The sequence below is a fragment of the Rutidosis leptorrhynchoides genome, chromosome 8 (genome assembly GCF_046630445.1).
Source record: "Rutidosis leptorrhynchoides isolate AG116_Rl617_1_P2 chromosome 8, CSIRO_AGI_Rlap_v1, whole genome shotgun sequence".
Taxonomy (NCBI): Eukaryota; Viridiplantae; Streptophyta; class Magnoliopsida; order Asterales; family Asteraceae; genus Rutidosis; species Rutidosis leptorrhynchoides.
Genome location: NC_092340.1, coordinates 334025289 through 334097377, shown reverse-complemented (window position 1 = coordinate 334097377; position 72089 = coordinate 334025289). Strand labels below are relative to the sequence as shown.

Here is a 72089-nt window from a genome sequence, read left to right as displayed (position 1 = left end):
AATCGTACAAGGGAATGGCGCCCGCGAAAGGCCATCGGAGTTCACAACATCCATTAGTGTACTTAGCACCTCGTATCACTAACCCCCGGGTGGCATCTTAACACCTCGATACTTCACCCTCGGGTGGCGTCTTAACACCTCGACACTTCACCCTTTATTTTGGAGTGACGTCTTAACACCTCGACACTTCACTCCTAGGTGGCATCTTAACACCTCGATGCTTCACCTCGAGTGGCATCTTAACACCTCGATGCTTCACTCGTCACGTGAAACGTGGTGTCTTAGCACCTCGACACTTCACATCTCACGCTACAACAAATAGATACATTATATACCTACACATATAATTATTCCACTCAATTTGGAATGCCCGCCCAAGTCATGTACATCATGATCTTCGTCCTCAAATCCGAGCAAGTAACCACCTATATCACACATAGGTACAATATACACATAAATAGCCATTCTCTAAAAGAGAACTCGACAGAAACATCCCTTAGCCGAGGGATCACACCTTGCTCGCCAAAACCCGCCCATTTAATCTACTAATGGACTCAAACCAATTACCACTTCGGGTGGTAATTCAAACCAACACAACAAAGTACGATTTAACCCAAATCATACTTTACACCAATTAGACCAAACCTAGGTCTTAATGCTAAATTACTACTTAGGTAGTACTCATTTCAAACGCCAATTATACCAAAACCTCAACACGTGCAATATTGACCCATAACACGGTTGACCACGTTTGACTAAATCTTAAAATATCATTTTTAACCCAAAATTACTTCTCGCGAGTAATTACATCCAAAAACATCGTTTAACACTTAACAAAAGCGTTTAACATCGATTTAATCTAAATTAGTGTCATCCTCAATTTTGACCCAATTCAAATTACCCGTTTTGACCAAAGTCATAAAACGCCCCAAAATCACTAACGACTAGTGATTATATTTCCAAGATAACCACTAACACTTAAATCAAGTATTTACCTACTTGATTTACCAAAACTTGACTTAAAACTTAATTTAACACCGAATCAAGCTTACTTGTCCCAAAATGCTCATTTGACCCGTTTTGACCTAAATTAGGGTTTACACCCAAAAACCAAGTCAACACAAGTGTTCTAACGTTTAACCAACACACGCAAGACCCAAACTCATAATTTCATCACTCGAAACCCTAAGTCACCCATTTAGGCTTACTTACTTGAATCTTACCCAAAACCCCCAAATTTCACAATAAAATGGGTTTATAACACTAACTAACACAAACCCTAACTCAAACAATAATCTTAACAATGAAATTCGGATTTAGAATTTACCATAACAATCAAAACGTAGCTGAGAACGAAAGGAACAACTTTAACACTCGCACCTTTGATCGATTCAAGCTTCATCTTCATCAAAGCTCCAAATCTCTCTCTAGAATCTCCCTCTCTCTCTAAGATAAGATGAGAGAGATGTGTGGATGTCAAAATGATCCAAAAGTGGATCTAAAACTGCTCTAAGTGCCACAAATCCGTCCACAAGTGAAAGGACCAAAGTACCCCTCATTTAACCCTTTAAAAATGCTGAAAATTGCATCAAACGCGATCGGAGCGCCGCTCCATAAGGTGGAGCGCCGCTCCAACCTTCAGGTCAGTTTTCAGTAACTTGTTTTGGCCATAACTTTTTGACCGTAGCTCCGTTTTTGATGAATCAAATATCGTTGGAAACGTAATAAGATTTCCTTTCTAATGGTAAGGTTTTGAAATATCAACCCAAACTTTATTTGGGGTCGAAAAGGTACGTACACACCTTGTGACTCCAAACAACGTCCAGTTTTCTTCGACGTTCGAGCAAGCAACACGTACATGTCTCATACACTTCATACACGCATCGTACACCATAAATACATTATGTACAATAAATATTTGGGTCTTACAAAAAGGATGATAAATGGATATGGATATGGATTATCTAAACGGATGATAAATGGATATGGATATGGATATGGATGATGTGAAAAATTAGTGGATCGGGTATGGATGACAGTTAATCATCCATGGATATATCCATTTACCACCCGAAATACATATACACATATAAATATATACATGTTTACTTAAATATATGCATATATATTTAGATATCCTTATATATGTGCACTATAAACTATTAAAATATTATCGAAAATATAGATTATGAATATACAACTATGTGAATAGTATTAAATTCATATATCTTATATATATTACACATCTTTGTTAAAAATATTTTGATGATTACATATCATAATAGAAATATTTTTAGAAAAACTTAGCATCGAACGGATACCCGATAACCCACTTAATCCAACGGATATGGATGGATGAATTGTATTTAAATGGATATGGATATGGATATGTATTTTAAAAATTAAATGGATATGGATATAGGCGCACTTGATCCATATCCGATCCATTGCCATCCCTACTTCCAAATCTTTCATCACATTATCGATAAAATATCTATCATACCATCAAAATTTATCCCGACGTCGGCTACGCTTCATATTTTTCCTTCCCCAAACATGTTTAATGAAATGACTTTTAATTAATGAATTAACTTTTCTCTCTTTAAAACGAAAACGAGCTACCACGGTAGATGTTGAACTAGAGATCACATCTTGAAAATCAACACTATCCCTTTTCTTAAAGCAAGGATCATCCACATCAGATTCATCTGAAACTAGGCCCAAACCATTTGAGGAGCATTACTCATCTCAGAATTCGATCTGTAACTTGTCTCAAAATGTTCCCCACCAGATAAAATATCACTAGAATGGGATGACCCAATAATTGTGCTTTGGTTTAGTGAGGAAGTCTGCTCAAGCCCAACCTGGTTTTAAATATTCATTGGAACTCTCAAAGGTACACATTAATTATCACGCGTGCTGTCTTTCCCTTCGATACCTGCGCAGCAGACATTGGAATTCGCATCAGAAACTATCGGCCTTTGAGCTTCTCTCGTCATCTGACCGTCGTCGGAATTGGATACCGGTGTGGAGACCGCTGCCGGAGAATCACCAGACGGAACCGAGGTCTCATTACTTTCAGTCGGAATAATCTCACAATCTTCAATGTCATCTGCTGGGATAAAATTTTCCTATCCATCAGGAGCTTTACTTGTTACCTTCATCACAGGTTCCATTATTAACACCCACACTTGACGATTCATTATCCCCCAAGCTAGTTTCTTTAGCAGGTTCCGATTGGAACAATAAATTACTGGAGATGCCATGAGTTTTTCCAAACCATCTCCGTTAGCGACCCATTTCTTATTCACTTCGACCAAAGACCAAGTTAACAGCTTGTTGTTAAAGCTAAACACGAGATTGTGATTGCTTAACGGGTAGGTACTGTAGTGACCCAGGAATTTTCAACTAAATTCAAACTTGATCTTTATACGTTTTCCGACACGATAAGCAAAGTTTATAATGTTGAGTCTCGAAAACTTTGAAACCATGTTCATTTGATCAAATACCCTTTGACTATTATTGGCGATTCACGAACAATTGCGTGTAAATAAAAATGTAAATATATATGTATAAACACAAATGCTATACATAAGTAATTTTATATATCTTGTAAATTATAAATATTAAATATTAAATATAAGTTATTATATAATATGATTTATATAATTAGTAAATATGGTAAAATTTATAAATTGTGGTATACTAAATTTAATTACAAGTAAAATATAGTTGTATTAATAATATTATCATTACATCATTTTTATTATTGATATATTATTATATTTAAAGAATTCATTAATTGTTATGATATTTAATATGTTTATTAATTAAAACTATTAAAAATTATATATATAGAAACTGATAGTACGCGTATCAGATCAGATAATTTTTTTTATTGTTTACCTTCTGCTTCCTTTTTCTCTTATCTAGTCCGTGACCCTATCCCCATCCATAACCCTTCAAAAATAAATTTTTTGATCAAGTATTAATTGTGGAATCAATTCTTCAAACAACATGATATAAACTACTCTGCGAATTGGATTAAAGAGGCAGATACCTTATTTTATTTTATATATTTAAAAAAAAAAAAAAAACTTCTGCTCTTGACAATTTTCTTCATATTTCGATTTCGTACCAATTAGCAAAATCTAAAAATGCAGAAAGGTTAGAAATCCTTCTTTGAATCTATCTGCAAAATATGAAATTTCAATTCTTCAAAACAAGATCGAATTTACGAGTCAATGTTTTTGAAAAATAAAGTCAAACCTTTGTTCTTGAATGAATTCGACAAATTTGTTATGAGTTAAGTTAAATTAACGATTCCATTAGTTTTTAGTAGTGATTTGAAATACAATTCGTGTTACAACATTTGTCTATAACATTATAAATTGCAAAATCAATTTTTTTTTTCTAACCGTCGCTAGCTACTGTTTTTTTTTTTCTTCGCTTTTAAATTAATTCCAGATAGATATAGATTGTTTATAATTTGTCTGTGAATCTTAAAAGTCGTTTAATTAACTAATTGGGTGATGGCGAAATCCATTGGTCGTTTGGTTTGTGAAAGATGAAGAAGGAGATAGAAACATATAGGGATAAGATATACATATATATTCTCAGAGTATAATAACAGAAAAACGAGCTGGGCAGAATGGTTAGGGAATGGTGATGAGGAACGGGAGGTCTCGGGTTCGATCCACACTTGGGCTATCCTTTTTATTGAAAATTCATTTTGAGGTAGTTTTATCTAGTATTTATCATTAATACTTTGTTTACTTAATAATATTAATTGACATTACTATTAGTATTATGAATATGATTATTATTGTTATTAATAGTATTATAACTAATGTTATCATCATATTTGGATTTAGATATATTAGAAATATTATTATCATGAATATTTTTTTTATATAAGTATTATTATTGTGATTATTATTGGTATTATTATTATTATTATTATCTTTAATATTATTACTTGATTATTTTTATTATTATGCATTATTATTGTTATTAGGTAATTATTATTATTATTAACAAGATTATTAGTACAATTAATATTATTGCCATTATTGTTACTACTAATATTATTAATATCATTAAAAATATAGTTTCATCACTAATATAAGTGTTAAATATCTAATAGTATTGTGATTATTATTATTATTATTGTTATTTATCACTTACTATTATTTTTTATGACTATGTATGTATAATTATTATTAATATTATTATTATTAATATTATCATTAGTATTATAGATATTACTAGAAATATAAATCTTACCATTTTAGAATTAATATCATTATTATGAATATGATAAATATCATTATTATTATTATTATTATGTAAATAATACAATTTATATTCATAAACATTAATATTACTATCATTGTAAAAGTATTAGAGCTATTATCATTAACATAAGTATTATTAATGGGATTATCAGTATTAGTATTAGTAACATTAAAAATTATTATAATTATAATCAACTACAATTTTTATTTACTATTATCAATATTATATATTATCATGTATATAAAAATATACCTAAAAGTCATATTACATATTACATATGAGTATGAATTAATTATATTAACAACCTTTATATAAATATCCATATATAATAAATTAGGTATTTTTTTTAAACTATATAAATAATAATCATTTTTAAATATATATATACAAACCAAATAATAGTATATATAGTTATAATACATGATGTTGATCGATGAAAGTTATATGTATTAATGAATATACAAATGATATAGGTTCGTGAATTCGAGGCCAACCCTGCATTGTTCAGTTGTTCAAAATAGTCATATGTATTTTTACTACAAAATACATTAGGTGAGTTTCATTTGATCCCCTTTTACTCTTTACATTTTTGGGGCTGAGAATACATGCAAATGCTTTAGTAACTGCTTTACAATAATTACATGCGTGAGTTTCATTTGCCCTTTTTACTCTTTACGTTTTTGGGCTGAGAATACATGCAAATGCTTTATTAAATTTTTTACAATATTTATATGCGTGAGTTTCATTTGCTCCCCTTTTACTCTTTATATTTTTGGGCTGAGAATACATGCGCTACTTTTATAAATGTTTTACGAAATAGACACAAGTAATCGAAACTACATTCTATGGTTGGATTATCGAATCGAATATGCCCCTTTTTATTAAGTCTGGTAATCTAAGAATTAGGGAACAGACACCCTAATTGACGCGAATCCTAAAGATAGATCTATCGGGCCCAACAAGCCCCATCCAAAGTATCGGATGCTTTAGTACTTCGAAATTTATATCATGTTCGAAGGAGGATCCCGGAATGATGGGGATATTCTTATATGCATATTGTTAATGTCGGTTACCAGGTGTTCAATCCATATGAATGATAATTTTTTGTCTCTATGTATGGGACGTATGTTTATGAGAATTGGAAATATGAAATCTTGTGGTCTATTAAAATTATGAAATGATTATTTATGCTAAACTAATTAACTCACCAACCTTTTGGTTGACACTTGAAAGCATATTTATTCTCAGGTACGAAAGAAATATTCCGCTGTGCATTTGATCATTTTAAAGATATTACTTGGAGTCATTCATGACATATTTTAAAAGATGTTGCATTCGAGTCATTGAGTTTATCAAGATCATTATTAAGTCAATTATAGTTGGATATATTATGAAATGGTATGCATGTCTGTCAACTTCAGATGTAATGAAAGATTGTCTTTTCAAAACGAATGCAATGTTTGTAAAATGTATCATATAGAGGTCAAGTACCTAGCGATGTAATTAACTGTTGGGAATCGTTTATAATAGATATGGACTTCGTCTGGATGGATTAGGATGGGTCCTTTCAGTTGGTATCAGAGCGGTGGTCTTAGTGAACCGGGTCTGCATTAGTGTGTCTAACTGATAAGTCGTTAGGATGCATTGGTGAGTCTGGACTTCGACCGTGTCTGCATGTCAAAAGTTTTGCTTATCATTTTTAGTCGGAAATCATCTGCTTATCATTCTTAGTTTAGACACATCTTATTGCAGTGACTGCATGAATAATATATAGATAAATTCATATCTTAGCGTATCTGTTATTGTTACCTTTGCCCGACAACTTCCGTAGATTCCTTCGTAACTTATGGGATTTTAGTATTATATATACATATGTAAATTATGTATTGCAGGGTACTAATCTACATCATATAATCTATTTCTTATCGAGAATCCTTCATCTGATCGTATGAGATGAATCCCTCAACCATTTCGAGTCCCTTAGATTCCGATAACTATTCTGATAATTATTCCGACAGCTATTCCGATATGTAGTTTCACTTAAACTCCGAAAGCAGTGTCACCAGAATGAATCAACCAATCAGCCATTCCCAATTCATCTGATGGTTTCGTAGTCGACTAAATCAATGGAGACAAGAAGAAGGCGATCCTTTCCACTCACCAACCTGCACTCTTGGTGAAGAACCTGAAGCACTTACCGGCGAACCTGTTGGTAACACCATTTTCTCTCTCATTTCCAGAGTATCTCGCCACGACTATATCACAAGTCAGATTCAAAACCTTATTCATTCGCTCGTTCATACCGACAAACATCCCGGAGTAATAAAGTCAATGAGTTTCGCGCCCGAGTTGTAGCCTTGGAAAATATGGTGCAAAATGTACCAGCTTCAACAACATCAACTGTAGCACCAGCAACAACATAAACCACAACAACACACGCCTCAACATCACAAACGGTACCCCGAGCATAATCATCGTTCTACATGACGTCCTGCATCATTTATCTTCGTTCAACATGGCGAATATGTAATCTCTAATGTTTTAGAGATTATGTATTCTAGTTCTAACGGTAAACCAAATGAGTTTAATATCATATTAACTCAATGAATCCATGATTACTTCTGAAGAAAATATATATGTATATATGTTTTCATAAAGATTGTAATTAAAAAATCTTTCGTACAAAGTGTTAATTGTGAAAATATTTTAACGGGTAGGTAATACCCGAGTAATATTTAAATTTCACATTAATAAGTTACACTGTACATTCTTCAAAGATGATTCAACAGTTATTTACTATCCTAGTTACATCCACAGATATACGTATCCGTTTACCGCAGAATAACTATTTTTATTCAATTTCATATTTGGATTTTTACCTATCAGAATTCAACAAGTGGCATAATGAAGAAATAATGGAGACAATAAAAATTGATTAGAAACAGACTAATTAATAATATGAAATTATGTTAAGAATTCACGCTAACTGTTCCTAGCTAATTGTTCCCAGCTAACTGATTACACTTTATTTATCGCAATTTAATTATCGCAATTTACATTCTCGCAATTTTATTTATCGTCATTTAATTTCTGTTATTTACTTTACGCATTTAATTTATCGTCATTTAATTTCTGTATTTATTTTACGCACTTTAAATATCGGGACATGTATACAAGGTTTTGACATATCATATCGACGCACCTATATATATTATTTAGAATAACCATAGACACTCTATATGCAGTAATGCGGGAGTTAGCTATACATGGTTGAGGTTGATTCTATAATAATATATATACTTTGAGTTGTGATCTAGTCTGAGACAAATACGGGTCACGATACGTATTAATTAATTCGAATATTATATATTAAAATGTATATGAATTAGTGAATTGCTAACTGTGGACTATCAACTGTGGACTACCAACATTGGACAACTAAAATGAATTAAAATATTGACTATAACATATGAAACTAAACAATTCTTCAAGTTTGCCACTTGATTTCATCTTAAACTTCATTTGTATCTTGACGATTACAATCAACGTTCAAACCTTTTATGATTCTTGAAAACACCTCAATCGAGAGTATGAACCAACCGCACTTCATCTACGGAAGAAGAGATTGACGCATATAGTTATGCACCTGAAAATACTCGAAACCTGAGTAAAACGTTTAAACCGTATCTGTGTTAGCTCCTTTAGCATTATTAATACCCAAAATAACTTGGTAATCCCTTTCAAAGTAGCAAATTTTATCACAGCTCCAGCAAGTCAACTTCGACTTTTCATTCGAAGTAGCCTTACTATAATCCTGATATATACAATTACCCTTTTTATACCGGAGGATTCTTTTATATTCCACCACATTACCAGCAAATGTACCAGCAACCTTGTCGCTCCTTAGTTTAAATTCCTCCGACAAATCACTATATTTATCTATTGAAGTCTCGTCATGTACTCATCCACAACTTGTAACGAGAACTGCCATAACAATTACCAGGAATCAGCAATCAGTACATTGAAAACTCACAGCATATCTACATCAACAGTTATATGTATGACATTTATCTCTTAGAATTATGATCTCTCCTTCTGGAATTCTGAAAAGCACTCAGTCACAAATCAATACTCTGAATGTTGAAAAAGCTGAATGAAGCAGCAGAAATCATAGACAATCGTAAACGACCATAATCATCGAAAGTTTGATGATAAAGAATAGTATGTTGGAAAAGCTCAGAAAAGTTGGAACTGGAAAACGGATTGAGGTAACCACGAAGGAGACCAAGGACAAATACAAGGACCATACCATATATTCAAAGAATCGAGGTAATTCTGGATCCGATGAAACCTTCAACGAATATCTTGCTCTATACTCATGTTAAAATCTTGCAGAAAATCTTCCTCATCAACCATCAAACTTAGAAATTCCAAAATATCATCATCAATATCTTCGATATTTCTGAGGATATTTTCATAAATATTCTCGTCTGAAATTATATACCTCTGCGTGCTTCCTGTGTATCATTATGTTGGAAACATTCAATGGAAAATTTAGTACCGAAAAGCGGATTATGCGAAACTATGAAGGAAGTCGTGAACAAATCACAAAGAATAAGTTTGACTTCAAAGAATCCAAATGATTCCGTTTCTGATGAAATCTTTAGCGAATACCTTGCTTCCGAATCTAAACCCTTACGGATAAATCTTCTTCATCATCCATCGATATTAGAAATTCCAAGATATCATCGTATCTTTCATTATAAATATCCTCCATATTTCTGAAGATATTTTCATAACTATTCTTATCTGAAATCAATAATCTATTCGTGCTATCAATGTTACATCATATAGAAACTGTTAGTTTCTATATTCTGTAAATTTTTGAGCTTAAAATATGAATGTTTTTGAAGTAGTGTTGGGAACTGATGCATGAGTTAGTATAATATAATGACACATGATCAACGTGATTATATTACAGTAAGTCATGCTGAGTTTCTAATGAAACCTGATGATGGTTCACAGTAGATTATACCATCATCATGTGTCATGTTACATAACTCTTTCATTCTACATAACCTCCGAACATATCAAGAAGAATATATTCTTGATAGTTCTATCGTCTGTATTTTGATAAATTTGAAAATCAAATCGTGCTATCACGTTCCACCCTGCTTAGAACATTATAATCATTTAGAACTCTATATCTACAAATTCTGGACCATTATTCGCTTGACTTGGAGTCGGGAAGAGAAAACAAGAGCATGGAGCTCCGAAAAATAAAGGAAAAATATAAAGCCGATCACAAACATAGGAATTACAAACCGTGTATATCAATGTTTATCGCCACATAAAGACACGGGAGAATCAAAAACACTATAACCCCAAGGGAGAAGTAGAAGAAAACAGATTCCTCCGGTGAAAGTTGGAAAAGGAGAATGATTGTGGCAATAGTCATGATAAGGACAAGGATCAGAACTGGATTAAGCATTTTCACAATCTTTTGGATGTATGAACTAAGAAAGAAAGTATAGGAATGGTGAGAATAATGGAACGGAAGAGCTTAATTTATAGTGGAAATATTATATAGAGTAATCGAGACAGATCACCGTATTAAATTATAGAGATCTTAATTTTCTTACTCGCCGAAGAATCAAATCTTTTATATTTCGAAGATTTTCTTTAAATCCCTTGAATTTCGGAATTCAACCCTCTACGTCAAAAGCTATAACGCACCATATATTCTAAATTCAACCATGACTAGTCAAAAGTTATGATGAAACTTATCTTTCTCATTTCACTATTTTATGATAACTTCATTTGTACGCTTCACATAATCGAATCATTTTATTCATATTAATCAATAATGATAAAACTCTATTTATCAGCTCATATTCGTCAGGAAAACATATTTATTGTTAGCCATGACGACCTCGCTCAAATTTCGGGACGAAATTTCTTTAACGGGTAGGTACTGTAGTGACCCAGGAATTTCCAACTAAATTCAAACTTGATCTTTATACGTTTTCTGACATGATAAGCAAAGTTTATAATGTTGAGTCTCGAAAACTTTGAAACCATGTTCATTTGATCAATTACCCTTTGACTATTATTGGCGATTCACGAACAATTGCGTGTAAATAAAAATGTAAATATATATGTATAAACACAAATGCTATACATAAGTAATTTTATATATCTTGTAAATTATAAATATTAAATATTAAATATAAGTTATTATATAATATGATTTATATAATTAGTAAATATGGTAAAATTTATAAATTGTGGTATACTAAATTTAATTACAAGTAAAATATAGTTGTATTAATAATATTAACATTACATCATTTTTATTATTGATATATTATTATATTTAAAGAATTCATTAATTGTTATGATATTTAATATGTTTATTAATTAAAACTATTAAAAATTATATATATAGAAACTGATAGTACGCGTATCAGATCAGATAATTTTTTTTGTTGTTTACCTTCTGCTTCCTTTTTCTCTTATCTAGTCCGTGACCCTATCCCCATCCATAACCCTTCAAAAATAAATTTTTTGATCAAGTATTAATTGTGGAATCAATTCTTCAAACAACATGATATAAACTACTCTGCGAATTGGATTAAAGAGGCAGATACCTTATTTTATTTTATATATTTAAAAAAAAAAAAAAACTTCTGCTCTTGACAATTTTCTTCATATTTCGATTTCGTACCAATTAGCAAAATCTAAAAATGCAGAAAGGTTAGAAATCCTTCTTTGAATCTATCTGCAAAATATGAAATTTCAATTCTTCAAAACAAGATCGAATTTACGAGTCAATGTTTTTGAAAAATAAAGTCAAACCTTTGTTCTTGAATGAATTCGACAAATTTGTTATGAGTTAAGTTAAATTGACGATTCCATTAGTTTTTAGTAGTGATTTGAAATACAATTCGTGTTACAACATTTGTCTATAACATTATAAATTGCAAAATCAATTTTTTTTTCTAACCGTCGCTAGCTACTGTTTTTTTTTTCTTCGCTTTTAAATTAATTCCAGATAGATATAGATTGTTTATAATTTGTCTGTGAATCTTAAAAGTCGTTTAATTAACTAATTGGGTGATGGCAAAATCCATTGGTCGTTTGGTTTGTGAAAGATGAAGAAGGAGATAGAAACATATAGGGATAAGATATACATATATATTCTCAGAGTATAATAACAGAAAAACGAGCTGGGCATAATGGTTAGGGAATGGTGATGAGGAACGGGAGGTCTCAGGTTCGATCCACACTTGGGCTATCCTTTTTATTGAAAATTCATTTTGAGGTAGTTTTATCTAGTATTTATCATTAATACTTTATTTACTTAATAATATTAATTGACATTACTATTAGTATTATGAATATGATTATTATTGTTATTAATAGTATTATAACTAATGTTATCATCATATTTGGATTTAGATATATTAGAAATATTATTATCATGAATATTTTTTTTTTATATAAGTATTATTATTGTGATTATTATTGGTATTATTATTATTATTATTATCTTTAATATTATTACTTGATTATTTTTATTATTATGTATTATTATTGTTATTAGGTAATTATTATTATTATTAACAAGATTATTAGTACAATTAATATTATTGCCATTATTGTTACTACTAATATTATTAATATCATTAAAATATAGTTTCATCACTAATATAAGTGTTAAATATCTAATAGTATTGTGATTATTATTATTATTGTTATTTATCACTTACTATTATTTTTTATGACTATGTATGTATAATTATTATTAATATTATTATTATTAATATTATCATTAGTATTATAGATATTACTAGAAATATAAATCTTACCATTTTAGAATTAATATCATTATTATGAGTATGATAAATATCATTATTATTATTATGTAAATAATACAATTTATATTCATAAACATTAATATTACTATCATTGTAAAAGTATTAGAGTTATTATCATTAACATAAGTATTATTAATGGGATTATCAGTATTAGTATTAGTAACATTAAAAATTATTATAATTATAATCAACTACAATTTTTATTTACTATTATCAATATTATATATTATCATGTATATAAAAATATACCTAAAAGTCATATTACATATTACATATGAGTATGAATTAATTATATTAACAACCTTTATATAAATATCCATATATAATAAATTAGGTATTTTTTTAAAACTATATAAATAATAATCATTTTTAAATATATATATACAAACCAAATAATAGTATATAAAGTTATAATACATGATGTTGATCGATGAAAGTTATATGTATTAATGAATATACAAATGATATAGGTTCGTGAATCCGAGGCCAACCCTGCATTGTTCAGTTGTTCAAAATAGTCATATGTATTTTTACTACAAAATACATTAGGTGAGTTTCATTTGATCCCCTTTTACTCTTTACATTTTTAGGGCTGAGAATACATGCAAATGCTTTAGTAACTGCTTTACAATAATTATATGCGTTAGTTTCATTTGCCCTTTTTACTCTTTACGTTTTTGGGCTGAGAATACATGCAAATGCTTTATTAAATGTTTTACAATATTTATATGCGTGAGTTTCATTTGCTCCCCTTTTACTCTTTATATTTTTGGGCTGAGAATACATGCGCTACTTTTATAAATGTTTTACGAAATAGACACAAGTAATCGAAACTACATTCTATGGTTGGATTATCGAATCGAATATGCCCCTTTTATTAAGTCTGGTAATCTAAGAATTAGGGAACAGACACCCTAATTGACGCGAATCCTAAAGATAGATCTATCGGGCCCAACAAGCCCCATCCAAAGTACCGGATGCTTTAGTACTTCGAAATTTATATCATGTCCGAAGGAGGATTCCGGAATGATGGGGATATTCTTATATGCATATTGTTAATGTCGGTTATCAGGTGTTCAATCCATATGAATGATAATTTTTTGTCTCTATGTATGGGACGTATGTTTATGAGAATTGAAAATATGAAATCTTGTGGTCTATTAAAATAATGAAATGATTATTTATGCTAAACTAATGAACTCACCAACCTTTTGGTTGACACTTGAAAGCATATTTATTCTCAGGTACGAAAGAAATCTTCCGCTGTGCATTTGATCATTTTAAAGATATTACTTGGAGTCATTCATGACATATTTCAAAAGACGTTGCATTCGAGTCATTGAGTTTATTAAGATCATTATTAAGTCAATTATAGTTGGATATATTATGAAATGGTATGCATGTCTGTCAACTTCAGATGTAATGAAAGATTGTCTTTTCAAAACGAATGCAATGTTTGTAAAATGTATCATATAGAGGTCAAGTACCTCGCGATGTAATTAACTGTTGGGAATCGTTTATAATCGATATGGACTTCGTCCGGATGGATTAGGACGGGTCCTTTCAGGGAAGATTAAATTCAAGACATTTACCTCCAACCTTTATCTCGCTACGATTAATCACTGAAATCTGGAACTCCGTGGATTCTTAATTAATACCTGTAAGTGAATCTGCATAACTTCTTCCTTCCCATTTTAGTGGATTAGATGGACCACGATTCCAAGGAGCAGGTGAAAAGTTATCATTTCCTTCAACATTCAGGTTGCTTTCACCATCCTTACTCAATGAACGGTTAGCTGCATTCCTCTCCAAAGCTTTATAAGCTCGAATCCACTTCCCATTTATTTGTATGGTGTTCAAGATTTTTGTGAAAGAATCAATATCAGTGATGTCATCAAATCGAACATATCCGAAACGTTGGTCGATCGACAATCTCTTTCGTGCTAAGTACACGTCTTTAAGAACACTGTAATTCTCGAAGACTCTCCGACAATCAACTCGAGACCATGTATACGGGAATTTGAAAATCATAAACGATGTTACTTGATTATCACACGACTTTGTAAACGAATAACCATTTAGCTTCGACATGAGTAGAAAAAACTAATGTTCTTTGAGGACTTTTAATAAACAGATGGTGTGCAATGAGAAAATTTTGAAGAGAGAGCATCTTCCATGAATTTTTCTGCTATGAATCAAACAAAACATTAAACAAAACTGAAAAAATATAATTTATGAAAGATGGATTAACGACGGTTTATGGCGCCGATATGGTGGTTTTAGTGGTGGAGTAGTGACATGTGTGGTTTCGAGCACTGAGTGTCACTTAGTGATAGTAGTCATATGATTTTATTGGTGCATTTATATATAAGTGCATTTATATAAGTGTTTAACGATTTACCTTGAAAGTTGTTTAAATGATATTTGAGATTTGTTCGAATGATTGGTTATTGTTGTTTAGTTATGGTATTATTAGTCATGATCACAAACAAGTTATTGAATATTTAATTCATGTAACACATTAATAAAATAATTTTACCCGATTTATATCGTTCATTTTAAATGATTATCAAACAGCTTATTTTCATTCAGTCAAATTTATTCAAATTATGAATCATTCAGCGCTAAACCATTTAGTTTTATTAAAAGCACTCTAAGAATTAGTAAACTAATACATCATTATTAACCCTTATTATATACGAACTCATGTTATAATAATAAAATGAAAATGAATTTCAAATAAGAAAATACACATTGATCGTGCATAAAGAATTATCAAAAGAAATCAAACTCAACTTTGGTATACTACGGAGTACTTTGGTTGTTAAAGTAGCACTCATTATCAACATTTTAGAGAACATTAGAATAAAGATAAGCTTCATCACTGATCAGCATTCGAAGTTTCGGTCTCTAACGTTCCCTCACCCTCCCAAGTTCTCAACTAATTTTCTTAACAAATTTTAAATACTTGAATCGTACTTTTAAACCGTGTTCTCTTGAATCTTTAATTAATAGAAGATGTATAATAAACATGTTACTACTGCGTATACGGTTCTTGATTCATGTGATCATGTCACATTTTTTAATTTAAAAGATTCATTAAAAAGAAAATACTAGTTACATATTCACACACGTAGCATAACATGTTTTATACAATCTCATGAAAATGTGCTCATGTTACAAAAAAGGAATAAAAAACCAACGTAGTCGCATTCGTAGAGACAAAAAGATACCACGTGTCATCATCACAAACCCATTTATTTTTTCCACATTAACTTTCGCTTAAAGCACGCTTTATTCCCGGAAAATAACGTTTACACGCGATTAATCACTTGTACAGTACAACTTAGCACAGCAAATCAAACTCCATTACACACTCTCTCTGCAACTTCATTTCACACTCGATTAAAGAAATGGGAACCAGAATTCCATCACACCAGCTCAGCAATGGACTATACGTTTCCGGTCGACCCGAAAACCACAAAGAACGCCAACCCACAACGACCGGGTCACCACCCGTACCATACACCGGCGGTGACGTCAACAATTCCGGCGACCTAGCAAAAATGTTCGACCTACCTCACCGTGGATCCCTCAACCCCGACCGGAATTCAGGGTCCGGGTCGGGTCAGACGGTGGCGCTGCAACCGACCGGTTTAATCACATCGGGTGAGGTTCGGTCCGGGTCGGGTCAGGACCCGTCGGTTTCGAACGGGAAGATAGTTTACGGGTCGAGTGTAACGACGTTAGGGTATGATGATGTGAGGTTAGGGTTTAGGGTTTCAAGGAAGTTAATGTGGGTGTTGTTGGTAATGGCGGTGATGGGTTTAATGGTTGGTGCGCTTTTAACGGTGGCGGTGAAGAAACCGGTGATTTTGGTGGTGGCGGCGGCGGTGTTAGTACCGGCGATGGTTGTGATATTCTGGAATTGTGTTTGGAAAAAAAGAGGATTGTTGAGTTATTTACGAAAATACCCTGATGTTGAACTTAGAGGTGCTATTGATGGTCAATTTGTCAAGGTCACAGGGGTAATACACTAACACTTGAACTCATTCTTCATATGTACAACTATTTATGCTTTATTTACAAATACTATTATTACAGTAAAATCTCATTTTATTTGGGGTTTATGCTCTGTATGTTGATCTGAATACTTGGTGTGAACTGTGATGTAACTACTAAGCTATTTTTATTTTTGTTGCTTATGGGATTAATAACTCTTGAAACAAATACATGAACGTTTGTTTAAACTTTCAACATTGTTAATACAATCAGTAAATGATACTTTGGTGCAGATTGTCACGTGCGGCAGCATCCCACTTGAATCATCTTTTCAAAAGGTACCGAGGTGTGTCTATGTTTCCACAGAGTTGTATGAATACAAAGGATTGAGAGGGAAATCAACCAATGCTAAGCACCGTTGCTTCTCGTGGGGTTGCACCAATTCAGAGGTTAGTTTAATTATCTTCGATCGACTTACAATTCACTTTAATTCAATTTTTATGGTTGTTTTTTACCATCAGAAAGTGTACAAATAAGAACAAGCTTATTTTGTTTGTGTGGAAATTAATAGAACTGAAATAACAGATTAGAAGGGCCGTTGTCGAAAATATTGCAATATGCAAATAGACTTTTTTGAAATCTACTCCTCCCCTAGTCAAACATCAAAACATGTTTATAGAGAAGTTTATATTAGAGTCCAAACTTTGTAGCTCCATATTAGAGTCATTTATATTTGGTCCAAACTTTGCCATCTCTAACGGTGTTAAGAGTCATTTACTCTGTAATGGATGTTACAGTTTCATGGGATTTGCTTCTAAATATTTAGAAAGAAGCAATTGTCTCATTTTTTTGTATATTTTTTTGTAATTTAACTTGTAATCATTTTAATTATTTTGTTACCAGAAATACGTGTCTGATTTTTACATATCAGACTTCCAATCGGGATTAAGGGCTCTAGTGAAAGCTGGATACGGAGCTAAAGTAGCTCCATTTGTCAAAGAAACGACAGTGGTTAACATAACTAAAGAAAACCGGGACTTATCTCCAACTTTCCTGCAATGGCTCGCAGACCGCAGCCTCACAAGTGATGATCGTGTTATGTGCTTGAAAGAAGGGTAAGCTATTACATTCTAGTTATAAAATCCAAGTTGCACACAAATTTAACCTGTTTATTCTTGGTTCTATATGAATTGAATTATGGGTTAAAGCTACGAATACGTTCCTTTTTGTTTTTGTTCCGATGTCGGATTATCGGCTATATACCCAAAAAAAAATACTAGTGTAGGCTATGAACTTGTTTATGTGTCATTATCAACATATATAAAGTTTTGGCCTAATAAATAAGTTACTTATTAAAGAAAAAATTACAGAGTTGGTCCTTAGCGTTTGTCTCATATTTCACGTTTACCACTTATGTTTTTTATTCCGACTCGGTTGGTCACTCAAGTATCATAAATTACGCGGTTAGTCCCTCACCTTAACTATGTACCCTCATATGCTTGCCATGTGATTTGACTTGATGGATTTTTTAACGTCCGTTAGCCTCAGGGAGTGCACACGCAAAACGAGCAAACTACAGTGGGACTGTTCGCGTAAATTTTTAGTTCAAAAAATGACACATAATTAGTTTTACCATTCTAGCTGGTAACCGGTCACATTTTGTTTACATTAACACACATTTTTAAAGTTTATGACATAGAATGGTATTTTTTGAGTTATAGCCTACATTAGAACAAAAATGAAAGTATATGACCTATATTAATAGCTTTAACCCTTGAATTAATATAATTGGTTTCTGATCATCACATTTAGAAATCATTCTAACATGTGATTCTTAGTTTATGACAATTTCAAACGGTAGACATCCAAATGAAAATCTCTATATTGCTAGTTTTCACATAACTTGAATACCCGCATCCAAACAATGTGAAACACACCTTGTATAGTGTGCTAATGACATATGTTTGGCATGACATAGGTACATCAAAGAAGGAAGTACAGTTAGTGTGATGGGTGTTGTAAGGCGACACGATAACCTTCTCATGATCGTTCCACCAACAGAGCCCATGTCCACCGGCTGTAATTGGTCTTGCTGTCTTCTTCCAACCTATGTTGAAGGCCTTGTTTTGACTTGTGATGAAAATCCAAATGCTGAAGTTATACCCGTATAGTTTATTTTTGATGACCATCAAAATGTACTGCAGCGCCCTTAAATCAGGCAACGCTTGAACATAAAAAAATTTGCAGATGAAGCCTTGGTGATTATATGGCCGTTTGTGAAGTCATGCAGCTTGCGGGCGCAAGGTTAGGTTTTTATTAGATATTTCCTTGTAGTAGTGCTTACGCAAGCGTAAAAAGTGGTCTGTAAATGTTCCCTAAAAGCCCGATTTTCACAATCAAAAATGTAAAGATCAGTTGATTGAATTATCCTTTATAGTTAATGATCAATTGATTATAGGTTTATCGCTCAAAAGTGATTATTATATATTTTAAAGTTGCATCATTCTGTAGCACTGCACTTATAAAACCCTATGCTGTCGAAAATTAACCAGCAAACTGACTCAAACCAATGTGTGAAAATTAACCAACAAACTGACTTATATTTAACAGTACAAGCTTAACAAACAACATAACCAAGTTAACAGATACGTAGTACTAGTTATCTATAACTTGATGCTCAGCTTCAATCCCTTCCTTAACTTGGAGCTAATTTCTAAAACAAACAGCACCATTTCTGCACAAATATAACATCACATATAAGCATCAAGTACATAACCATGGGCTATTTTCTAGTTTGAACTCTTCATTCCCTTAATTTATGGGTTGAGATAAAGAGAGAATTTAAATCAACTACTCTCATTTGATGTCTATAACTGTCATACATTGTAACATTGACAATAAATTTCAAATATATTATTCCTCTTACAATTTTATAACTGATAAGAATATTAACTATTAGTCAATGAATACTCAAAACTAACAATAGCTAACTCATTCAACATCTTTTTGCACATATTTGTATACTGTGCGCTTAAGTCGTTCATTATATAAGGTTAGCCATAACTAATTGTAACTAGAGATGACATAACTGACTAGTCAAGTGTGAAATAGTTTTATAATCGATATTCACATTTATAATTTCTGCTATAAACGACTTTATATTGCTGCCTAATCATAATTAAGACGAAATAAGAAGATATGAAAGAAGGAAATAACCGTACCTTGACTCTTGTGGTATCATTTTTGGTATTGGTAGGCTTATATGCAGCAGCCTGTTGAGGGATTGGTGGGAACTTAGTGGCTGCAATGTGTTTTTCTTCTTTGACTTTCTGAAAGATGACTGTAAAACCTTCTCCAGATTTTGGGTCCTTATCATCCCATGCTCCAAACATTGGCACTGATGCTGATCTATGTGACTGTCCATACACAAATAAAAGTAGCAATGTTAACCCATATATTTTTAACGGCGATATCGACATCGAATGCTCTCATTTGTCACCCACACACGCGTTAGGAGGAAACCAATTTACGACAATGTTGGCAGTATCATCGAAGGTTGGAAAAACCCCCAGAGACCTTCCCAAATCGCATTGATGTTGGCAATACCGTCAAAGGTTGGAAACTCCCTGCTTCAAATGAGAATCGAACCTGGGTTGGCAGTACCCGAGGTTGGATCTCACCCCATAACACTCAAGCCAAGCTTTGGTGGTAACCCATAGTGATTCATAGTTGCAACAAATAACCGATTAACTTTTAACTTGACACAAGAGATAGAATGTAGCAGGCCGTCTTTGAGTTTTCGGAGGTCCTGAATGATTAAATGTTAAAAATGGATAAGGTTTTCCTGATTGTTAGGGAAAGGGATTATTTTAAACTTAAATGTATGCGGCCCTAAAGGGTTATCCCGTGACCATATTTGACCCTTTTTCCTGGCCTCCTGAAGATATGACGCTCGTGATGTTTTAACCCACAGAGTCCCAACTAGGGATGACAATGGATCGGATATGGATCGGTGATGTCGTATTCTATAATCATATCCATTTAGTTTTTGTTCATCCATATTCATATCCATATACATTTAATTTAAGTTTATCCATCCATATCCATATCCATATCCACAAGGGCGGAGTATTACTAGGACAGGGCAGGGCACCCGCCCCAACTAGATTTAAAAAAAAAATTACACTAAAAATTTTTTTTTACTAAAAAATAAGGTTTTTATTAGTGTCTGCCCCAGCTGTCAATGAAAAATTTAATAAATTTTTGCACCCGCCTCATATGTGGTCGGGTTCAAGTTCTGCCACTGTATATCCACTGGATTAAACAGGTTAATGGATATACAATGGATATTGAAAAAAATGTTATAATATTATCTATTTTGGGATGGGTTTTTTCGCGATTAGCCATCAAGCTACATGTATATACACACACACATACCCAAAGACATATTTTGAGGCCCCTAAAATTCAGCAGTCTTGGGCACTCGACCACGTTGTCCACCCTCAAAGACGACACAGGAATATAACACAAAGTGACTTATTTACAGTTAAGTGAGTCGAAATAGACACCTCTCACGAAAACTTCAAAATTACACAGACAAATATTAACTTACCGCAATATCATCAGCTGGATTATATCCATGTCTTGGTCTATTCGGTCCAGATGAAGGTGAAGGTGGAGAAAAATTGCTTGTTCTGTCTCTTGAGTTGGAGCTTTTTTTCCTATGATCAGGTTGGAAATTTTGTTGCTTGTTTACATGTTTTTGGGCAAAAACCATGTTATCATTGCTAGCATTATCATCTCCTCCATATGCCATAAAAGCTTCTGGATTTTGCTCAGGGTCATTTGGGTTTATCATGACACCGGTGCCTTTATCTTTTCGAGCGTTTTCAAAGTAAGCTGTGTAAGGGACATTATCAGCATCCCAACTCCCAAACTTTGGAATATGTGATTGTTGTTGTTGCTGCATCAAATTAGTTAAATCCAATTAGTAACTGTATGTTTTGATTTAAATAGGATTCAACCTCTAGTTATCATATTATTTATCTATTAAAGTAACATATAAGAAGCATTTACAAGTATGAAATAAAGATAGTAATTTTAATAAAATGCTTGAATATAGCAAGAAATGTAACTTACAGACATGGTTTTGGTGAGTGAATTAGAATGATGATTTATCTTCTTAGAATTTGAAAGAAAATGAAGAGGGTGATGAAAAGAGGTGAAGAAATACTGTTTTGTTTTAGAATGTGGGACCTTTTTCATTATATTTTTTTTATATTCTCGCCTGCAGGAAAGTTTCCAAGAGTTGAAGGGTACTACCGGACAATATTTTTGACAAATCCAATGTTAGAAAAGTCTCTAATCAGATCCTAAATATTCTTTATTCTTAACGTCAGTGGCTAACTTTATTTAACGCGACGTCAATTGTATATCATTTTGTTTTGGTTATATTTCAAAGGGTGAATTTATTATATATATGCTGCAAATCATTTTCCAGCGATATTAGTGTATTCATTTTGACAAGAATAAATATCATGTTAATATATGTTAATATATTACTTTTTTTATTTAATTATATAATAAATTGGTTTTTCATAATCAAAATCACTTTTCGGCCAAGGATAATTTCCAAATAATTTATACAAGATGTTGAAAGGTTGAATAAGCGATTGTTGTTCCATTTTTCTTATGATGAAATGCTCAAATAACGTGATTAGAGATAAAATCATTGAAAATATCTTTAGATTCATTAACCAATTTTTTTTAATTACCGCAGCAAAACCAGTGATACAATATTACATGGTTTGCAAAAGATACAAAGTGTGTATCTCCTGCACACGAAAAAACAGTAAACAAGTAGCTATCATAATATGTACAACACGATTTGCTGGAAAATATGCCCCAAACAGATTACTGAATTAGCCAACTCCCGTACGATCGATGATCAGACTATCCTGCGAATTCGGGTTGAAGAGCAATTCAAAACTCTTTGGTCAGATTTCGTTGAGAATTGATAACCATTCAAAACAGATTACTGAAAACCACTCTCTTTCATATACTTAATAACCATTCAAAACTTTTTGGTTAGATTTCGTTAAGAATTGCAGAACGTGATAAAACTTTCTTCTCGAATACTTTGCTATTTCGATTCTTCCATGATACACAGTAAAACAGTTACGAGATAACAGATTGCCATAATGGTTCATAATGTCACGAAGTGAACCATAGTTCCCACGAAGAAGCTTGTTAAAGACTTGAGTATGAGGCATATCTAGGTTGCACCATTTGAAGATATGGCTCTAGATATCCATAACAAACTTGCACAAGGTTAGGAAATGTTCTACAGATCCCAACCCTCGTTACACATTAAACAACGAACCGAATCGAGGTCAATATCACGCTTGTCTACCTCTACCCTAACAGGTAGTATTCCTATTTAAACACGCCACATAAATATTTCTACCTTGGCAGGAACCACTCTATTTTGGAGTGTCTCGATGCTCGAAGAAAATGAAGGTAATGAAAGCTCATCTAGCTAAAGCGCAAGTTTTTATGTCTTGAATAATCCACATGAATCCTTGTTATTCCTTGTGATCGAGATATTTATCGGTTTAGAAGTTACACTATATGCAAATTTTCCCCTCCCCAAAAATAAAATTCATACAATCTCTTATGACATGTTGAATGATATGTCATGTTTCATCGGAAGTAAATAAACAGAGTTAAAATGATAGACTGACCAAAATGGGGTGTGTGTGAGAGAAAGAGAGAGGAGAGAGAGCGAGGAGAGAGAATAAAAGAGAATGGGCAGGCACGAGAAAATCGTGAGAACATTACAACGGTGGACTTCAAGATCGACTAACAAGGCTATTCGGAATCCATTTAACGTCTTTCATGTTTTTCAATTTCCCGGAGGTGTGGAATGTAGCAGATTTGTGGAGGGTTTTCAAACCTTATGGCGACGTTAGGGATATCTATCTGGCTGGGAAACGGTTAAGGAATGGGCAGCGGTTTGCGTTTGCTCGCTTCGCCAACATCAATGATACTGATCAGTTGTTATCTTCATTGCAGCGTATCAAATTGGATGGTAACCAAATCAGAATTTTTAAAGCTTACAAGAGAGGTCACAGTGATGAAAAAGATACTCGATCTGCGGCGGCTCATCCACATACCAGTACAAGAAGATTCAGTAATGCTTTCAGAGATGCTCGACCGTACAATGAGGTTATGGGATGCCATGAAGACTTGCGAGATAGGTTACCAAAAAAAGATTTGAGAGAAAAGCTCTCGAATATCTATGATAACAAGAAAGCTACATTTGCTATGGAGAAGAGAGTTGTTATTAGAGACTCAAGATATAACAAACACATATGCAAAAGATCCATTGTTGGTGTGGTGAAAGATTGGAGTGTCATTCATCAAATTCCGGATCTCTGTAGGGCTGAAGGGTTGAACTATTGTGACATAAAATACTTGGGTGGATTAGAGATCCTTTGGATCTTTAACTCTACTGTTGAAGCAGAATATCTTTTGAACAATAAAGATCACGCTATACATAAATGGTGCAATGTGGTTCGAATGTTTGGCATGGCTCGTCAAAAGCACTCCAGACTAGCGTGGGTTGATGTCGTAGGTGTTCCTGTTACATGTTGGAATGAGGATATTTTCAAAGCTATCGCCAACAATTGGGGGGAGACGCTGGATATGGTCAATTGTAGTCTAGTTGAGGGGAATCAAAATCTCATATTTGGGAGCGTTTTGTTGATCACTACAGATGTTAATGTCATTTGTGGAAGGGTATATACTGAGGTGGGCAAAGAAAAATTCATAGCTTCTGTCAATGAGAATTCTATCAAAACTGCTAGTGTAGGTTTCAACGTCTTTACATGTGATGATGAGGAGGATATAGATGATGCAGTCAAGAATGACCCAAGCAACGAAGAATTTGTTGATGATACCTTTGAGAATTCAGATGGTGATAACGAGTCAAATGATGGTTCTTCTTACGAGTCTGATGATGATGATTTTGTCATAGAATTGGAAGAAAGTGTTAATAACAACCTACATAATGGTTTGGAAGAGAATAGGTCTTGTAACATTAACGGTCAGTTTCATGGGGTTAATCCGGTTGGGGATGATGTTTCCGGTGACCGGAATAACAGCCGAACGGGTATGTTCAATCTAGAAGATGGGGTGTCTGAATGCTTCGGTACAAAGGATCTTTTTCGAGAACACAATGATGATGGGAACATTGGGTTGGGAAAGGGTGGCGATTCTCCCAATGTAGTCAATTCTGACCCTAGGGTTCCCACGCCTCCATGCAATGCTTCACATTCCAAGGATACCAACGCTTCTAATTCCAATGGTGATTATGTTGGGGATTCTGGACATGTGGCTCGCGATTTAGGGTTCTGTAAAATTGGGCCCAATTCAATCCAAGATGGGGTTGGGCCTGGTAGATCTTCGGGCAAGAAACCACAAAGTGGGCCTTCTAGCCCCATTAGTGCTCCTGTGAAAAATACTGGATCTTTAAGCCCAAATGTTCCAGTCTCTGATCACGTGCATAATCAGGAAAGGGTTATCCCTCAAACATCTGGCACTTTTGGGGTTAATCGTGTCGGTAAACCTAAAGGAAAATCTATACCCAATAAGGCAAACAATAAGGCGAACGAGATCAAGAAAGGCGATTGATGTTGGGCGAATTTGAGAAATTGGAAGACTTCTTCAAGAATGATGAATATCAAAGCGTCGGCTAGGAAGGTTAACCCTGAGAAGCGTGTTCTGAAATCGAAATGTTCTTCTTGTGCAGGCAAAAATTCGAATCCCAGTTCATCTTCATCAGGGTCTGATCGTAACAAAAAAGCATCAGTTTGTTCCTTCAACCCAAATGATGACATGGTGGTTAGAGAATATGAGTCAAAACTTGGGCTCAAATGGAAGGAGAGACCTTCTCACCAGTAAGCTCTCCCTCTGTTATGTCGTTTTTATTAGTGTTAATTATGAAGATTATTTCCCTAAACATTCGAAGTTTCAAAATCGGGGGTAATGAGAACAAATTCGGGTGGGTCAAAAGTCTTATCGTAAAAGAAAAACCAGATTTTATGTCGTTTCAAGAAACAAAATTGCATCATGTCGACTTAAGAGGGGTTTGCTCTTTGTGGGGTAACGAGGACTGTAATTTTATCCAAGTGGCTATGGTGGGAAAGTCAGGTGGACAACTGTTAATTTGGAACACAAATTGTTTCGATGCTGTAAGTGTAATCAAGGTTGATAATTCAATTGGGGTGAGGGGTATCTGGAAACCTACAGGATGTAAGTTAAACGTGATCAATATCTATGGACCGCATGACGACATTAATAAACAAAAGCTATGGGACTCATTATCTAGGGTAATAGAAAGTGATGAGGATGATGCGTGGGTGTTGTGTGGTGATTTCAACGAGGTTCGGGATCAAAGTGAAAGGCTCAACTGTGAGTTTATTGAAAGTCGAGCAAAAAGATTTAATAATTTTATTTTAAAAAACAGATTGATGGATATACCATTGGGTGGTAGGAACTTTACGCGGGTTAGTGAGGATGGGATTAAATTTAGTAAATTAGATCGGTTCCTCGTGAGCGAAAAATTTTACTCAATGTGGGGCCACATCATGGCGGTTGCATTGGATAGAAAACATTCTGACCATTGCCCTATTATGCTTAAAGATGAGGAAAGGAATTTTGGGCCAAAACCGTTTAAACTTTTCGATGCTTGGCTTGACGAAGAGGATATCGATCAGATGGTTAAGGATGTGTGGTCGGATTCGGGTGCTACATCTAATCGAATGGATTGTGTGTATAGAAATAAACTGAAAAGAGTGAAAGAGGCATTGAGGGTGTGGAGCAAAAACAAATATTGTTCACTTGAAGCTGAGATTGAGAGCTTAAAAACAACAGCTCTTGAGTTAGAATTAAAGGCTGAATCGATGGTATTGGAGCAAACTAATCTTAATCTGTGGAGAGATTCACGTAAGCAATGGTTGGAAAAGGAAAAAATTAAATGTAACATGCTAAAGCAGAAGGCGAGAGTTCGTTGGATTCTAGAGGGGGACGAAAACTCTAAGTTTTTTCACTCCGTAATCCGAAGGAAGAACAACAAGTGTAACATCAGAGGGCTTTCGATAAATGGGGTATGGAATGAGACACCCTCGGATATTAAAATGGCAGCCTACTCACATTTTATGAACATTTTCACCGAACCAAGCATTGATAGACCCAGCCTTGAAGACTTTAATTACCCGTCAATTACCAGTGATGAAGCAAACGCACTTGAACTACTTTTCGACGAAAATGAAATTCGAGAAGCTATCTTTGATTGTGGAAGTACAAAGGCGCGGGGACCAGACGGGTTCAACATGCGTTTTTTCAAGAAATTTTGGGATGTCATTAAAAAGAATCTAATTGATGCGCTTGCTTGGTTCTGGGATAAAGCTGAATTCTCGAGGGGTTGCAACGCTTCTTTTGTCACGTTAATACCTAAGAAAGATGATCCGTTATGCCTCGGTGATTATCGACCGATTAGTTTAATTGGAAGCTATTACAAGATAATAGCTAAAATTCTTTCTAATTGGTTGAGAAAAATCATTCCATCGGTTGTAGGGTCGGAACAGAGTGCATTCCTAAAGGGAAGGTTTATTTTAGATGGAGCGCTCATCGTTAATGAAAGCATTGAGTATCTTAAAGCTTCCAAACAAAAGGGTATTCTTTTTAAGGTTGACTTTGAAAAGGCGTTCGATTGCCTTAATTGGAATTTTTTACTCGAGGTAATGAAAAGTATGGGGTTTGGGTGTAAATGGCGGAAATGGATCTCATCTTGCCTTAGCTCAGCTTCAATCTCTATTTTGGTAAACGGATCGTCCACAAACGAATTTTCACTAAGTCGTGGGGTTAGGCAAGGGGACCCATTGTCCCCCTTTCTCTTTATACTTGCAGCGGAGGGCCTAAACATAATTACTAAAGCGGCTACTGAAAAGGGTCTCTTTAGAGGTGTCGAGATCGGGCAAGAGAAGGTCTTAATTTCTCACCTCCAATACGTGGACGATACTATTTTTCTTGGACAATGGAGTCGAGAAAATGTTTATAGCCTTCGTAACCTTCTCAAATGCTTCGAATTAGCCTCGGGCTTGAAGGTTAACTTTCAGAAAAGTTGTATGTATGGTATTGGAGTTGATTTTGAGGAAGTCAGTCTCGTAGCTAATCGCATTGGGTGTCAGGTTGGTAAGTTTCCTTTCACTTACCTTGGGTTGCCGATTGGGTCAAAGATGAAGAAGCTTTCGGATTGGCAAACGGTGATTGATAAAATAAAGTCAAGGCTCTCGGATTGGAAAATGCGATCGATGTCATTTGGTGGACGTTTGGTCCTTATTAAGTCGGTCTTAAGTAGTTTGCCGTTGTACTATTTCTCGCTTTTTCGTGCCCCGCCGTGTGTGTTAAAATTACTTGAGAGTGTGAGGCGGAAATTCTTTTGGGGTGGGGGGAATTCGGGAACAAAAATATCGTGGGTTAAGTGGGATCATGTTATATCTTCATACGAGAGTGGGGGGCTAAACATTGGGTCTTTAAATAGTAAAAATTTATCTTTATTGGAAAAATGGTGGTGGAGGTTTAAAACCGAAACCAATGCGCTTTGGGTCAAAATTATTCGTAGTATTCACGGTCCGGACGGTGGCCTGGGGTTGGAGATTGACTCAAATCAATCCTCAACTCCGGGTCTGTGGCGTAATATTATTTCAGCAGGTTACTCTATCGACGAGATGAATGTGCAATTCAGCAACTCCTTCATCAGATCACTTGGACTCGGGTCATCTTCTTCATTCTGGGACGAACAGTGGGCTGGGAGATTTTCCTTACGCAACAAGTTTCCTCGACTTTATAGGTTGGAAAGTTTCAAGGAGGCTGCCATTAATGATCAAATCAAAGTTGAGTCGGCTGGAATATGCTATAATTGGAGCTGGATTCGAACTCCTTCAGGTCGAACTCGTGGCGAACTCACTGAACTAACCAACCTAATTGCAGGTATCACTTTCAATAACAGGAGCAATGACGAGTGGACGTGGGCATTAGCATCATCTGGATTGTTCACGGTCAAGAGACTAGCTGCTCTTCTTGATGATCAACAGGTTGCAAACAATAACAGCCCTCAGGAGACTATGCGAAACAGCCTTGTGCCGAAGAAGCTTGAAATTTTCGTATGGCGAGCGATCAAAAAAAGAATTCCTGTAAGGGTTGAACTCGATAAACGTGGGATAGATTTAAACAGTGTGCGATGCCCATTATGCGACGATGAGGTTGAAACGGTAGATCACTCTTTAATCTTTTGTAAACACGCTTTTGACTTATGGGATCGGGTGCACAAATGGTGGGGTTTAGGCTCCTTTTCGAACCTCAGTTGCAATGAAATCTTGCGTGGTAATTCTTCGGTCCCAATGACAAACGTGGGAAGGAAGATATGGCAAGGTATTGAATGGGTATGTGTTTATTATATTTGGAAGAACAGGAATAACAAGGTTTTTCGAGACAAAAGTTGGAACACTCCGGTGGCTTTGAACGAAATCCAAATTAAGGCCTTCGATTGGATCTCACACCGCTTGAAAGGAAGATCGCTGGATTGGTTTACGTGGTTGAATAATCCTTCGGTTTATCTACGGCTGCCTTAGGTGAAGGGTTTGTTTCCTCACAAACCCAATTTGTTCGTATATGTATCTGTGTCTGTTCTCAATTCCTGAATGTATATGTATCTCGTGTTGAGTGGGCTTGGGCTAAATATTGAGCCTAACTTATTCATGTAACTATTCGTTGGTTTTATTAATATAATTCTTGCTTTTCAAAAAAAAAAAAAAAAAATTGATAGACTGACCTGGTAATCAAATTACATGGCAGAAAGAAAACGTAGAAAACAATACAATACAATACAAGGACTATTTTTGTAATATACTTTAAATGGAAAATAATAAAAAATATATAAATTAAAAAAAGTATCAAAGGAGAGGACGCGCGCGTAACGTGGTCAGTTTCCACCCATACACGCACATAGACACCCACACACACACACATACCTCCCTCTGTGAACAGCCAACATCGGTGATCCATTTACACCTCTTCTTCATAATAAATCGGATTTTAATTTTAATTTTAGAGATACAAAAAGGTGAATGTATCTATAACCTAATAATTCAGAGTGATACTCGTACAAGCAATTGTATCTTATATGACTATGGAAGGAGCTGTTGGTAGTTCAGTCGGTGGAGAAATTGTACCCTCGGTTAAATCAGAACCTCCTGAACCGTCATCACCTCCGGTGAATGATGACGTGGCAACCGTTGATAAAGATGTATTGTGTCCGATATGCATGCAGATAATTAAGGATGCATTTTTAACATCGTGTGGTCATAATTTTTGTTATATGTGTATTGCTACTCATCTTCAGAATAAAAGTGATTGTCCTTGTTGTGCTCATTATCTCACTACTTCTCAGCTTTTTCCTAATTTTTTGCTTAATAAGGTACCTTTTTTTTTTTTTTTTTTTTTTTTTTTTTTGTTGTTGCTTAATTAGATTGTTAATTAGTGAATTCTGCTGTTTAGTTTACTTTTTTTTGTTATCTGTTATCAATTGATGCTGCTAAATGATACAGTACAATTTGTAGAAATAATGGCTTTATTTTAGAGAATTGGAAAATGAAGTATTATTGTGTGTTAACAACTCTGTAGTTTATGCTTATTTTCTTGTTTTCTTTGACATGATTGTTGTGGCAATTCAACCATTAGTTCTCTTTTGATAAACATTATACATGATACATATACATTTTGTTTGTTTCAAATCTATCAAGAACATTATATTAAATTAGCTCTTGTGAAAGTGCTCGATTACAAATTCCGTTTCTGTAGCTACATAATTGACAGGTTATGTATTATAAAATCCCTATACTTCTTAGGGAACTAGCTAATTTCAACATACAACTTTCTTTATATGTTTGTATTGTAATGAAAAGTCCATACTAGAATAACTTTTGTACATGCTAAGAAGGTCTTAAACTCGTAACCTAGTTGACCTTCGATACGAAACTCTGCATATCTAAATGACTAAAGGATTATGATCTATGATGGTTAAATTTTTAATGTTGTCACTGATGAGTAAATTGAATTTGTAACCTCAAAATGCATAAAAAAAGTGTATACACTATCTATGTGAATAAGCTACTTAATCTAAAAGATAATTTGTGCAGCTATTGCTGAAGGCTTCAGCATGTCAAATAGCAAAAGGGGCTTCTCCTGTCGAACAGGTCCGCTTAGCATTTCAACAGGTCAGTTATCGTATTGAACATCAGGTTTTCTTTGAACATAATTTATCATTTTTGTTGCCTTAAATACCAAGGATAAACAAACAATTAATGCAAGTAAATATGCTGCATATATAGGGAAAATTGAATTTTTGTCTTGGTAGCCAATATATCTTCATCTCATTTTCCTATACTGAAAGTTGGCTATTTTCTCTTAGACAGGGGTGCGATGTTTCAATCAAGGAACTCGATAGTCTCTTACTTCTTCTCACGGAGAAGAAAAAGAGAATGGAGCAAGAGGAAGCCGAGTCAAATCTGCAGATTATGCATGAGTTTTTGCATTGCTTACGAAGGCAAAAGCTCGAGGAGCTAAACGAGGTCCTTCATTTACTTTAACGATTTGTAACTAAAGCATACTATTGTCTAATGACTGTATTATGTGAGTAATTCTAATTGTCTAAGGACTTCATTTCAGATACAAAATGATCTCATGCACATCAAGGAAGATGTAAATGCTGTAGAGAGACACAGGATAGAATTGCATCGAGCTAAGGAAAGGTGTTCAGTAAAATTAAGAATGAATGATGAATCTTCTGTAAAAACGTCGTGGCCATCATTGATGGATAAACGTAATAGTAGCAGTATGAGTATGCCTATTGGTATTGGAAATCAACAAAGTAGGTTAGATGTACACGCGCAAGCAAGTTCTCTTGCACTTGCAAGAAAAGATTCGTGTAGTGGGTCAGATTCACAAAGTACTCAAGTTGGAGTCTCTGTTGCAAGAAAAAGACGAGTTCATGCACAGGTTAGTGAACTTATCCTCATATAAATCTGTTATTTAAAAATGTAACAATGTAAATGACAAAACTTTTATGTGCCTCACATGTGCTGCCTTTATATGTTGTACATATAGTAATTCTATCTTTCTATGTATACTTATATCTTTCTATAAAAACAACATCTTGCCATGAAAGGTATGGACAGTTACATTCTTGATTCTTCCCTGATTTCTTTGTAGTTTGTGTGTGTGATTAGCTTATGGCACTACTTTATTTATGTTTGTTTCATTGTATTAACATTTTAACAGTTTAATGACTTGCAAGAATGTTACCTGCAAAAGCGTAGACATTGGTCTAAGGTAGTGCAAAAGCAGGAAGAAAGGGCTAATAATTCTCTAAACAGAGAAGGTTATCATGCAGGACTGAGAGACTTTCAGTCTGTACTTTCTTCATTTACACGATACAGGTCTAGTGTGCCTTTCTTTATGTTGATGTGTACTCTGTTCTCAATCTTTGTCAAGCAAGAAAAGTTAATAGTATCAATGTTTTGTTTTCTTTTGTTTAGTCGATTACGTGTGATTGCTGAACTTAGACACGGGGATCTTTTTCACTCAGCTGATATTATTTCAAGGTAAGTTGTGTTGAACCAAACGGTTGTTACTTAAACACAGTAGATTATTATCAGTATGTATTAGATAAGAACGGGCATTGTTATATCAATAATCATTGGGGACCTTGTTGGTATAATAAATATGGGTTGTAACGAAAATGTCATCTCTTTCTTTATATTTTTTTTTAACTTTGATCCCTGCTTGCAGCATAGAATTCGACCGAGATGATGAACTTTTTGCTACAGCTGGAGTCTCAAGACGTATCAAGGTTTTCGAATTTGCATCTGTAAGTGTTGCATTAAGTCTGATCAGAACTTATAGTTACTAATGTTTTACTGCTGTAGTTTTAACTGTTCATCGTCGCTGTTGTTAGAAAAATCCTTAACTTTATTATGAAATTTGACCACTTTGATTTGATGTGGCTATCTGAGCTGGTTGGGTAACGGGTTGTAGTTTTAATACGGATCCAAATGGGTGGGGTATGGGTGGGGTAGGCCAGGGTCAACATCTTTAAGTTCAATTTTAAAAAAAAAAGCCTTATAAAGAGTTTATCAAACAAGCTTTCTAAAACCATATCGTACATCAATTTTGTACTTCGTTAAATACATTGGGTAGGAAGCTTTAACCTTAACCATATGAAAACACTTGATGGTGACTTTTGATCCATTTGACTCAGCTGACTCATTTACATTTTAGCTAACTCTGCCCACATTACATCTTAAATTAATGAATTGGTAGGCCTATGGGTGTAAATTGCCACCTTCACCGATGATCTTCTATATGAAGCCATTTAAAAATACTTGCACCTAGTATTAGATAAATGAAAGAAGCTTGCTAATATATCATTTTTAATTAGTTCATATACATGCTTATCTACATTAATGGTTTTCCAGGTGGTGAATGAACAAGCCGATGTTCAATGTCCTGTAGTGGAAATGTCAACACGCTCCAAACTTAGTTGCTTGAGCTGGAATAAATACACCAAAAATCATATAGCCAGTAGCGATTATGATGGTATTGTTACTGTCTGGGATGTAACAACTCGACAGGTAAAATCTTACTTTCACTTTATCTTTTTTATATTTTTTTTATTTTTTTCACAACCTTATAAATCTTAACTTCTCCCTCAGAGCGTAATGGAGTATGAGGAGCATGAAAAAAGAGCATGGAGTCTTGATTTTTCACGTACTGAACCTACAATGCTAGTTTCTGGAAGCGATGATTGTAAGGTACTTAATATCATAATATGTTATGATGATGTACTTAAAAATAACGTTCTGACGTGTTACCCGACCTACTGATCCATATTGGCATATAGTATACCTGGCAAACGGGTCAGGTTGGGTCGGTTTGGGTAACGGGTCAAAATGGTTTTGGGTTGAAATGGGTCATGGATCAAACTGTTAAAATTTAAACGGGTTCAAACGGATCAGGTTGGGTCGGTTTGGGTAACAGGTCGAAATGGGTAATGGGTCAAATAGGTCAAACGGGTAATATACTTTTACATTTGATTTTTTACATTTATTATATAGTTTTAGTTATTAATATTTTTATTATATATAAGAAAATATTAATATACATAATAATTGATATAACCATTAATGCTTTCATAAATAATTGATTGATAGTATTTGTTATGCTCGACCAATTTGACCCATTAAACGTGTTTTTATTTATTGAACTTTAGGCTTTGATACCCATAACCCATTTGACCTATTCTTTTATAATTTGTATAATACCCAATAGGTTGGAGAAAAACTTATTGGACATTTTTTTAAGTTTTGGTTTACATTGTCAGGCTTAATTTTTTTCAAAACCCAATTGACCCGAAAGCTTGACCCATTTGACCCAAATTTGAGAGTATGGGTCTCAATTGCTAGGTATAGCATATATCAACCTTTGATCTTAAGTTTCATAATGTTGTGGTTATGTTTCCAACTTATGGAGCAGGTGAAGATATGGTGTACGAGACAGGAGGCAAGTGTTCTTAACATTGACATGAAAGCAAATATTTGCTCGGTGAAGTATAATCCTGGATCTAGTTTTCATGTTGCAGTAAGTTCCATTTGGTTTTCTGAATGTATAGAAAACATTAATTGAGTTATTTTAAGAGTACCTAAAGTGGAAATTTACTTATGTACGTTGCAGGTAGGTTCTGCAGATCATCACATTCATTATTATGACTTGAGAAATATAACCCAACCATTGCATATATTCAGTGGACACCGAAAAGCTGTTTCATATGTAAAATTCTTGTCTAACTATGAACTTGCTTCTGCATCTACTGACAGCACTTTGCGCTTGTGGGACGTTAAGCAGAATATTCCCGTAAGTCTCATAAATTACCGTCTAAATTAGACTGATAACCAAAAAAAAAGGTTAAAACCGACCATGGTTGCAAAGGCGGTTGCGGTGGCCGTTGCAGCGTTATGGTGACTAGCGCGCCCCATTTCGCCCAAAAACATTTGATTAGACGGTCAATGCTAAATGTCAGGTCAAAGTCGGGAAAAAGTTGACTTTGTCTCGCCTTGTTCTGGTGTAAACGAAAATCTGCACTATACACTATAATTATTATAGAAAACATTATAAAAAACTTATTTGTGTAAACGAAAAAACTTATTATAGAAAACATTATAAAATACTTATAAAAAAATTATCATATGTATTATTCAAATTAACACCACATCATCGTATTTGTGAATCATTTATTTAAAATAGTTATGTATTCATTTTAAAACCACTTCATCTTATTTGTGAGTCATTTATTTAAAATAGTTATGTTTAAAATGTTTGTGTTTGAAATATTTACATTTAATATAATTATATTTAAAAGTCAACGCTGGTCAACGTACGTCTCGATCGACTCGATGGACTCGACCTTTTAAGGTCCTGTCAGACTCGTCTCTGCCTCCCTTTTTTTTTAAAACCTTGAAACTGACCCTCTGGTGGCCCCACGCCGACCGATACTAGACTGATAACTAGAGGTGGCAATTTAGAACTATAATGGATAAATGGGTTTTGTTGGGCTATATTTTTCATTAAGATGTTAATAATGAGTCATGCAGGTCAAATGTTCTCCAAAGTGGTAAACAACGTTGATTTGTTACTATATCAGATACCAACAATTTATACTAATTAGTAATAACTTCAATTTTGTCTATTTGCAGCTGCGAACGTTTAGAGGGCATGTGAACGAGAAAAACTTTGTGGGTCTAACTGTAAATAGTGAGTACATCGCTTGTGGCAGCGAGACTAATGAGGTCTTTGTGTACCATAAGGTTACTTTCAACTTTAGACCTAAGTGTCACTCAAAATAGTTAACTTTAGCTTAAACGTAAAATTATCATATTTTCCTTTTTGTTATTCATTGTAGGCTATTTCAAGACCTGCAGCATGGCATGGATTTAGTTCTGATGCAAATGAAGGCGAGGAGCCAGGGTCGTATTTCACTAGTGCCGTTTGTTGGAAAAATGATAGCCCGACTATGATAACCGCAAACAGTAGAGGAACAATTAAGGTTCTTGTTCTTGCAGAATAGTAAGTATATATAATATATAATATATTGGATGAAAATAGGATAAATTTTATGGCGCTAAAGATGTTCCTTTTATAAGTCTCCTTTCACATGATATTGTCTTCTGTTGGGTTTGGTTGATTAAAGTTAGAAGCATTGAAAGTTATAAAGATGAAATATATTGATTTCTTGAAGTTGCACGTAGATGAATGTCGAGATACACTATTTGCCTGGTAACAAGTTAGTACATAAAGTGTTTTCACGGTCTAACAGTAAACTATGCATATATTCAAATAACCCGTCATAAACAGTTAAACAGCCTCCTAGAGTCCTAAATGTGGCTATATTTATGTAAAAGCAACTGAATTAAAAGTGACGAAAACAAATAAAGCAGAGTTCAAATTTAAAGCAAAAGATAATTGAATGGAACATTGTTTTGTAGATAAAGTTATGTTACCACCACATTCCTCTTTGATAAAAGCTGAAGGTAAGAAAATGACAAGTTACCTTTATCTCCTTCAAACCGTATGAGCATGCAAATGAAATGTACAAAATGATCAATAAAACCGTATGCGACGCAGTATCAGCTGTATTCCGTTTCTTGACGTGGCTGTGACTGACGAAAGGTGATGGCAATAGCGCAGCGTTAGCATTTGACAATTTGCGGCGTTAATTAGTTTTTAAACGGAAGGGTGACGAGAGGTGAGAGGTGATATCCACCAATCTTATTTTTCTTGATTTAATAAATATATACTCTTATTATTTATTTATTTATTTTCTACTTCCGAGATTTTTACCACATCACCTTAGAAATATTTGACACAAAAATTTGACATTTTGAGTTAACGGGGTCACAGTCACAGTCAAAACTCGCTATATTACCAAAAAGTGCATGATTCATTGATTTGCCTCTGATGTCACGATTAATTGTGGTCTAAGAGAAATAGTTAGACTTCTATGCAAACGCGGAACTTTCTCCTCTCCCTCTTAAATTTACGTGTTATTTGTTTTTCTTTGTAACTTATATTGATCATTAGTTTTTTATGCACTATTATTTAGAGTTTACACTTGATCGCCTCAATATCATTCATGTTGATTTCGCCCCCCATTATATGTCCTAGTTCCACCCCTGCTTATTTGGCACATTTGAGGATTGGTTGTGTAGTCAACATGAGATGTAACTCGTAATTAAAGGAACACGGGCCACGTAGTGGTGTAAATTGAACCCGTGACCTTTGCCTTGCACTACAAATTATTTCAAACCGGATTACAATATCGAGAGAACATAATTGAGTTGAAATGAATCCATACCATCAAAATTTTGCATCATGATGCACGAGGACAAGACACCAATACTTTATTTTTATTTTTTTAGCAAAAAAAACGATAACATTATAACGGATCCGAAGACCAACAAGTACAATCGATACAAAAGAAACCAACTAGCCTGATCTAACTAAACAAACCAAATTAAACTGATCACTAACAAAGGTGAACAAACTCGTTTAATCTAGTAATACAAAATAAAACCAAAGCTATAACTAACGAAAACTTAAATATCGACTACACTAAAAGTAAACTAAAATAAACATCAAGTGCATAAACCGCCGGTAAAGAACATCCGGCCAGAAAAGGAAAACGGCAAACACCACCTCAACCCAACCACCTGAAAGGAGATCTAACCAAAAAAACCAGATCCAGGCTACCTGCGAAAACCAGAATTCCAGGAAGGAACTCGTCGCCTGGCTCACAAACATCCCACATCGGAGCAAAAGAAATCCGGCAGTGAAAACCAAAATCCGGCGAGACTCAACCTCACAAAGAAAACCCAAACAAACCTTAGACCCGGCAGGAGAGGAGCAACGCCAGCACACGGAAGGCCGAGAAAACATCGGCACATAAGTTACGGCGCCAGAGAGCCCACATCCGGTCAGATCCAAGATGTTTGAGTTCACCACGGTGGGAGAAAGGTAAGAAGGAGATCACCGAAACCAACCAAGAAGCAAGGAGATGTGAAGGCCGAACCACCGGCGAGATGCCGGTGGCCGGAGAAAGGACTAACGCCGGTAAACTACAAAACAAAAGGACACGATTGAAGCAGAAAAAGATGACTGCAGCAAAATTTTGTGAGAGAAAAGGATTGAGGGTTGTAGCAAGGTAGTTAGTATGGATCTGGAGCTTTATTTTAATTATTTGTTGTGAAAATGGAAGAAGATGAGTTTTGGTGAAATTCAAAATAAAATTTTCATATCATAAATTCACAATACATCAACATTTATCTTTTACTTTTATTTGATTATTAAGAAGAGAGAATTGTCAAAAACAAAATATTTGTTATTATTGTAAAATTATCTCCCAAGTGCAGATGCATCAGTAAATGAATAGGCTCCTCATCTATAATTATATACCAATAGGTTCAAAGTGAAGATAAATTAATAACATCATTTGCATCTGCATCTTGTTCTCGATCACTCACATGAAAACTTCATTCGTATACTAAAAAAACCAAAAATTTGAAGACAAGCGCTAACAATCGGATAACTCAAACTTAATTTTGTCATCAGATAATCATCGAAAAGAATGATTCACGAGAACTAATAAACACTAATCAGTTTATCAAAAAAGTCAAAAAAGAAAAGGTGTCGTTTAAATATATGATTAGGAGAATGAAAAAAACTATATTTCTGACTACAAATATGAGTATTTTGGTAACAAGAGATAGATCAGTGTTTCGCATCAGGTATTTATACCAAGTTAGCATTCTCCTTGTACGAATAGAGAGAGAAAAAAGTAAGAGAAATTGTCTTTTCCTTTCATTTGTCTAAAAAATCATGTTATATCCTTTTAGTTTATATTTTTTTTTTCGGCAAAAAAAAAAATTGAAATGTATTGAAAGAAAGATCTTCATCAAAACAATAAAGATGCAATACAAAATACAATGACGGAGTTAAGCGCGGTCTTAAAGAGATACAAATTGGAGAATTAAGAAACATAAACTTAAAACACAACAAGTAAGGACTATGATCCCAAACATAGGAATGTACACTATTGCAAAGCTTATGATTTGTCGCCCAACGAAAGGTCTTGAGCTTGATGTTACGAATCAAAACCGAACGGCGCACTAGTCATTTATGTATTCGTTATTTTGTATCATCAGTCGTCCACTTAACAATTTTCAAAATTTCTCCGTTATCTCACACTAAAATAATTAAAGGTTAACGTCAGCATGACCGGATATTGGGGCGTGCAATGCGTGCGGTTGCACATGACCCAGTATCTGTAAGGGTCCAAAAAATATATTCTAATATTATATACGTACGCTCATTTTACATACATAGGTCCATTTGTTAATTGATAATATCAAAAAATTTAAAAATTACATAAACAATGTCGAATACTCCATAATCCAATACTCCTCGTATGGCTCCAATACTCCGGCATCGATAACGCCAAATAATAGGTAATAATTTAAAATTACAGTATATAAAAGGGCCCAATTTTATTTTTCGAACAGGGCCCATAAAATTGACAAGACGGTCCTGAACGTCTGTTGCGATTCCAGAAACGAAACTCAATGGGGTCATATTTTTTCAGTACTAATTATATTTGGATGTTATTTTAATGATTGTTTACCTTAAAAATGTACAATCTGAACGTATATATCGGGTCCGACTAGTTAAATTTAGTGGTATCCAATACAGTTAAAAGGAAATACTATTAATTCGAAAAATATTTAAGGTCCTGTAGTTAAATTTAGTTGTGCCATATACATTTTAAATGGTATTTTCTACACAAAATTTTCAAAGTAGTGGTGTTCCGTGACCTCACGGGTCAAGGCTTAGACTCGCTGTGACGATCGCTCCAAATCCATATGGACAATACGTCATTCATTGATTTCATTGCGAGGTATTTGACCTCTATATGATACGTTTTGTAAACATTGCATTCTTTTGAAAAGGCACACCATAAATGAATATTTAAATCAAAGGTTTTCAACATCTGATGATTTCTACATATAGACAATCACTGTAAATAATAGTTTACAATAGTACTTTCGTTGACAGTACAGTCAAAATAAGATACATGGTGATGATTTGGTGAATGCAACGTTTCCTTGAAAAATATGCCATGTATGACTCCATGCACATAGCTTGTCTAACATATAAGCAAACAGCGGAAGACTTCTAGGAAACCTGAGAATAAACATGCTAACAAGTGTCAACACAAAGGTTGGTGAGTTCATAGTTTTAATATTACACATAATCCGTATATCAATGTGGATTACAAAAGTTCAGTTGTTTTATTCAAAACGTTTATCAATAGGTTTTACATAAAAGGGGGATCACAAGATTTCAGTTGTTTCATCCGAAATGTTTATCAATCGGTTCTACAAAATTGAGCACCCTGGTAACTAAACTTTAACGTATATATAATTTGTACCCTTTGTATAATCATCTTAATAATACACGCAAACCAACGTGTACGCTTATCAAATAGCATACGTCCGTTAAAAGGCTAGCGCTCTAGCTCGGACGGGGATGTCAAGCCCTATGGATCCATATACTACTACTCGCGCCCACCAGTTCTTATAACTGGCAGTTAACAGTTACCAAAGCTAAGGGATTTTCGGTTCAAACTCAGCGTAGAATTTAGTATGTACTTGTATCCATTGCGTTTAAAATAAATTGCATGTATTCTCAGCCCAAAAATATATATTGCAAAAGCAATTAAAAAAAAGGGATCAATGAAACTCACAGTTTAATATTGATATACAATATTGCAGGAAAGCACGTAGACGCATTGGAGATAATAAGCACGAGGTTTGATTCACAAAAATACCCCCGAATATTACCCATAACCTCCTTGGCAATAACCCATATTTTCCTTAGCTCTAGCTTTCTCGGAAACTCGTTTTGAAAAATTACTTGGACAGCACTCCGTCGTAATATTTTATGTACATTATTATTTTTGTATCGCAAAAATAATAACACTAATAATAAAAATAATAAGATTAATAATAATCTTATTATTATTAATAATAATAATAATAATAATAATAATAATAATAATAATAATAATAATAAAATAAATAAATAAATACGGAGTAAAAATAATATATATGTGTGTGTGATTTATCTGGCCAAAACTCGAGAATTTATAGCACTTGGCCTGAAATTTTGCCTCATGCGATCGCATGGATTTTGGGCATGATGGCCATGCGATCGCATGGCCTCAATTTCCAGCTCAGAATCATTTGTCCATTTGTTTGTCGACATGATAAAATATTAATATAATATATATAATTTAAATAATTAATTATATATTATATTAAATTCACGTGCATAGTTGACTTGTAATTTTTGTTCCGATAAGTCGTACGTCATCACTCGACTTATGTCCCGGTTCCAGTTTTTCGAATGTCCTTTCGTACCTTTAGAAAACTTGCATTTTACGTTTCGTGTCACGTACCTTTGTCAAAATATAGTCTTAAATTATCCATAAACTATACCACTCATAGTATATCTTAAACTTTCAAATGTTTTGGTCATTTACTTCTATAAATCATCGTCTCGCTATTTGTTAATATATATATAATATATACTTTTTTACTGTAGCAATTCACTGTAGCAAAGTCAATTTCACTGTAGCAAATAGTGATTTTTGAAAACACTGTAGCATTTTGGGTACTGTAGCAATTTGAAAATACTGTAGCAAATTAGTATTTTACTTGTTCATCTTAAACGTTTTAGTTAACTTATCTAAATATCAATCGAATCAATAATCGAATGTTACTATCGTTTACTAAATAACTTGAAATCGTATATATTCAAATAGATATATAAACCAATAAGTTTAATGTACGGTATCATGCAATTAAAACTTTGTTACGTTTTCAAGTTATAGTATATATATGTATCTGTTTACATATAATGGTTCGCGAAACGTTGAGAACAACCGAAGGGTAATTGAATAGTTCAAAATTTTGAGATTCAACTTCATAGGCTTTGCTTATCGTGTCGAAGTCATTAATCATTTAAGATTAAGTTTAAATTTAGTCGAAATTTCCGGGTCATCACACTCGCCCTTGGTTAAGGTTAACAAATAGCTTTATACTTTTATTTTTATTCTAATGTATGCTATATATCTAGAAAAATATCAGTGTACGTCACATACTTTCAAAAAGTGTTGTAGGCTATTGGTGACCGGTTACCTACATGTGCAGTCTCTAGGGCTAACGTATGGTAACAAGAAGCATTCATATATCGAATTGAATAGAGTTTCAGGTTCTTGATTACTCCTTCAAGCTTCGTGTTGCATCGAATCGTGTTAAAATTCATCTCTGAACAGCATAGTGAAACGTCAAAGTTTATGAGATTTTGGTCAACAATTCAATTGGATCGTTTCTCGAATTTGCTGGTCTTGATATTAGTTCACGAGTGTTAGGTGATGGAATTAGAACAAATTTCATGAAGAAATCGTATCCTAGAAAAGCCTAAATATTAATGTCTGATAGCTTCAGGGACTGCACACGCCGGTAACCAGTCACCAATAACCTACATTCGAACACTTTTTGAAAGTATGTGACCTACACTGGTATTTTTCTAGGTATAGAGCCTACAATAGAACAAAATTAAAAGTATAAAGTTATTTGGTAGCCTTATCCCAATAATTAATGTTGCAACGATCTAAGATACATCATAATTTATGTACTAATATTTAGTTCTTTTTAATTGATTTACAAGTAATTACTACCTATATTTGTAACTTGTGAGTACGTGATCAGTCATGCGTATTCACGTGGAACTGAAACCGAGAAGTACTGGGTCAGGTCATCGATGAGCTAGAGACATTGACCAACGCTTTGTTTCAGTTCGAGAAACAAGACAGGGTCGCGGATTTTTGGTACTGGAACCTAGCTACGAACGGAACTTTCACAACTAAGATGCTTACGAGTTTAATAGAAGAGAAGTTATTAACACGAGGTAATACGAGGGACTGTACACTCAAAAACAATTTACCCCCCAAAAAAGTCGAATTATTCATATGGATGGTTATAAAACTACGGCATCTGGTTCGTACCGAACTTTGACAAGCGAGCTATTGATCTTGATTCCGTTATATGTCCTTTATGTGATGACGGTATAGAGACTATTGAGCATTCGCTAATTTTTTGTCGACATTTAATGGACGGATGAGAGAGACTTTGCAACTGGTGGGGATTGGGTGCGGTTACAAATATTAGCATCAACGAAGCCTTTCGAGGTAAATGTAATCGTGCTTTATCCCCATTGGGTTCGAGTTTATGCAAGCTATGGAATGGAGTTGTGCGTACCTAATATGGCATAACTGTAATCAAAAAGTGTCCGTGAACTCAAGTTGGAACGGGCCGACGGCTTTGATGTAAATTCAACTTATATCCTTTGATTGGATTGCGACGTGTTTCAAACATTGGAAGATTGGTTCACCGATCTCTGGATCTGCTTTGTCTAAGATTTTATGTTTAGTTAGTTTTGATTAGTTGCTCACTCAACAACCGAATTCACTTAGTTTATTTGTATGTTTCGAGTTTCTCTTATCGTGTAAGTTGTACCGGACACCCCCCCCCCCCCCCCCCCGGTTAGCCCTAGTGCTAATATATGCTTGCTATTCGAAAAAAACTTGTAAGTATATGTTTAACAAGATATTTGGACCATATTTTTCAACCAGAACCGGGAGGCGTGAAAAATGACCAATATACCTCCATTAAACAAATAAAATGATCAATATACACCCGCTACAATTCATCATAGCTTAGGCTGATATACTTTATTAGAAATTGCGTAGATGATATGATCTTTGAATTTCATATGATGTTAATTTAAATTTAAATGATATTTTTTTTGGAATGGCAAATACACACACCATTAACATGATGAGCTCAAATCTACAAAAAAAATGACGAGTTACTTTAATACCGTTACGACAGAAGTCCTTTGGTAATTTAAATGACTACAGAGTATTGTTTAATTCCAACATAATATGTATATTTAAATATATGCGTTTGTTATATACTATGCGTCCAATCTAATATTGTGTAACACAATGTTAGTCTTGTGATTCCGTGGATTATAAAGTAAATTTAAGCTTATAAAAAACTCAACTTTTGGATATATGCGTTTGTTCTATACAAAGGTTCAGAGAAGGAGCAACCCGATCGACCGTTCAGGGCACGAGGTTTTCAGGAGGTCAAGGTTTTTTTATATATACAAACACGATCGGAGATTTGAGAAATGGGGAATTAAGAAAACACAACTGAAATTGTGAAGACGAAGCACAATAGGTCAAAAAACAACAAACAAAGGCTCCAGAAAAAAAAAACAAAAGTCCATTAGCATTCTAGCAAAGCCGAAAGGAACTTTTTTCAAATAGCATATATTATTTGTTACGGCCTAAGACTTATTTTCTAAATAACTTATATTATTCGTTGGAGTTTAAGTACATTTTTAATTTTTTTTACTTTGTTCGAGGTACTTAAATTCTTGAGTTAGACCGGTCGTAAAGTAGTTTTAAGCTTATAAAAAATTCAAATTTTCTTTCTTAACCCGGTATGCGACAGGTTGTTAAGTATTTCTGAAATCAACGTCACAAGAGAAGCATTGTTTTATTCCAAAAAAGTGAACTTGTTCAAGAGTTGTAATCACTTGCATCCATAAATTTGCTTGAAAACAAAGGAACCAATGAGCAGAGGCGAAGCCAGGAATACAGAATGGAGGATGCTTACGAACAGTGGCGGAAGCAGTAATTTTTTTTCATCGGGGGCAAAAAAAACCTAGCACATTTTTTGGGTAAAATATGGAGGTTTTGGGGGAAAAATGGAGGTTTTTAGGCAAATTATGAAGTTTTTAGGGTAAATTTGGAGTGTTTTGAGCAAAATTTGATTATTTTGGGCAAAATATGTAGGTTTTGAGCAAAATTTGATGATTCACGGATAGGGGATGAATTAAGGGATGCTTATGTTTGTTTGTTGGGGGATATTTTCAACTAATATACAATTTCTAACACAATATATTTCGCTTATTTGAAGAGCTGGGGGATGCAAAGCATCCCTAAACATCCCCCTGTCTCCGCCTCTGCCAATGAGAACGCGACATGTGCGCGAAAAATCACATGTGATTGAAAAAAAAAATCCGGAAATTTTTTTTTTGAAAATTTTTTTTTTCGAAAAATTTTTTTTCGAAATTTTTTTTTTTGAAATTTAAAAAAAAAAATCATATGTGATTATGCATGTCAATCACATGTGATTGTAAACCCAATCACATGTGATTATGCATGGCAAATCCAATCACATGTGATTGTACAATTCAATCACATGTGATTGTGCAGGTAAATCACATGTGATTGTAAAAAAAAATTTAAATTTTTTTTTTAATTTCGAAAAAAAATTTAAAATTTTTTTTTTGAAAAAAAATTTTTGAATTTTTTTTTCAATCACATATGATTTTCGCGACACATGTCGCGCTCTCATTGGTCCCTTGGATCTCAACTTAATTTATGAACTCAAATGAATATTAATATTCTACAGTTTCGTCTTACATGACAGAATAGTTTCCATATGTTGGTTTTACCAACCGATCACCCAAAAACAATTTTCATCGAATTTGATATATTTGAACTTTTTTAACATACACAAACCGAACGAATTTGTTGAGTTTCAAATCGATAGAAGAAAATTATAGCAAGATCTAATAAATTACCGATGAACAAATTAAAAATTAAAATCAATAAATGTCGAGAATCTCAATAATAGACCGATTACAAAAGGGGCAAGTACCTCGGCTCAACCATAACTTTCTCGAACACACCCTACACAACGTGTGTCCGCATGGAATGAAGGCTGCACCCTTTTTCCTTCCCATGCACACGCAACACACCTGATCCCTACCCAACTTACCTCCCTTCTGGTCCATATCCGTTTCATCATCATCTTGATCGTCCGTTTCCTCCAACAGTCTCATCAACGATATCCGCGATGGTGTCGAATTAACATCATTGTTTTCCATCATCAATTCTTCAGTCGTTGATCGTAGGACTCGTTCTGCAGCCAACGCATCGGCGAGATTCATTCGTGGAGATGGAGGGATCATGCAATCTTGAACATCGGAATTGGTGGTAATTAATGGAATGAGATTAACATCATTATTATCTATTCGTTGATGGATTATTGAGTCTATCGCTTCGTTTTCGTCATTTTCATCGTCATTATCGCCTTGGATGCTCATGGTGGATGGTCCTAAGCCCCAAGTGGATACACAACATACCATGTTTTTTAATCGGAGCCGTTCTTGGAGGTTTTTTCGTCGTCCCAACCTCTCTGTTCCGTCCATTATTGTTCTGTCTCTTAAGATGTCAACAATTGTTCTTGTGCTTCTTCTTGTTTCTTCACTTTCCTGCATGAACAATGTCATTAGTTGGCCAATTTGACTCATTTTAACCACACCGGCCACCGCGCGAAAGTAAATTTCTAGAATTTCAGGCAAATTTGAACGTAATTATAAAATTTCTGGATCCGACACTGAACACCAGGTACTGAAACGATCCAAAGCGAATCTCACTCAATTTGGGGAGATTTTGGTGCAAGTAGCTAGAATCATGAATCCACACAAAATGGTTATGGGATTCATGAAAAGTAGTCAAAGGAGTGAAATACACAACACGAACCTTAAGTAATCTTCTTAATCTTAAGTAATATAAATAGAAAAATGTAATTGGAGAGAGAAGAATTTACATTAACGTACGTATGGGGTATATGGAGATGGAAAACATGTGAGTTGCATTAAGAATTGTGTAAGAAAATTAATTGATCGCACCTCCTTTGTGATTCAAATTCTAATTTAATAAAAGACGTAAATAAATAAAAATAAAAAGATAAGGGCCAATGGGGCTTTGCCTCATTGGTCACCATGTTAACATGGTGTTCGAGGAGACCTGGGTTCGAGTCTCGGGGGGGGGGGGGGGATTTTCGTGAATTAACTTCTAACCACTAACATTGCCTTTCAAAAAAAAAAAAAAAAAAAAAAAAAAAAAAAAAAAAAGGGGGACAAAAGGGAGAATTGTATGGGGAAGAATGAAGTCAAAAAGAACGTTGGGGGGATACAACTTACGAGCTCATTGACAGCTCCGCCATTCTCATTTTAAAATTATGATTTTCACACTAGATCTGTGACTTAAAGGTGTTGATTTGCAAACTATTAACATTAACATTTATGTGTACATTACTAAATATTATAAACTAGTTAAAGAACACGGGGTTTTATGAAACGATCGATGGTATTTCAAGACAATATTCAACTATAATAACAAAAAAAAACCATATAACATTTTAAAAACTCAAATGCGTAAAAAGATTTTAAAAAATAATCTTTTTCAAAATAAATTAACGAACCAAAATTCGAAAATAGTAGTAATCGACTGTTTGTATCTGCTAATAGATTCGACGTATATAGTTCCATGTGGTAATAAATGTAACTTTTTAATGTTTTTTTTTCAACTCTTTGGTATGTTTCTCACAAATTCGTTAATGTCATTAATCTTTTCAGTTGATCATGAATTGTGAATAATGTCATAGCTTGTTGTGCTGTGGTTAGTATCTTTTGAATCTCCGAAAAAGCTTTTTCACGTGATTAGTCAGTCTGTAAAAATCAGATTATTATATTTTGTTACAAATGTGTATATTATTATAAAATAGTTAGAGATACCGAGATGAAAAAAAGTAACCAGCGATAATGCAATAACCATATAAAATCTGATACACTAATTTTATTGATGATTGAAACGGTACTTTTACCTTTGAGTATGACTGTATGAGTATGAATTATTAAACTCGAGTAACTAAACCATAATCGTTTTAACCGTCAATATCGAATCGGATTTACCAAACTGAATATATAACATCAACCTTTCCCAACAACCTTCCCCTTTAGTTCATTTGTAATGGGAGGGGGTGTGGGTTTGTGGTATGAATTTTTTGGACTTTTTTGATTACTTGGCAATGTGAGTTTTTTCGTGTGAAGTAATGATGGTGTGAGTGAGTAGTGTTGTGATAATGTATTAAAAATAATTGGTAAAATAGTAAAAAAGATTTAAAATATTATTTAAAAATAATATAAAACTCATAGATATAAACCCACAACCGTTAGTCCCCCGTGGGAAACCAACTCACGCCCAACTCATGATTAAAAGCCACGCCCATTACTTGCAAATTTGGTGTGAGATTTGTGCCATGTCACCAACCCACACGGTGAGTTGGCTCCCATTAATTACAAAGGGTCTTACAACTCTCTTCGTTCATCATTGTAATGTGAGGATGGGCAAAAATCTCGATAAATCGAAACTGAACTGGTATCGTACCGGTACGAAAATCGGTACCGACAGGGATTCGGTCTCGGTTCTTGAGTTTGGGTAAATTCGGTTTCGGTAAAATGGGGATCGGTACCAGTTCGGTACGGGAAAAACATATTTTAATATCGAATTGTTTTTTACGAGCAAAGTAGCAACTTTTATTATATTCATCATATAAAAATTTGTATACACCAACATTTATCAAACTCAATAATTGGAGCACCCTACAGGAACTGATAGATATATACATTCAACTATTGAATTTAACCTTGTGTTGCAGCTCATGTGGTAGTGGTCTGCCTCTCTTAACGAGAGGTCAGGAGTCTGACTCCCGTGAGGTGCAACATTGCACACAAAGTTGCCCCTTTACCCTTGAATTCTACCCAAGGGTGTCTTTCACACACCGCGTTGCGAAGACAGTAGGAGAGGGGGATTTTACAGCCCAAACCAGATATATTCGGCTGTTGAAAATTCTAATGAACGTGGGTCTAACCTAATCATCTACTTCATAGTTATACCTAAGGGTTAATCCATTGTACATTTACCATAATCTTCATCGAAAAAGTTCATGAAACGACCATTTTTTTAACAAACTACGTAGACAAACCGTACATCTCTTAACAATATATTTCAGGAGATAAAAAATGAGTCACGGATAGTAGCAAATACACATCTGAGTTGGATATACATATATCAAGCCACTAAGTTAGAGTAACGATCTGAATTTCTGGTTGTAAGAAGCCTCGAAATGGTACACTTGATGAGTGTAATAGTTTCTAATTAATTATATGCGTAACAAATTAACATTATAGGAGTTTTACTGATTAATTTTATAGCTACAATCCCACAACTTTATTACATTGCATTACTACAAACAAAATAAACAAAAAAAAAAAATCACAAATTTTGTTCACCTTTTACCTTTAACTGGTGATCTCTGGCAAATTATTCACTTGTAAAAACCACATTAACAACAAAGTACAAACATTAATTGTTAGACACTAATCACTTTTAACCCTAAACAGGGGAGTGAATCGCTACATGGACGGAAGAGCCAGCATTCGAATGTAAAGATGGAGGTTTGTACTCCCAGGTCTCTTGTACATACTCAACTGCTTCTTTCATAATCTTTTTAAGTACCTTGTATGCATCCTTCAAAAGTTTCATGTATTCGTCTACATACGAATACACGAAAACAGCTACCGGAAACACTGAAACAAGGTACAAAGTTAACTCAGTTGTCCACTTTGATTCAGTGCTAATAGTTATAAAAAGTGTAGCTGCAAACGCAACCATCATCATCGCCACTGAAATAATCAACAGAATAAGTCCTAAAAGTTGTCTTTGATAAAGAGACGAAGCAAAATCCTTAAACCAAAATGGTGATGTGACGATATTTAGAAACACTATAACTGATGTTAACGCTGATGAGAGTGAAATTGCATCGGTAAAGGTAAAGAGAATAAATGCAGGTTTGTTCTTTAAAATCGGATGACCATTATTATAACCTCCGGGTATCTGGTACGCTGAAGTAAACGCAACAGTTGCTATTAGCACAGCAACAATGTAGCAATTTTTTGCATTCTCACACATCTAATTCTTTGCGTTTGATCGGAGTTTATCGTTGGTGTCAGCAAACACCTCATAAGGAGTCTTTTGATTAGCGTTCCGCAGCATCAAGTCTAAATTTGCTGATAGCTTCTCCACCCTCTACATATAATCAACTAATTAGTAAAGATTATAAAATTAAATTATCTTTGCAAGGGGTACTAATTCACATAGATTATGTTTGATAAAAGTAGCTTATTGCTGGTAGCTGTTAGATATTTTATATGTACTTAGGTGTTTGACAGAGTAACTCAAATTGTTAAAATAGATAGTAGATTTACAAAAAGTTAGGAGTTTTATCTTAAACGTTAGTTCTAGTAGTTTTTTACTCCGTCTAAAAGCTTTCAACTTTTTTAACCAAACGATATTTTTTTATTAGATAAGAGCTTTTTTTTATTTATAAAAAGCTCTTGTTGGTGCAAGAATCTCCAGCCGTAGATTATTTCGACGCTTAATACGTTTGGTTATGTAATAACTATTTCGTGTGACTATTGATTATGTTTGTGTTTGTGTGTGCTTTATTATTTAAATGATCAATATGTTAATAAACGTACACAGTCGACCGAGTGTGTCCACACACTCGACAGACTGTGTAAGACAGTAGTGTGACAACCCGGAAATTTTCGACCAAATTTAAACTTAATCTTTATATGTTTCTGACACGATAAGCAAAGTCTGTAATGTTGAGTCTCGAAAACTTTGGAACAGTTTGCATGAATGCATTTACCCTTTTGACTATTTCCGACGATTCACGAACAATTAATTGTAAAAAGTTATGTGTGTGTATATTTATATATAAATAATAAGTGGAGATATAATTTGAAATAATTATGTGAAATAAAAATAAAAATATGATATTATGATAATTATTATTTAATATATATATATATATATATATATATATATATATATATATATATATATATATATATATATATATATATATATATATATATATATATATATATATATATATATATATATATATAAAGTATATTAAATATATATTTTGTGATTTTGAATCTATTTAGTAAACGACTATAACGCTCAATTTCCATTCGATGAATATTAAGCAAGTTAAATTCAAAACTTATATGATTTTAAAATAAACGGTGATCCGAAAATGAGTTCTATAAATTATAGACTTATTAAAAATGTAATTAGGAGCTGTTTGTTAGATTTTAGAACTTTTTATATTTTACCCAGAATTGAGAGGGACAGTTGATGTGATTTTTATTTAATAAATTAATAATCGAATTTTATACCATAATGACCAAAATAAATAAATATAGTTAATTTAAAAATATGAGATTTTCCCGAAGACTTTTATCCGCCACTGATTAACAACGGAAGACGATACAATACCCGTGAAAACTGTCGGTAGTATACTACCAACAATAAGTCACGAGAGACATCTGTTTCCATTTCAATTCATATTTGATTACTGTATACTACTTTTCATTCCACTTGATGATTTATTATTATAATTATTATTAATTATTGATTATTGATATTTATTATATATGTTTCCTTATATATATATACATAGAGAGATTGAGTTTTGAGATCACCACCACCATATCCTCGTGTAAACTAAACAGCTAAAACATCGGCCATCGTCACAACTCACCACCGTCGCCTATCACCACCGAAACACCCATCTGCAAAACCATAAAACACCAGGCCACTGTTTCCGTTTTCATTTTCCTTTGGAACAACACTGGAGCACCACCTATGCATAATTTGCTACTACCACAGTCTCACCATCGTGAAACTTCCACCACTCATCAAACTACAATCACCATCTCTGCCATCTATAACCTTTACCACCGCCACTATACGCCTCCCACTCTCTTCTCTTTCCCTCTCTAATTCCATTGTAATCATCACCAACATTCACCAACCCAAATCATATATATACATACTTCTGCTTACAGTCTCGACACCTCACAACCGTCATCACCTAAGGCTTCTAACACCACCACAAACCACCGTGCGTTCCAACCACACAATACCACCACCCATCGCCTTACTTGCAACGGTGTTGCAGCTGCGTTTTTATATTTATTCTTCGTTAAATCTTCACCTAAACACCTCCACAACATCACTACAAAACCCTACTATCCTGCCAATCTTAGCTCAGCTACTAATTCTATTTAAATTCGACCAACATCAAAAACACATTTATTTTATTTGATGCAACTGTGTTGTTTCTGTTTCTATACTTTTTCTGTTTCGATTCCTGTTCTAAATAAAGGAGAAGGACCGTTTGCTACTGCTTCCTTTTTCTGTCCAACCGATACAACAACCCACCTGCTAGTCTTTTCTTTCCATTAAGAAAACCCAATAACCCACCACCATCATAATCGTAACTGTTGCAGCTGAGAATATCCCAAAACCAAACACTTTCGATCACCACCAATCCATCAACCCATTTTCTTTTTCTGTTTCATTTTTTATCGAGTTCCATTGTCGCAACCCAATTCTATAATTCCTTCATGTTTTCGTTAGAACCACAAAACAACACAATCTAAACCACCAAGATCAACCATCATTTACTGCTACGAGATGGTCCCTAAACTGACCGAACTATTCGTTTTATGTTTTGTTGCAAACCTATGAACTAACCTGCTATTTTCCTATTAATACAACTGTTTAGCTGCAGTATTTTCGCCAACCAAATAGACCCAAACTGCTGTGCTGCAGTTACCTTTACTGCGACTATCGACAACAACAAACCCATGAACCTGCTACACCTTCTTTTCTGTTTCTATGTAACAAGGTAGTGATTTTATAACGCGAAAAAAATGAAAGATCATAATGATGTCGTGATATTAAAATAATACTGATGATAGGTGAGGCAATTGATGTTTCTCTTTCTGCCGACTTACAACCCCACAAAGCCTAACACTCGTCTTTTCTTTCTTTTAAAACTCACGAATTATATATTAAAACTTTGGGCCTGATAGATTTAAATGAAACTTATAAGTGGGCTGTTTTGGTGGATCCAATTAGCATATACGAACGGGCTTGGTTATATTTTTCTTTTTCTTCTTGGGTTGGGCCGAGAAGTTAGTGATGGGTTATGATGAGTTGATGAAAGGGTATACGGTTTTGATAATAATAAGGATAATCGGTGAAGACTAGAGGAGGTGAAGATGATTATAATCATAATGATGTTACAAGTATAAGGATTAATGATTGTGGTGATAGTAGTGGAAAAGATGAAAATAAAAATCGTGATAAAAGAAATAAAATTCGTAATTTGAAAAGTAAAGTAACAATGGTTCAGTGGTTGGGCGTGTTGTGTTTAACCAAGGGGTCTTGAGTTCGAGCCCGGACTCAAGCATTTATTTTTAGAAAAGCTTTTAAGGTAGTAATATATCTTTTATTATTATTATTATTATTATTATTATTATTATTATTATTATTATTATTATTATTATTATTATTATTATTATTATTATTATTATTATTATCATTAAAACTATCATTTTTTAAAATTATTATTATTAACAAAAGTATTTTTAGTAAAATTATCATTTTCATTATTATTATAAGTATTACCATTATTATTACCATTAATAACATTCTTATTAGTATTATTATTACTACAAACATAATAACATTATTTACATAAATATTTACATATAACAACTTTTGATTTATCCATATAATACTAATTATATAGATATATATATGTATTAGTATAATTATATGTATAAATATTAATATACAAAATAACTATACATAAACTTTGAAATAACAAATATATTACTAAATTAAATAAGTAATAAATAAACTAGTTTAATTATTATTATATGTTAATCATATGTGTTAATATATATATATACTTGATATAGGTTCGTGAATCCGAGGCCAACCTTGCATTGTTCGGTTCCGTCGTATGCATATTTTTACTACAAAATATCGTATCGTGAGTTCATTTGATTCCCTTTTACTCTTTACATTTTTGGAACTGACAATACATGCGCTGTTTTTATAACTGCTTTATTAAATGCTTTTGAAATATATTTTGAACTGCAAATACATGAAATGCTTTTATAAATGTTTGACGAGATAGACACAAGCAAAACATTTCTCGAATGTATTATTATGCAGACAGAAGTTCTGTGGATTATTATTGAATTAGTTGGACATTATAATTGCCACTAATTGTTGTGAATATTTTTCCCTGATTATTATTGCTTGGTAATCTAATAATTAGAAACAGGTATGGCCCTAATTTACGCGAATCCTAAAGGTAGCTACCGGGTTTAACACCCCCACCCAGAATGTTCACTAGACGGAAGAGCTAGTGGGCGTGGTGTTTAGTACTTTGAAGTTTATAAATTATACAGACGAGATGTTCTATTTTGGGGATATTATTGATGCGCATTATATGTTAAGGTCGGTTACCATGTTGAGCAATGAAATCGAAATGAATGTTATGTATCGAGAGAATGATTTTTATACACAGGTTATATGTATTAGTTTTGTGCACGAGATATGTGCACGATTATTTAAAAATCGTGAGGCAACCTACGGGGGAGAAAAGGATACGAACCTACTCTGCTAAGCAGTATAAGGGGGGACAAAAGGGAGAGTTGTATGGGGAAGAATGATGTCAAAAAGAACGTTGGGGGTGTGACGACCCGGAAACTTCCGACCAAATTTGAACTTTGATCTTTATATGTTTCTGACATGATAAGCAAAGTTTGTTAAGTTAAATCTCAAGGATTTTAAACTATGTTCATACATTCATTTAACCTCGACCAAGTTTCGACGATTCACGAACCAGTATATAAATGGATATAATTATATATATGTATAGGTGTATATATTATAACTTGAAAACGTTAACAAAGTATTAGATGTATAATACTTTACATGAACGTATTGTTTCAACATATATTTAAATTAAATATCGACGGAATTAAAAGATAATATCAAATGATTGAATTATCAGATACATTGAATTATGATTACGAGTCTCTGTTGAGAGGTCCACATTGATTTGAGAAATCTTTCCATTTTAACAATATTCGGAAAATGGTAAAGTGATTTACAAGTAAGAACAAATTGTCAAGTTTCGAGAGTTAGACAAAGGTTAGTGGAAGATTGAATTTCATAATACTCGATTGATTTTTTTTCAAATGTACGAAAACGCTTTTCGATATAATAGAACTTGATTATTTAAAATGGCTTTGATTAAATAAATGTAAGCTGGAATATTGATTGTGAAATATATAGAAAACTTGCAACTTGTATTTAAAACATGTTCATTAAATATATATGTTTTCAAATTAATTAAGTACACGATAGTAACACTCACTTAGTGATGCGATCGATATTTAAAACGTTAGTACATAGATGAATTGTATCTATTTAAGTTTTAAAGTATAAACGATACGTGTTATAATATTTTCTAAACGAAATTTAAAACGAGCTTTAAAATATAATTAGTTTTTGAAAGATTAAATATTATATCATTAGATAAATATTTCAAACATATATATTACGTATAAATTACAAATCTAAATAAAAATATATGTATATATATCTATATATTTTAACTTAGTCATAAAACGTCCTGGTTTAAAATAATATATTTTGATAAACAACGAGCCACTGATTTATAGAAGCAAATGACCACAACGCTCAATTTTACAAGTTACATTTATTACAAAATAATTTATCGAAGAATAAGTCTAATTATTGTTAAAGGTACACGTCGCGTAACGTAAAATGTTAGTTTTCTAAACGTACGAAAATACGTTCGAGAAACTAAAACCGAGACATAAGTCGAGTGACAATGTACGAATTATCGGAACTAAATTTACATGTTAACCATGCATGTAAATATAATATAATATTTAATTAAATATATAAATTAAATATATTATATATTAATATATATTAAAACCGTCGGCAGCCCACGTTTTGTTTGTGAGTGAGCTGGAAACAGTACCTCCGCACTCGCAGAGCTTTTACCCTTATATGCTTCGCACTCGCAGAGCTGTGGGGATCAGATCAGGACTATAAAGGTTCGATCATTTCTGCTGAAACCTCCTCAATCTATCTCTCGATCTCTCAAGTATATATATATATATATATATATATATATATATATATATATATTATTATTATTAATCATATTATTATTTTTAGGAGTTAGTATTATTGTTATTAGTATTTTTATACATAAAATATTACGACGAGGTCATGAGCGAGCCATTTCAAAACGGGTTTTATGAGCGAGATAGAGCTAAGGAAATTATGGGTTATAGCTATGGAGGTGATGGGTAATGTTCGAGGTTATGCTCGTGAGGTCAATCTAGTATTTATCATCTTCGTTGCGTCTACGTACTTTTTCTGCAGTATTGAATCTCAATATTGATACGTGAGCACTTACAACTTAACTTTTATATATTAGTAGTGTATCCTTGAGTAGTGCTCGAGTATATAGGATCATGCATGCTTGTATTTTTGACATTGTCATTAGATAGGTTATGTTGAATCCTGAATTAGTTACATATGCGGTTGAGATAAGGTATAAGATATACATGTCGTTGGAAAGCTAGCGAAAAATTAAGAACTTTTCATTTAGATATCGAACGGTTTCGATGAACGGATTAGAAGTTATTGTCAATTGAATTTTTGTAATATTATTAAAAATGATTATTATTATCGTCGTTATTATCGTCATTATAGTTTTTATCTAATTATTATTATTATTATTATTATTATTATTATTATTATTATTATTATTATTATTATTATTATTATTATTATTATTATTATTATTATTATTATCAATAAAAGGTGTTATCATTAAAAATTGTTATTTTTTTTACTATCGTTATTATCGTTAAAGTTATAATTAGTATTATGATTATTATTATTAAAATTGTTATTAGTATTACCATTAGTATTATCATAATATTTATTATTATTAGTATTATTATAATTAAAACTAATATTAGTAACACCTAATTATTATAATTATTATCATTATTATGAACGTGATATAAAAGACGATTAAAAGCTATTAACAAATTGATTAGGAAATAATGAGTATGGGTATCATGATGAAATTTAAAATATGGTAAGATATTGATCTAGATAAAATTATCGTTTTTCATTATTTTTATTACTATTATTATTAAAAATATTATTAATATTAAAAATATCATTTTTACAAAATTATTATTTTTAATAGGAATATCATTGTTAATATAAAATTTCATTATTATTATGAATAAGAATTATCATTTTATCATAATACCATTTTTCGTATATATAAATTTTGTTATTATTATTAGTAGAATAATAATAATTATTATTACAAAATAATACAACTTTTACTTACTATTATTATTATCGATATTATTTTATCAAATAAATATGTAATACAAAGATATTTTACTACGTGTAATATAATTACATTAATACTACCTATCATATTATTTTTATGATATTAAATGGACTTTATAAATTTTATTACTTAAGATATATAAAAGTATATTTTTATTATATAAATTTTAATAATAAATGAATTATATTATTTACTCTAATAAAATCTTTTAAAAATATTTAAAAATATAAAACGACGATATTTAAACTATATATTAATCATGTATAAATTTTGGAAATCATTTTTGAGTCAAATTGACTTTTGTTGACTTTTGCATATTAGTCTCGAGCATTAGAATTGTGGTACACTATGACTTGGCCTAATTTGTTAGACAAATATTGACCAACATATAAATATATATAAGTAATTTAGGTTCATGAATACGAGGCCAACCTTGCACTTGTTCAATGATGTTATATGTATTTTTACTACGAAATACAGTATGGTGAGTTTTATTTTCTCCCTTTTTAAATGCTTTTGCAATATATATTTTTGGGACTGAGAATACATGCGCTGCTTTTATAAATGTTTTACAAAATAGACACAAGTAATCGAAACTACATTCTATGGTTGAATTGTTATACCGGATATCGTCCTTGTTGAACTTGGTAGCCTAAGAATTGGTGTTTATTATTATTGCCACCAATTGACGCGAATCCTAAAGATAGATCTATGGGCTGTGACACGCCCCAGTCAGAGAATTTGAACTGCTTTAGTACTTCAATGATTATATATGGGGATATTCTAGATGCATTTTGTTAAGGTCGGTTACTAGGTGTTCAATCCATACGAATGAATTTTTAACACTTGCGAGTGTATGATTATTGAATAAATGAAATCTTGTGGTCTATTAATATGATGGAAATGATTGATTACGATAAACTAATGAACTCACCAACCTTTTGGTTGACACTTGAAAGCATTTTTATTCTCAGGTTTGAAAGAAATCTTTCGCTGTGCATTTGTTCATTTTAAAGATATTACTTGGTGTCTTTCATGGCATATTTCAAAAGACGTTGCATTCAAGTTGTTGAGTTCGATAAAGATTATTGTTAGGTAAATGACAGATTAGGTCATTTATAGTTTGGATATTATGAAATGGTATGCATGCCTGTCATCTTTCGATGTAATGAAAGTTATCTTTTAAAAACGAATGCAATGTTTGTAAAATGTATCATATAGAGGTCAAATACCTCGCAATGTAATCAACTATTATGAATCATTTATAATGTATGTGAACGGGTCCTTTCAGGGGGATACGAGCTCATTGACAGCTCCGTCATTCTCATTTTAAAATTATGATTTTCACACTAGATCAGTGATTTAAAGGTGTTGATTTGCAAACTATTAACATTAACACTTATGTGTACATTACTAAATATTATATAAACTAGTTAAAGAACACGGGGTTTTAAGAAACGATCGATGGTATTTCAAGACAATATTCAACTATAATTACAAAAATAAACAATATAATATTTTAAAAGTTCAAATGTGTAAAAAAAAATTTAAAAAATAATTTTTTACAAAATAAATTAACGGACTTAAATTCAAAAATAGTAGTAATCAGCGGTTTATATCTGCTAATAGATTCGACGTATATAGTTCCATGCGGTAATAAATGTAACTTTTTAATGTTTTTTTTCAACTCTTTGGTATGTTTCTCACAAATTCGTTAATGGCATTAATCTTTTCAGTTGATCATGAATTGTGAATAATGTCATAGCTTGTTGTCCTGTGGTTAGTATCTTTTGAATCTCCGACAAAGCCTTTTCACGTAATTAGTCAGCCTGTAAAAATCAGAACATTGTATTTTGTTACTAATGATACGCATATCCGCATGACCATGCGGATTATGCATCCAATGCCCTGAACCGCACATTAATTGTCATATAAGGCATATGGTACGGGTATAGTCGCATCCCATGCGCCTATACCATCTGATGCGAATTTCGTATACTTTCATAGGGGTTCAGTATATTCTAGAAGGATGTACGATATAATCAATTCAGATTCTTTTCCGTAAATAACGAAAGTTAGTTGGGATAAGATTACATTTAATTAGGGAAGAGATTCTATCAAAACCCTAATTCGTGAGCCTATAAATGCATAGCTCATAAACCCTAAAAAGATATTTGTTTACTCATACGTAACAACAACATACAAATCTTCATCGTACGAACAAAGCTTCATACGATCTTAAAGACTTTCAGGTAAGACTCGAACTGTAAAACCTTCATGTCTTTGGGCCACTCAACCCCGTATGCTGGGTTGTTAGTGGACTCTCAAATCGGCCACCCTGTAGGAATCGAGACGATGCCGATGTGGGTTATCCACGACTAAGCGACGGAGGTCCGAATGTTGTTAGTCCTTAAACCCTATCATGCACTAAAGCGTAGGTTCACCTTGACCTCGTGAAAATATGCTTAATCATTTGGCGCCATCCGTGGGACCGGTTATACGAAACAAATAAGATTTGAATTTATGTTGTGTATGATTTATTATACGTATCTTCTTTTCGTAAAACTTTTTTGTTTAATTAATAGGTCACTTTCAGGTTTTCAGATTGTCAGCAAGAATGGGTGGAGGAAGAAGAGTGCCAAAAATCAGGGGTGATCGGATTCTACAGTAAGTCCAGGGTTTCAAACACCTACAGCGACTGTCACGAATACACCATCGACGCCGCCTGCACCAGTAAAAGGCACATCAAAGCCTTCATCAACATCAAATGTTGAAACAGGACCAGTTACATCAGAAATGGTCCTGAAAGAATTATCTAAGAGTTGGTGGCACTCCCCTGATGGAAGCTTACCGGAAACAGGAACTAGCTTCAAACCATTCGAGGATTTGCCTCCAAAGAATCTGAGCTTCGGTTCTCCAAGCGAGACTGTTCCACCAGGTTCCAAAGTTAAAACTACCTATGTGGGCACCATGCCCATCATCACTTCAGTTGAACCTGAAACTCCTATTGAAAGGGTTACCACCGAGAGCGCTTAAGAAAGAATCAGGCAGATGGGCCTGAGAAATCAAGATGGTTCATATATCACGCTGACACCGTAACAAGGGTCAATGGCGTATGCGTCTTCGCAACCTATACCTAATATTGCAAGCAATCAATATAGCGGGCCGTAATACGTCTCGACCCAACCAAATAGTTTTATATCTCAGTTGCAGCAGGTCACACCGCCGCATTTGGCACTGGCTTTTAATGAACCGGCAAGAGTTCAAGAATTCATGAGCAACTGGTTCGCTGTAATACAAGGACAAAAGGCCAGGTAAAGTCTTGAGCTAGCTCCTACAACTGAAAAGTTTGTACCACATATCGCAAATCATCCCTTCACAGTAGCACTCATGTTAACTTTAACACTCGGAAGTTACGATGGATTATCAGATCCAGATGATTTTTTGCAAAAATTTGACGGAACTGCAAGAACACATAGCTGGGGTGACGCAGTAGCATGTCATATGCTACCAATAGTATTGTAAGGGGTAGCAAGGGAATGGTTCAACAATTTGCCAGTGCAAAGCATAACAGGTTTCGCGTATTTGCGCTCAAGATTCTTATTGAATTTTCATAACCTGCGCGCTCGCAAAAGAACACATGTTGAATATTACGACATTAAACAAAAGCAAAAAGAAAGTTTGGGATAGATAATAGACAGGTACACCAAGGAGGTGGCCAAAATACAAGATTTGCTAGAAAGCCAGAAGGTGTCCGGCTTTATACATTGTATAGAAATGGACATACACCTATCTTTATGGCAGCGGTTACGCAGAAGAGTGCCAGAAACCTTCGCAGAGGCTATAAAAGAAACGCATGATTATATGCGAGCACAAGAAGATATAAAGCAAAATGCAAAAATAACTCTTCAAGTATGGATATCGATGATGATTACTATCGAAATGCATGGAAGAGGATCAGAGTCTGGCAAGCGCTATGGTAATAATGGGCCACCCAGGAGTGGTAATTACAATAGTGATAAATATCGCAAGTTTAATAACAACAAAGGGGGAGGAAGTCAGAGGTTTAAAAGCAACCACACCGATAATGCAGCATTAATAAAAGACCTCACAAAAACACCAAAGAAAATTTTAGCTACAGAGGCTGTATGTAAAAGCTTCGACCCCCCAGTACCTTTGTCAAAATATGGGAACACAGACAAAAGCAAATTTTGCGATTTTCATGACGATTATGGTCATGAAACCAATGAATGTCGGCATCTAATCGAAAAGGTAGTTGCTGAACTTAAAAGAGGAAGATTGCAACACTTGAAGAAAAGTGGAAAAACATCAAGTGAGAAGCCGAAAGGAGAAAAAGAATATCCGTGGCAAAAGAAGAATGATTGAAGGGAAACGGATAATACCATTAATATGGTGACCAGTGGACGGGCAAATCAGAGGCACAAGTTAGAAGTATCTGAATAGTGGGAAAACACTCCCATCATGTTCCCGACCATATCGCAGGAACCCTCGGATGCGCCCATCACAATTAAAGGACGCGTTAAAAGCTGCGGGTACATTATAATGTACGAACACTATTTCCGCTTGTTGCCAGGAGCAGTGCGAGCCAAGCTAGTAGCTCCTAGCACCGCACTATCAGGATTTTCTGGGGAGTCCGAGTGGCCAATTGGGATCATTGAATTAGAGCTAGAGCTGGAAGATGATGATAATAAGGAATTAGTAAGAAGCACAATAGTAGAATTTGCTGTAATAATGTCTTACTCGAAATACAATGCGCTTTTAGGACGCACAACCTTGCAAAAGTTGGCAGCTATCCCTTCCACAGTTCATGGCCTTATCAAATTCACACCAATATTAGGAATTGCGACGATAAGCTCAGAAAAACAGGATGCAAGCGTTGCAGCTGTAGAGCAAGCAGAAAAATAGCCAAGCGAGGCAGAACAGCTTCGAAGCTGCATGATTATCGCAAACCCGCGATATCCAGAGAAAAAAATTAAAATCGGCGGAGGATTGTCTGATAAAACTGTAGAGACCCGTCCTAATCCATCTGAACGAATACATTACATTTGGTTACATCGCGAGGTACTTGACCTCTATATGATACATTTTACAAACATTGCATTCGTTTTGAAAAGACAAACTTTCATTACATCGAAAGTTGACGATAAGCATACCATTTCATAATACATCCAACTATAATTGACTTAATAATAATCTTGATGAACTCAACGACTCGAATGCAACGTCTTTTGAAATATGTCATGAATGACTCCAAGTAATATCTCTAAAATGAGCAAATGCACAGCGGAAGATTTCTTTCATGCCTGAGAATAAACATGCTTTCAAGTGTCAACCAAAAGGTTGGTGAGTTCATTAGTTTAATATAAATAATCATTTCCATCATTTTAATAGACCACAAGAATTTTATTTCCAGTTCTCATAAATATACGTCCCATGCATAGAGACAAAAATAATCATTCATATGGTGAACACCTGATAACCGACATTAACAAGGTGCATATAAGAATATCCCCTATCATTCCGAGAAATCCTTCGGACATGATAAAAATAACATCGAAGTACTAAAGCATCCGGTACTTTGGATGGGGTTCGTTAGGCCCAATAGATCTATCTTTAGGATTCACTTCAATTAGTAGATCGATTTACTAATTCTTAGGTTACCAAGCAAAAAGGGGCATATTCGGCTTCGATCATTCACCCATATAATGTAGTTTCAATTACTTGTGTCTATTTCGTAAAACAGTTATAAAAACGCATGTATTCTCAGTCCCAAAAATATATATTGCAAAAGCATTTAAAAAGGGAGCAAATGAAACTCACTATACTGTATTTTGTAGTAAAAATACATATGACGACATTGAACAATGCAGGGTTGGCCTTGGATTCACGAACCTATATCATTTGTATATATATATTAACATACGTAATTGTAATCGAACAAATATATGTAATCTTAATTTATATATTATATATTTAGTTTATGTTTATATTCAAAATGGTTATTATTTATGTAATTATATTAATATATCCATACTTGTTTAAATGTTATATTTAAAAATCGATAGTTTGCTATTTGTAAGTATTTATATAAATAATATTAGTAGATTTGATGTATATAGTTATGTGAAATTTTAATATAATTATAGTACGTATAATAATTATATTTTTTATGTACAAAATATTTATCTGCTTAAAAAGGTAGTTTTTAATATTAATAATGATAATATTAATAATCATATTACTTAATAATAATACATATTTTGATAATGATATTAGTAATAATAATATTAATAATAATTATAATTGTAACTAGGGTTATGATAACAATACTAATAATTGGTAATTACTACTTATATTAGCGATAATAATTCTAGTACTTAATGATAATAATAATAACAAAAATGATAAGTGTGATAATAAAGATAATAATAATAATAATCATAATAATATTATTAATAATACTTAAATAATAAAATTAACAATAATAAGTGTATTAATAATACTTATAAGAATAATAATAATCATTATGGTTATAATACATATAATTATGATAATAATAATAATAATAACTACAATACTAATATTAATTATAATACTTAGTAATTATAGCAATAATAAATAATAACAATAATAATAATAACAATAATAATAATAATAATAATAATAATAATAATAATATAAATTTAATAAAAAAAAGAGCAACTACCTTTGAAAAGCCATTTAAAAAGAAAACTGCCCAAAGCGGGGCTCGAACCCACGACCTATCGAACACCCTAACAACCCCTTAACCATCCTTCTGTGAATGTTTTTCTGAATTATTCCCAAACCAATTTATTTTAACCCGAAATTATTATGTGTTCATCTTCTTCATCTATTTCCAATCGACAGTAAACAAATCCAAACATAAACATGAATTATGTATTCAATTGTAATAGAAGGGAAACGACCTGTTTTTGGATTTTCCTTCAGTTAAACAACAAAGAAAAAAAAATAACAGGCCTGCTGCGGTTCGCGAACTTCTTAAAAAAATAATTTGATTTTTTTTTGATTTTGATGACGTTTTAGACAAAAGTTGCAACATGAATTGTTTTTCAAATCGTTCCTATAAACTTCCTCAAACATCAGTTGTTTCTTAAACTCAAAAATAGATTCGAATTTAACGAAGAACAGATTGGTTGACTTTTTAAATTTAAACTTTGACTCTGAAATTCAAAATCGTTAAAAGGAATTGGGAATTGAAACTTTACAGAAAGTTTCACTAGAGGATTTCAAATGAAACTGCATTTTTAGATTTTAAAAATTGGATTGAATTCGAGATTTTCATAAAAAGTGACAAGAATAGAGAGTTTGCACTTTACATTAATTTCTGTTTAATTATACAGATAGAAGTGGTTTGTAATTGATAATTGATAATAATGTTGAAAGAATCCAATGGCTTTCTATCACAGAGCATAAAATAATCGATCTATATTAAGGTGGTGCATCGACAGCTATCACAATCGAATAAGAATATTAGAGGAGAAGAAAATAAAATAAAAATAAAAGCTGATAAGGACCCTAAACAGATTTTGTAATGTATCTACTTAGTGAAAGAATAAAGTGTGATAATGATGGGTAACAAATAAATTGCGTAATTTTCTGTCTGTATGATTCTTTATATAATTAATTATTAATAATAATACTATTAATAATAATAATCAGTATATAAATAATAATAACAATAATAATAATTTTAACAATTATGATAATAATAATCAAAAATTTATGATAATTTGTATTATCTTTATCATAATATTAACAATGATTTTAATAATAATGATAATTATAATTATAAATGTAATAATATTAATAATAATAATAATAGTATTAATCATAATAACTAATAATATTTAAATTACAACTAAATAATAAATTTAATCATTCTTATAATAATATTTATATTTTAAGTATTTATTTTGATAATCATAACCTTAAATTTATTAAAATTTTAATATTTAGTATTACTAATATTAATATTAATATAAAGTAGTAATGATATCAATAATATTAGTAATTAAATGTATCCAATAATAATCATACTGATATTAGTATTCATAATAAGTAATAGTAACTATCTTTTAACTTGTAAATATATTAATATTACATATTACTAGTCATATAATATTTAATAACTATATATAAGTTATATCTTTTATATATATATATTCCATTATACATGTCATAAAAATTCTTTATAGAACTACTATATATTTATATATAGCTTTTTTTTTTTATAACAACCTTCTTATTTTGCAAATATTTTTACATATTTAATTCAAATGATTAATTCAAATTAATATATACAATTATTTTTATATTTACATATATATATTTAGTTACATGTTTATTTACACACAACTGTTCGTGAATCGTCGGGAATAGTCAAGGTCAAATGATATTATGAATATAGTTTACAAACTTTGTTACTCAATATTACAGACTTTGCTCATCGTGTCGAAATCAAATACGAATTATGTTTAAATTTGGTCGGAAATTTTCGGGTCGTCACAGTACCTACCCGTTAAAGAAATTTCGTCCCCGAAATTTGATTTGGATCGTTATGGCTGACAATAAGTATGTTTTCATGACGAATATGAGTTGATACATAGAGTTTTATTACCATATAGTAATATGGATGAAATAATTCGATTACTCGAAGAGTACGAGTGAAGATATCACAAAAGAGTGAAATGAGTAAATAGGAATTTGTCTTAACTTTTGACGTAGTCACAGTGGATTTCCAGAATTTAGAGAAAATCTTTGAAATCTAAAAGATTTGATTCTTCGGCGAATAAAGAAATTGGGAACTCTTTAATTAAATGCGATGATTTGTCTTGATTGCTCTGTCGAGTATTTTACTATATATCCACCTTCTTCGTTTCCTTATTTCCATAACTCACACCTTTTATTCTTTCTCCCTCAATTCATACTTTATAGCATTCACTAATATGCTCCATCCAGTTCTGATTCTTGATATACTCCTAACTTTCATATCTGTCATTCTTCTTTTTCATCTGCCGCCGGAAAAATCTATTTACTTCTACTATACTCTTGGTTTTATAGTGTTTTTAGTTCTCCCGTGTCTTTATATTGTTATATGCATCGATATATATATATATATAGTTTGTAATTTCTGGGTTGTTGTTGGGTTTTATATCTTTCCTTATACTTCAAAGTCCCTGATTCCGTCTTCTATAATCATTGTCATCCACAGTTAATACTCTCTCCTATTTGCTGCGATTTATACTCCAATTTTCTATTTTGGAGCTTTGTCCTTTCGTTTCTTCTTCTTGCGATTAAGCATCGCTTGTAATGGTCCAGAATTCGCAGATATAAATTTCATAATGAACATAGTTAATGTTCTAAGAAGGAAATCGTAATGGCAAAATCTTGATTTGTCAAATTACCAGGATACCCTGGAAAAGACCGAATCATCAATAAATATTTTCTTGATATTTTAGAGGTTAAATAGAATACAAGAGTCGTGTAACATGGCACATGATGATGTTATGATCTGTGAATCATCACGTTCCATTTAGAAACTCAGCATGACTTAATGTAATATAATCACGTTGATCAAGTGTCATTATATTATACTAACTCATGCATCAATTCCCAACACTACTTCAAAAACATTCATAATTTAAATTCAAAGATTTATAGAATATAGAAACTAAAACAGTTTCCTTTTATGAGATAACACAGATAGCGCGGAGAGATAATTAATATCGGACGAGAATATTTATGAAGATATCTTTAGAAATATTGAGGATATTAATAAAGAAAGATATAATGATATCTTATAATTTCAGAATCAAATTGTGATGAAGAAATTGATTCACGATGATTTAGAGCGGTTAAGGAGTAAGGTATTCGTTAAAGATTTCATCAGAAACATAATCATCAGGATTCTTTAAATACAGAGTTTGGTTCTTGTATTTGTCCTTGGTCTCCTTCATGGTTTGCTCAATCCGTTTTCCAGTTCCAAACCTTCTCTTTTTCTGAGCTTTGCCAACACATTATTCTTTATCGTCAAACTTTTGACTGTTACGGTTGTCTTACAGTTTCTGCTGCTTCATTCAGCTTTTCTAAAAAAAAAACTCAGAGAGCTAAATCGTAGTTTGGGGTGTTCTTCTGTGAAGACCCGTCCTTATCCACCTGGACGAAGTCATCAACATTTGGTCCCATTGCGATGATCAACTCCAAGTAATGTCCTTAAAATGAGCAAATGCACAGCGGAAGACTTAATCCGTACCTGAGAATAAACATGCTTAAAAGTGTCAACCAAAAGGTTGATGAGTTCATAGGTTTATCGTAACAACAGTTATCAATAGTTTCAATAGACCACAAGATTTCATAATCATAAACATAATACACTCGCAGGTGTATGTAAATCATTCTAAGTTGTAGGCACCTGGTAACAAGCCTTAACATTCATGTTTTACCCTCTGAAGTACACCAGATCAGGTGTGTTTAAAATAACCTCGAAGTACTAAAGCATCCCATAGTCAGGATGGGGTTTGTCAGGCCCAATAGATCTATCTTTAGGATTCGCGCCTACCGTACATAGACAAGTAGTTTAATGTTACCAAGCTAAGGGTATATTTCTGGTTTAAACCCACATAGAATTAGTTTTAGTACTTGTGCCTATTTCGTAAAACATTTATAAAACACGCATGTATTCTCAGCCCAAAAATATATATTGCAAAAGCAATTAAAAAGGGAGCAAATGAAACTCACCATACTGTATTTCGTAGTAAAAATACATATAACATCATTGAACAAGTGTAAGTTGGCCTCGGATTCACGAACCTATATCAGGTATATATATTAATACATATAATTGTATTCGAACAAATTTATTCTTTAATTTATATATATTATATATTTAATTTGTAATAAATGTATTCTTATTTAGAAAATATTTATTTGTTATAAAAAAATATTGTTAATAGAAAGTAATAATAATAATATTTTGTTAAATTAATATAGATGTTAATAATTTATAATAATACTAATCATAATCATAATAATAATAATATTGATGATCATAATAATATTAGTAATAATATTAATGATAATAATACTTAATAATTAATTTAAATCGTATCTTAAATATAATTTTAATCATTCTCATTCTCATTTTAATATTTGTATTTATACTTTTTATTTTATGTTTATAACCTTATTAAAACTCATACATTCATAATCTTAATTATATTATTAATGATAATATTCATAAAATCAATATTAGTATTAGTGTAATAATAATAATAATAATAATAATAATAATAATAATAATAATAATAATAATAATAATAATAATAATAAAGATATACCATTTAAAAACATGTGGGCTTTAGTTCAATATCCTAATTTAAGAAGCCCAAATCATCAACCCATTAAATTGATCGATCCTATGAGTCCAACACTGTATAAATCGGTCGGATTAAATGGCGTATGAAGGTCTCGAGCAGACACGCTTTATACGAATTCATCATCATCGTCTTCATCGCGATTATCATCATCATCAAACATCTAACACCATCGTTTACCCTTATTATTCATCACCGTTCATCAAATTATAACAGACACAACTCAAAAATCATGATCAAACTATGGCGATCGACATTCACTCAAGGATCTATGTAAGTAATTCGATTTCTGTTTAATTCATTTGTATGCTAGGGATCTTATTAGATCGATTGAATTGGTTATGCTGAAATTATGTACATAGTTACGATTTTGTGTTATGAACTTAATTGTATTTTTAGGGATTAGGTTAATTTTTGTGGGTTTTTGTTTGGATGATCGGAACTGTACAGAAACGAGTAACAGTAGCAACATATATGAAGTAGTTTTCATGGGTTCTTGATTGTCTACAATAACAGGGTGTTTGGTTTGGGTAATATTTGTCGAACAGGAAACGGGTCTGTGGTTTAACAGAAAATGAAACAACAAACTTATGCTTTAATGATGTTGATTTAGTTTGGTGGGTTTTGATGGTGACTGTGAATGTGGGTTTCAAACAGGAATTGAAAGTAGCAGGGTGGCGAATGGGCTGCTATTCACGACAGTTTAGTGTTCTTTGGATTGTGTTTATTGAATAGTAATTAGTGGTAAATAGATACAACAATAATAAAAAGGGTTTTGGGTTTGGTTTTTGTGGTGGTGATGGTCGTTGAGGGTGTCAACGGTTAGGGTAGTGGTGGTGTCGTTGAAGGTGACTAGATCATTGTAGGTGAATTCTTGGACGGTTTGAATAGAAAACAGAAGTAGTGTAGCAACTGTAGCAGTAGTAGCCAGGGTTGGACGATGGTGGGTGTTAGTGGTGTTCATTGAGGTGGTGAGGGGATGTATGGTTTGTTTTGGGTGATTCCTGATAGAAACAGAAGAGTAATCAGCATGGTAGCAGCCGTAGCAGTCGGTTTGCAGCAGCAGATGATGTTGGTTTGTTCTGGAAGATGGGTAGCAGGTGGCTTGATTATAAAAAGGTGGTTATAGAAGGTGATATGAAGGGTGACTTCGGTGGTGGTGATATGGGTGATGAAAGTGGTGATGGTTTAATATTTCGCGAAGAATAAAAAGAAAGAACCCAGGGTGATGTAGGAACCATGGTGGTTCATGGTGGCCGATGGGTGGTGAGTGGTGCAAGGTGGCGGTTATTTGTAGAAGAAGAAGGAGAGTGATCAAGCTTTTATGATTCCTCATTATACTATGTGATTAAATATATATAGAGATGTTGAATATGAAAAAGTTGAAACAGGTCCATTCTAATAATTCAATTCACATGATATACTGTGTAAATAGGAAAATCATCGGAAGGTTATGTGATTGAGATGTGAAAAGAAAGTGTTTTAAATATAATTAGCCACCTCTATTTTATTCTCTTGTATCGAAAATTCGAGACTCATGTAATCGCTCATTCATATATTTGTAAAGAGTATTTGCTTTATCTAAAGTTGTTGATGTTAAGTGATGTTGAATAAGGGCATTAAGTTTTTAAAAAGGTACAGAAGAAAATGACGTGTTTGTATGCATGATTAAAGTTAAAAGCAAGATTTAAGGAAATCGTATTTTGCAGTTTTGTTAATTACCTACTCTCATAATAACATATAGTATATCAATATTAATCAATACCAATAACTATACTCCGTATCAATCAGTAATAATTAATATCATTTTCATAGTTCGTAAACAATAAGCAACAATCATTTAAGATAAAGGTAAATGTTTATGATAACAACAACAATAATAATATTTACATGTGAAAGCATATGTCAACCTCAAAAATTTTAATCATCTACCAAGTTCATAGACAATTAACATAGATTCAATATTAAAATTAATCAAACATTAGTAGGTTTATAACCTAATATTCACCACGTCTAACTCTATATTAAATGATATAACAACTAAATCATACAAAAGATTAATAACATTTACTATATAAATATATATATATATATATATATATATATATATATATATATATATATATACATATCTATTAACAAATAGTGGTTCGTGACTCGTCGAGAATAGTCGAAGGTCAATTAAATATATGAAACAGTTCAAAATTTTTGAGATCCAACCTAACAGACTTTTCTTATCGAGTCGAAAATATTACATCATATCGAGAGTTTGGTTTAAAATTAGTCGAAATTTTCCGAGTTGTCACATCTTCAGAAACTTCACATTCAAAGTATGTAAGTCTAGGATATAGACGTTATATGTACACATATAATTGTTGGCGTAGACATGCCATGAGATTTCAAAATACTGATTGCTGATTCCCAGTAATTGGCATGAAAATTCTGGTTACAAGATACGGATGAGTAACTGATGGGGTTTCGATAAATACAATGATTTTTCAGAAAGTCAAAGATCAACGAAGTTGTTGGTAAGTTTCTTGCTAATGTGGTGAGGTATAAACGGTCCCTCGGTAATGATGACGAAAGGGCAATCGTATACATCAAGGTTATAATAAGACTAGTACGATTGAAAAGTCGAAGTTGACTTGCTGGAGCTGTGACAAAATTGGCTATTTTGGAAAGGAATTGTAAAGTTATTTTCGGTAATAACAACGTCAAAGGAGCTAGCACAGATACGTGTTAAACGTTTACTCAGGTTCCAAGAGTTTTTCAGGTGTATAACTATATGCATCAATCTTTCCTTCCTTAGATGAGATGCAGTTGATTCATCCTCTCGATTGAGGTGTTTTCAAGAATTATGAAATGTTTGAACGCAGATTGGAATCGTCAAG

The 72089-nt window shown here is 33.0% G+C and overlaps 5 protein-coding genes across 5 annotated transcripts; 2 read left to right on the top strand and 3 right to left on the bottom strand.

Annotated features, from left to right (window-relative positions):
- The first annotated feature begins 16589 nt into the window (after window positions 1-16589).
- Window positions 16590-19589, top strand: LOC139862502 (uncharacterized membrane protein At1g16860-like). Its single transcript, XM_071851114.1, has 4 exons — window positions 16590-17206; window positions 17474-17629; window positions 18084-18295; window positions 19159-19589. The coding sequence occupies exons 1-4, from the start codon at window positions 16592-16594 to the stop codon at window positions 19349-19351; spliced, it is 1176 nt and encodes a 391-aa protein (XP_071707215.1). The 5' UTR covers window positions 16590-16591; the 3' UTR covers window positions 19352-19589.
- Window positions 19590-19893: 304 nt separating this feature from the next.
- Window positions 19894-22395, bottom strand: LOC139864514 (RPM1-interacting protein 4-like). Its single transcript, XM_071853096.1, has 4 exons — window positions 22320-22395; window positions 21793-22143; window positions 20402-20596; window positions 19894-19914 (listed from the first exon to the last, which is right to left on the bottom strand). The coding sequence occupies exons 1-4, from the start codon at window positions 22323-22325 to the stop codon at window positions 19894-19896; spliced, it is 573 nt and encodes a 190-aa protein (XP_071709197.1). The 5' UTR covers window positions 22326-22395.
- A 7831-nt stretch (window positions 22396-30226) lies between these two features.
- LOC139861164 (E3 ubiquitin-protein ligase COP1-like) lies at window positions 30227-36520 on the top strand. The gene is made up of 13 exons (XM_071849461.1): window positions 30227-30720; window positions 31442-31519; window positions 31718-31873; window positions 31971-32300; window positions 32583-32740; window positions 32840-32905; window positions 33093-33171; window positions 33779-33934; window positions 34016-34114; window positions 34836-34940; window positions 35034-35213; window positions 36053-36163; window positions 36259-36520. Exons 1-13 carry the CDS (start codon window positions 30427-30429, stop codon window positions 36421-36423), a joined length of 1977 nt encoding a protein of 658 aa, XP_071705562.1. The 5' UTR covers window positions 30227-30426; the 3' UTR covers window positions 36424-36520.
- A 6465-nt stretch (window positions 36521-42985) lies between these two features.
- LOC139864513 (uncharacterized) lies at window positions 42986-46865 on the bottom strand. Its single transcript, XM_071853095.1, has 2 exons — window positions 46331-46865; window positions 42986-43014 (listed from the first exon to the last, which is right to left on the bottom strand). The coding sequence occupies exons 1-2, from the start codon at window positions 46863-46865 to the stop codon at window positions 42986-42988; spliced, it is 564 nt and encodes a 187-aa protein (XP_071709196.1).
- A 2929-nt stretch (window positions 46866-49794) lies between these two features.
- On the bottom strand, window positions 49795-50370 carry LOC139864512 (ankyrin repeat-containing protein ITN1-like). The gene has a single exon (XM_071853094.1). The coding sequence runs from the start codon at window positions 50368-50370 to the stop codon at window positions 49795-49797; it is 576 nt and encodes a 191-aa protein (XP_071709195.1).
- Between the last annotated feature and the right edge of the window lie 21719 nt (window positions 50371-72089).

Bases quoted from the DNA above. Each gene is read 5' to 3' on its own strand.
- LOC139861164 (XM_071849461.1), top strand. From the start codon at position 30,427: ATGACTATGGAAGGAGCTGTTGGTAGTTCAGTCGGTGGAGAAATTGTA. The intron at 30,721-31,441 runs GTACCTTTTTTT...TAATTTGTGCAG, and splicing joins CTAATTTTTTGCTTAATAAG to CTATTGCTGAAGGCTTCAGC. The intron at 31,874-31,970 runs GTCCTTCATTTA...ACTTCATTTCAG, and splicing joins AGCTCGAGGAGCTAAACGAG to ATACAAAATGATCTCATGCA.
- LOC139864513 (XM_071853095.1), bottom strand. From the start codon at position 46,865: ATGAGTCAAATTGGCCAACTAATGACATTGTTCATGCAGGAAAGTGAA. The intron at 43,015-46,330 runs GTAAGTTGGGTA...GTTCTATTGTAG, and splicing joins GGATATGGACCAGAAGGGAG to GCTCTATACCTAGAAAAATA.
- LOC139862502 (XM_071851114.1), top strand. From the start codon at position 16,592: ATGGGAACCAGAATTCCATCACACCAGCTCAGCAATGGACTATACGTT. The intron at 17,630-18,083 runs GTTAGTTTAATT...TTTTGTTACCAG, and splicing joins GGGGTTGCACCAATTCAGAG to AAATACGTGTCTGATTTTTA. The intron at 18,296-19,158 runs GTAAGCTATTAC...GGCATGACATAG, and splicing joins GTTATGTGCTTGAAAGAAGG to GTACATCAAAGAAGGAAGTA.
- LOC139864514 (XM_071853096.1), bottom strand. The intron at 20,597-21,792 runs GTAAGTTAATAT...GTGTATGGACAG, and splicing joins ATCCAGCTGATGATATTGCG to TCACATAGATCAGCATCAGT. The intron at 19,915-20,401 runs GTACGGTTATTT...ATATTTGTGCAG, and splicing joins ATGATACCACAAGAGTCAAG to AAATGGTGCTGTTTGTTTTA.
- LOC139864512 (XM_071853094.1), bottom strand. From the start codon at position 50,370: ATGTGTGAGAATGCAAAAAATTGCTACATTGTTGCTGTGCTAATAGCA.